Source organism: Hyaena hyaena, unplaced genomic scaffold, assembly GCF_003009895.1.
Source record: "Hyaena hyaena isolate Hyena2069 unplaced genomic scaffold, ASM300989v1 scaffold_55, whole genome shotgun sequence".
In the NCBI taxonomy this organism is placed as follows: Eukaryota; Metazoa; Chordata; class Mammalia; order Carnivora; family Hyaenidae; genus Hyaena; species Hyaena hyaena.
This window is the reverse complement of record NW_024080687.1, coordinates 67803-139891: the sequence shown is the minus strand read 5'-3', so window position 1 is coordinate 139891 and position 72089 is coordinate 67803. Positions and strand designations below refer to the sequence as shown.

At 39.7% G+C, this 72089-nt stretch overlaps 1 protein-coding gene and 1 long non-coding RNA gene across 2 annotated transcripts; one reads left to right on the top strand and one right to left on the bottom strand.

Moving 5' to 3' along the window:
• Positions 1 to 11216: 11216 nt before the first annotated feature.
• Positions 11217 to 12764, bottom strand: LOC120231182. Its single transcript, XR_005528282.1, has 2 exons — positions 12619 to 12764; positions 11217 to 11406 (listed from the first exon to the last, which is right to left on the bottom strand). It is a non-coding gene; the product is annotated as an uncharacterized LOC120231182 (long non-coding RNA).
• Positions 12765 to 16977: 4213 nt separating this feature from the next.
• OPN5 (opsin 5) lies at positions 16978 to 44536 on the top strand. The gene is made up of 6 exons (XM_039231102.1): positions 16978 to 17107; positions 21044 to 21163; positions 25370 to 25540; positions 29299 to 29633; positions 40709 to 40950; positions 44473 to 44536. The coding sequence occupies exons 1-6, from the start codon at positions 16978 to 16980 to the stop codon at positions 44534 to 44536; spliced, it is 1062 nt and encodes a 353-aa protein (XP_039087033.1).
• Positions 44537 to 72089: the final 27553 nt, after the last annotated feature.

Here is a 72089-nt window from a genome sequence, read left to right as displayed (position 1 = left end):
GCACAAATGCCCTTTCTATCAACATCCTCAACAAGAAAGGTACATTTGTTACAGCTGAACTTACTTCAGTACCTCATTATCATCTAAAATCCATTGTTTCAGTTTTGCTGTCAAATGTACAACGACATGTATCCACCATTTTAGGATTGTGCAGACTAGTTATATTGTTCTAACAATCTGCAGTGCTCATCTTATTCATCCTTTCCTCTCCATTACCTCCTGACCACTACTAACCTTTCTACTGTCTCTAGAACCCTGCCTTTTCCAGAATGCTATATAGTTGGAATCATACTGTGTGTATTTTTTGATTGACCTATTTCACATTGTAATATGCATTTAAATTTCCTTCATGTCTTTCCATGGCTTGCTAGCTCATTTCCTCTTAATACTGTATAATATTCCATCGTCTGGATGTACCACAAGTTTTTTTGTTTTATTTTGTTTGGTTTTTTATTCATTTACCTAATGAGGGATATCTTGGATGCTTCCAAGTTCTGGCAATTATGAACAAGCTGCCATAAACATCTGTGTGCAGGTTTTTATGTGGACAATAGTTTTTAACTCACTTGAGTAAATACCAAGGGGTGTGATTGCTGGATCATACTGTACGAGGATGTTCTGTTTTATAAGAAACCATGAACTTGTCTTCCAAAGTGGCTGCTGCAATCACCTTTTCTGTTTCTGGGGTCTCTGGTTTTCCTTTGTACTCTTTTTTATTGTGGTAAAAACACATAACATGAGATTACCCTCTTAAAATTTTAAGTGTACAGAACAGTATTTAAACTATAGGCACATTATTGTACAGCCAATCTCTAGAACTTTTTCATCTTGCATGACTTAAAGACTATCTCCATTGAACAACTCCTCATTTTCACCTCCCAGCAGCCCTGGCTACCACTATTGTACTTTCTGCTTTTGTGAGTTGACTACTTTAGAGCCTCATATAAGTGATGGGCGGTAGTTGTCTTTATCTACTGTATGACCCAGCAATCCCACTTCTGAGTGTTTATCCAAAACAACTGAAAATAGGAACTCAAAAAGATGTTTGCACTTCATTGTTTATTGCAGCACTATTCACAATAGCCAAGAGTTGGGAACAATGTAAAAGTCCATCAACAGATGAATGAATAAAAAGAATGTGGTAAATGCATGCAATGGGTATTATTCAGCCTCAAAAAAACAAAACAAAACAGAAAAAAAAAACAAAGGAAATTCTATCATATGCTACAACATGGGTGAACTTTGAGGACATTATGCTACCTCTGTACTTTTAAATCTGTTTCCAACAGCTTGCAGTCAAGGAAGCCAGATAACTAAGCTCGTTAGAGTTGTGTCTAAAGTAAGAGTAAAAAATACATAGATCTGATCAAAGAGGTTTCGTAATGCACACACCCACATCAATATGTATGAATGCAGAGACTTTTCTTGATGACTCTCGTTTTATATTTTACTATTCATGATATATATACAAAATTATGTAAATTTACATAGTCAGTATAAAGAATATAACTAGAAAACAGGAATAAACAAAAAATGTTTGCATTTCACTTGGTGTTGAAGATACATAATGAACAGCAGTAATAGTTTATATAAAATTTGTAAATAAAATCCATTGTTCAGAAATCATTAGGTCAAGGTCCATGATACCCATTGTTATTAGCTGACTAGCTGTCATAGCTATGTTCCTAATTGACAAGAAAAAAGTTGAGAAAAGCTTGTTTGCCATTAAAAAACATCTGTCATTATGTGATAACATTAAAAAATGTTTATTTACTTATTGAGAGAGAGAGAGAGAGAGAAAGAGAGAAAGCAGGGGAGGGGCAGAGAGAGGGGAGAGAAAGAATCCCAAGCAAGCTCTGTGCTGTCAGTGCAGAGCCCAATGCTCCTGTCGATCCCACGAACTGTGACATCATGACCCGAGCCAAAAAATCAAAAGTCAGTGTTTAACTGACTAAGCCACCCACATGCCCCCTATGATAGCATTTTTTTATTGAGTGGAAGTATCTCCTGAGGGATTCTCCAGTTATGTCTGAATGGAAATGTCAGTTGGTACTAAAATAACTAGGTCTTAAAATATCTATTTACTTCACTCCCTTTTTTCTTCTTTGAAAGTTTCTGTGAAGGGAAGTATTTCTGCACTTTGCTCCCTACAAATCTCTAGAGAGTCAGTTCCATGAGAAATTCTATAAATTCCCTTCAAAACACACACCCACACAGCTCTTTTTCAAGTTAAAAAAAATTTTTTTTAAATCTGACAGGCTTCATCTTTCATTTATTCACAGCACTCAGCATATTTACACACATTCTGGGAACTTGCACCAGAAGTCATGAGTGTGTCCAATAATACTTCAGCTGGTTGGGACTCCATCTTTCTTATTGCTTCACTCAGGCAGGAAGCTGTAGAGAATCAAGGTGGGTGGCTGATGTGCCAGCGACTCTTACCTCATCTTCTCTGAGTGCTTTTAGAAGTTCCTCTTCGGGGCAAACCATGAGAGACTCTTGAATGCTGAGAACAAACTGAGGACTAATGGATGTGGCGGGGGGAGAGGGGAGATGGGCATGGAGGAGGGCACTTTGGGGATGAGCACTGTGTGTTATGTAGAAACTAATTTGACAATAAACTATTTGAAAAAAAAAAAAAAGTTTTAAATCACTGAGCTAAGCCTACATAATTACAAATTTTATCCTCTCACTGTTCCATCATTCAGTGAGGCAAATGCCATTGGATACACAATTCCACGGGCTGTTCTTTATTTCAGGAAACATTTTAATGGTCATTGATGATTTTGTTGTTTTTTCTCTATTGTTTTCTTATTTTCTATTTTGTTGATTCTCATTTTCATTATTACTTCCTTTCTTCTGTTTACATTTGCTTGTTTCATCCTAGTTTCTTAAGATGGAAACGTAAGTCATTAATTTGAGAAACTTCTTTATAAATTATGTGTTTATGTACTTTTGATGAATTCAACCCTTTATTATTATGAATTTACCTTTATTCATTGTAAATTTCTTTGCTTTGAAATTTACTTTTTCTGATATTATTATAAGCACAATAGCTTTCTTTTGATCAGTTGGCATGATGTACCTTTTAATCCTTAAATTTTTAACCTATTTATGTCTTTATATTTAAAGTACATTTTGTGTAGGTAAAAAGCAGTTAGCTTTTATTTATTATCCAATCAGATAATCTCTGACTTTTAATGTGGGTATTTAGACCATTTACACTGACTGTGGTTATACATGATTAGATTTATATCTCTCATCTTGTTATTTGTTTTCTACCTGTCCCATCTATGATGGCTAATTTTATGTGTCAACTTCACTGGACCACAGAGTACCATATATCTGGTTAAACATTATTCTGGGTGTGGCTACGAAGCCATTTTTGGATGAGATTAACATTTGAATCTGCCTACTGAGTAAAGCAGATTGCCCTCCCTAATGCAGATAGGCTCTATCCAATTAATTGAAAACTTGAATAGATCACAAAGGTTTTCTTGCAGTAGAGGAAGATGGCATGTCTTCAGGTTGGAACTTCAATCTTCTCTTGCCTTTGGACTTGGACTGAAACTTGCACCATCAGCTCCCCTGGCTTTTAGGTCTTCAGGCTCACATTGGAACTCTGTCATTCACTCTTCTGGTTCCCCCTTTGCCTACTGCAGATCTTGGGACTGCTTAGCCTTCAGAATCATGTGAGTCAATTTCTAATAATGAATCTCTGTTTCTAACATACATACACACACACACACACACACACACACACACCCCTATTGGTTCTGTTTCTCTGGAGAACATTTACTAAGACACCATCTAATCTTTGTTCCTTCGTTCCTCTTCTACTTTTATGATATCTTCTTAGTTCCTTTGTTGGCTTATTAGCTACAACTCTTTGTTTTGTTATTTTGGTGGTTGCTTTAAGAATTATCATATACATCTTTAACTGGTCATAGTCTACTTTCAAGTGATAGACACTTCACATATGGCGTAGGAACCCTACAATATTATACTTCTACTTCTTCATTCCTGTTCTTTGTGATGTTGTCATTCACTTTACTTCTACATATGCTATACATCCTATACTACGTTTTTATTATTTTTGCTTAAACAATTAAATTTCTAGGAGATTTAAAAATAAGAAATCTATCTTATACATTTAGGCTATAATCATATTTCTGTTGTTCTTCATTCCTTTGTAGACCCATATTCCAACCTGGCATTTTCCTTCTACCTTAAAGACTTCTTTGAACATTTCTTGTAGTGTGGGTGTGCTGCTGCTGAATCCTTTCAGCTTTTGTTATGTTTCAAAATGTCTTTATTTGCCTTTGCTTTTGAAATGCATTTTCTCTGGTTATAGAATTCTAGGTGAATACTATCCCTTCCCCCTTACTACTTTGAACACCCTGTTCCACTGTTTTTGCTTTTGCATTTGTTTCTAGTGAGAAGTTTCCTGTGATCCCATCTCTTTTCTTCTGTGTATGATGTGCCCTTTTACTCTGGCTGCTTCCAAAATTTTCCCACAATCACTGGCTTTAAGCAAATCCATTGTGATGTGATTTGATGTAGTATTTCTTCGTGTGTCTTAGAGTTTGTTGAACTTGGATCTGTGAGTTTAGAGTGTTACTCAAATTTGAAAAAAAGTCAGTTGCTACTTTTTGGAACATTTTTCTGCCAAAGCAACTCTAATTACACATATGTTAGGCCATTTGAAGTTGGCCTACAGCCTATTGATTGACTTTGAATTTCTTCAAAATTCTGTTTTATCTATATGCTCCATTTTGAGTTTCTATTGCTTTTTGTTTAAATTCTTTTCTGATCTAGTTTGTCTAATGTACTGCCACTCTGATCCAGAGTATTTTATTTGTAAATCTCAGACATTGTAGTTTTCATTTTTAGAAGTTTGATTAGGGTCATTTTTGTATTTTATATTTTCTGTGCCTCTAGGTAACTTTTGAACATAGATATGTACTTCATACCATGGAACACAGTCATACTAACTGTTTTTAGTGCCCTGGTCAAGTAAATTCTAATATCTGTCTCAGATCTGGGTCAGTTTTGATTGGTTGATTTATCTCCTCATTGGAGATGGTGTTTTCCTGCTTTTTGACCTACCAATTCCATCTCTTCAACTCAGGGAGCCTGGATTCTTCCTCCCTGGGTCACACATGGAAACTGTCTCAAGGTAGAAAGTAGTGCCAGGGAAGGACACATCATAAACGTGTCATTAGCTAGAGTGACAATAGGAATCTCATAGTCTCATGGGAGGTGTGAGGGAAATCCTTGAAGATGTCTGTGACATGAATCTTCCAACCAGAGAAAGGAAGGTTATTATTTATGAAGAGGAAATAATAAAAATTAGAAAATAGTTAACTATGGGGCGCCTGGGTGGCTTAGTCAGTTAAGAGTCCAACTCTTGATCTCCACCGGGTCATGATCTCATGGATCATGGATCATGAGATCACACCCTGAATCCAGCTCTGCACTGATGGTGCAGAGCCTGCTTGGGATTCTCTCTCTCTCCCTCTCTCTCTCTGCCCCTCCCTCATTCGCTCTCAAAATAAATAAACATTAAAAGAAGAAAAATGGCTAACTATCATAAACTTTAAATGTTGTACTAATTTATTTATCAAGCAATTTGTTATGGGGCAGAGATATCTGAAATAATTATTACATCCCTTGAAATGATTTAGATAAATTCGTTTGTTTCCAGCTAAGATGGAAGGAATCCTTTAAAACCATGATTCCAGAAACTGAGTCCAGGCTAATATTGTGACAATAAAATTTTGTTAGATATATTATTTATTGGAGTTCAAGTGACTAGTTGGATTACTTCAGTTTAGTTGTTGCATAGTTTTTTTTTTCTTTCTATATGGAAAGAACATTTATTGAGATGGGTTTTTACAGTGATTGCTTTCCTTATCTAAATGGAGGAACAATTCTACATCTTTCTTGATGCCCAAGTTTATCTGTTTTCCCCCCAAGTTTATATGTTTCATTCCAGGGATGATCATTAACTTGCAACCGTTTGCTTGAGTGTTATTGGTGGTAAGTCAAAATGACAGACAGAGATTAAGGAAAAATGAACAAACAAGAAAATCTTCCTTTATCAAAGTCTGGAGCCTGAGGCTAAACAAGAGTTTATAAGTAAAAAGCTGCATTGAAGGATCAGAAAAATAGCACCGTGACTAATCATCGGAAGAATTTAGAAGCAAGAGAGAAGAGATAAACGTAAACTCAGATTACTACTCTTTCTTTTTTGTTCATGAGGCAGCAAGTGAACACTATTAACTCTCACTGGAGAGAATCTCTGCAATGTCATCCTGGTGCCTTGCCTCTTGTTCTAATTCTAACACAGAACTCTTCTCCTTCCCCCTTTTCACCATTCAACAAATATTTATTGAATGCCTGCAGAGTACATTTCTGCTACTGTGCTTGGCCTTAAGAACACTGTCAATGACCAAGAGATATAGTCTCTGTACTCATGAATTTTTTTGTCAGGCACAAGAGACGTGTGTGTGTGTGTGTGTGTGTGTGTGTGTGTGTGGTCATGGAAGTGTTAATTAACTCAGTGAAAGGAAATGTTTTCACTATGCATATGAAATCACCATGATGTTCACTTTAAATATCCTAAAATTTTGTATGTTAGCTATACCTCAATAAAATTAAAAATTTTAAAAATGAGATCATATGATTGGAAAGGCACCATTATAGTGTTGATAGGATAGGATATTTAAAACAGATTATATTGAGCCACCACCTGGGTGGCTCAGTAGGTTAAGCACCTGAGTTTTGATTGTGGCTCAGGTCATGTTCTCAGTGTTGTGAGATCGAGCTCCACCTCAGGCTCTGTGTTGGGCATGGAGCCTGCTTAAGATTCTCTCTCTCTCTCTCTCTCTCTCTCTCTCTCTCTCTCTCTCCCAGTTGCTCTCTCTCTCTCTCTCTTTCTCCCTCTGCCCCTCCCCTAATTGCACACTCATGTTCTCTCTCTCTATAAAAAATAATAATTAAAAAAACATAAAACAGATTATATTGGAAAATCTGGGAATATTTCATTTTGGGACCTGATTTGAAATCCTCTTATCTTTTAGAAGGCTTGCTTAAAATGATTGTGTTTATTGACATGTTACATTTTTTTCTTTAACAGAATTTCCCACTTTTCTCCATGAAAACTGATTTGAAGCAACGTGATGGATGGTTAAGGGCTTCATTGCTTTCGTCAACCAACATTTAACAAGATTCTACAAGGAGCTGAGCAGTATGACTTTGTGGAGGTGCTGGGTTTCTCTGCATCTCAGTATTCTCATTGACAAAAATTGGTAACAACAAAACCTTCCTCAGAGCATTGTTGTGGTGTCGTGTGGTGTTGAACAACGCATGGGAAACGCTAAGGGCAGTGACAGTTATGGAAGAAAGTGAACTCATTCAGCGAGACCTAAGATCCTATGGCTGCTTAATGCCAAACAGCCAATGCCCCGTTTTCAATCCTGACCTCCCATGAGGGCTGTAACCCAGGTCACAAAAAAGTGTGAATATGTTTTAAAAAATGAACTGTGAGTTTCTCTTTTCCTATTTTAGTGAACTTCCTCAAGCAATTATATAATGTGATTGAAGAGAGCATGTTTTGATTTTTAAAAAATGGCCTAAGAAGACAATTAACAAAAGCTTTAGGATTCAATTCTTGAGGTTTTAAAGATTAATCTGAGATGTTTAGAACATAAAAGAGAAAAAGCGAGCATATGATGTTTTAAAGCACAGTCAGCAAACAGTGCTATTCTAGTTTCTGATCAATATAAGGGCCAAGTAGCTGCTGCAGGTGTTTTAATCACCAAAAAGTGGAGCTTCCAAAAATTGCATCTCTCCTCAGAACTCAATAAGATGAGATTATTTTTTCCAAAGACATGATTGGTCCTTTCAAGCAGAGGGGTGGAGAGAGTAGGAAAGTCTAGAAAATGAATACCTTTCACTTGACCATGTTTAAAAGCAGCTGAAGTGCACAGTAATAGAGGTTGCTTTGGAAAGAACCAATAAGAATACATCGCAAGATCTGAGCAAACCCAGCTGGAGAAGCCCAGGGAGAGAAACTTCTTTTTGGCAGTCCCTTCAATTGGTGAGTTTTAACCAGGAGATGAAATAGCTAGGAAACAACAGATTTTATCATTTACTGTTTGGAAAAATAGGACTTGGAATTGAACGGTCAGTTGAAGGGAATCATGAGGCTAGATGAGGCATGATTCATGGGGAGCAGACACAATGGAATCCCCTCTTCCCCCTTTTATTTGGTGTCTGTAAAAACGAGGAGCAAGTCAGAGTCCTTCCATCTGAATCTTTATTCTGAATACCACTGTGTAATTGATGACGTTAATTGGACTCTTTTTTCTCCTGTTGGGTTTAGGCCGAAATCTATCAAGAAATGTTTATCAACTTTATGCTTAGAAGTTATCTCAGAAACCCAATTTCAGATCAGGAACCGAGCAGAATAATGAGAAACTATAAACTGCAGTTTCTGATCTGTCCAAAGTACTCTGACTTTCTTGCCAAAAACTATGTCTTCCCGTCTATTTGTTCCAGTATTGTTTTTAAACCTTGTGTGATATGGTTTATTTCTTTTTGAGAAGGAATGCATAGATAGAATTGCTTCAGATTCAGCATATGTCTCAGGTGGGCCGTCATGATTATCATAGGCAACTTCATTACTATGAATCACAGCTAACATGGTGTGGAGAGATGTGTGAGCTCAGGGCTGCAATGTTTGAATTTGAGAAGTAAGAAGGGAATTTCTGACCCTTTGTGAAACATCCCTTCATTTCGTCTAAGTGTCTTTGTACACTAAAATGGGAGATCTGGAGGGGGAAATACAATGTCCCCAGTGAGGGCGTAGACAAAAGTTTTCCCATCTGGATCGAGATGTGCACATCTGGTGTTCTGAAATGATGCTGGCAGTAATCCTGAACTTCCAGTTTCATCTCTGGGGTTTACAATTTCCCACACACTCGAGGCCAGGTGCTACCTTGATTATCTGCAGACATTTGGGTGGTTGGTTTGCTTTCTTAGGAAGGGCTCTTAGGTGTATTGGGTCCCTGGGAGAGGAAGAGAATGGACCCCAGGCCAGAGCCTGCAATGTTATCCCGAACTTGAGCTGGAGGGGCCTCTTGTTCTGTGAATGAAAAGTGTTGAGGGCTGGCAATTCAAATAGTCATCACTATCTGAAATCCGGGCCTCGTCCCTTTTACCTGGGGGAAGTGAGTGGGTTGGAGAGAATGTGGGGGTAAATTAACGTGAAACTTGCTACTCAGCAATTCAGAAGAGGAGATGTGGTTGTAATAGGAGTTACATGATGGTTGATACTTAAAGGAATTAATATGAACAGTGTAAGATAATATTAAAGCAGGTTTTTCTGTGGCTCACAATCTTCCTATTACCCAAGGCTTGTCAATTTGCTTCAAGCTGAACTACGTAGGAATAAATTGACTCGGTGGCTATTATTCTGAACAGACAACTCTGCCCATTTTTTACTTGACTTAGACGATATTGAGTTGAATTGATTGCTCTCTTGCTGGCTTGGTTCTGTAGAGAACAATATTCTTTTCTCTTTCCTTTTGGCCTCCCCCACTTCCTTCCCATGTTTCCTGTTGTATTTCTAGTTAAGCGGGTTGAAGAAATTTGAACTATTTTATTTTCTTCTCTAGCATCATATTTAACCATGGCAGAAAAACCCAAATAGTGTATGTGCATTTCTGTTTGACAGCCAACCTCAGCTGATCAGAAGTTTTCTCTGTGGTTGTGAACAGTTCCCCTGTAGAGAGGGCAAGGATCTCATTAGCACCAACTAATGGATAACGTTTCCCTCTCTGGAGACCTGGAGTGGGGGTTTTTGAGCCCCCATATTATTTATTTTCTTTCTTAATTCCTACTTTGCCTGGTGAAGTGTTGCAGCTTCCTTTTTGATGTAGAAGAGAAGAATACAATATCCTTATATAGATCCAGAACCCAAAGATTTGGCTTATAGATTAGCTCTACAATGTATTCATGTGGGTATTGCTATTGCTTGATGCACATTACACACCTGTAGCTGCTGACACAGAAAAAGAAATCATTATGAAGAGCACGGCTTGTGCTTATTGAATTTACAGAACATCCAGTGAGCAAGAAGAGACACAATTACTTTGGGAGCAAAATCCCCAAAGTGTCACCTGGGGCTCTGGTCTTTGGCTGACACATAGCCAAGGCAGTGTCGGCATATGATCAGGAGCGGGGATTTGAGCTGCTTCCTGTGTGGTGGGATTTCAGAGCTCTGGGTAGAGTCCTTTGCGGGGAAATCCTCTATCTCAGCTCCTGTTAGATGCCCTGTTAATGCCAAAGCCCCAGGGGAAGTAACTCATGGCCTTAATAGGGGCCTGTCACATAATTTGTGGTCATTAAATATTTATACAAATGAATGCATGGCTGAGTATAAAATTTTCACAAATGTTACAAATAATCTGTAACAAACCCTTTATTTAAAATATGAGCAATAAACATGAAAGTAACATAGCAATGTTACATAATTAGAACACGGATGTGTCATCAAGTTCCCCCCCTATAAAAAATAAAGAAAAAAGTTACTCCTAACATCACTCTACATGATAACTCCTCTCAGTATTCATAATAAAGATGGAATCCCTCGTCACGTACTTTTTGAAATATTTTTCTCTGTTTTCTTTCTCTTAAAAAAGTGTCGTAGCTCTTCAATAGTATTTTTTTAGCCAAATATATTGTAAACATTTTATGTCAACAAAATGTATCAACTCCAGTTTTTAAGATAAGAATTGGACAGAAAAGGAAAGGGGCCATGGCATGAGACAGCTGTTTTTGGTCAAGAGGCAGAGCGTGATGTAGAGAGGATACTGTCTAAAGAGGAGACAGTAGAATAAAGAGCCAAAGAAAACTCTACTGCCTTGTCCTTAATAATCCCCTTCCCATACCATGATGACTGATCACTGCGGGGGGGTGAGGGCCAGAGACCTTTGGTTCTGTGTTGTTGCTCTCTCATCATAAAACACTAGCCTAACGAGTGGCACAAATTTCTGGCGTTTATGTCAAAATGAAACTGACCACAGACCCTTTTTTTGTGGGCTTCTTTTGGGTATTCCCTGAGTCAGTAGTAAAAAGGGGCAACCCCCCACCTGACAAAGACCTATAGAAGCCATCCATAGGACTTTTAAAATTTTTAAAGAATTGTGTTGTCTTGCATATGTTTTATTTAACATTAGGAAAATTTACCCCTCAAATTTCAATTCTTGCTGCTTCATCTTTCTTTGACTTCCTTTCTCTAGCTCCTGTTTGCCTCTTTGTTAACTTTTTGGACATTTCACGATCTTCATGCTCTTTCAAAGATATCCGTAAATTACGTTGTTTCCAGCTCCTTCTGTGCTGTAATTGATAAGAGCCATATCACACCTAATTTCAGCTCAATAGAAGCTGTTGCAAGGTATCAAGTAACTAATTTCATAAACTCCCTCCTGATAGTTTTCATGGTGCCAATGGTTTAAACTCTTTTATTCTCACATAACATGTATCTAGCAATAAATTTGGGGGTGATCATCCCATAGGGTAAAAAATGGCAAAAGTTTCTGAGGGCAGAGTCGGATAAAAGCAGGTGGGGAAGCTTGTTTTGGGCAGAGCACACTCAAACGCTTTGCATAAATAGCCATCCACATGGTCAAGCTTTTTGCCAACTCCTGCCCAATGCCAGTAAAACATAGCAGACCAAAGGGAAAATTTATTGCACAACATTTTTTGAAGATAATTCTAAGACTGAATAAGATTGAACAGAATTGACTGCCATCCTCAATACAAATTTATTATGTTTATCTTCTCATTTGAGGGGCCTCTTTGCTGTTCTCTTTTCCATAACTGCTAAATAGCCATTTTATAAGTCCGTTGGTTTAGATGTGAGGACTTGGGGTCTGGCTATGCCTCAAGTTACCTTTTAGTTAAACAAATATTCTTTAGTGTTTATTTTTAAGAGAGAGAGAGAGAGACAGACAGACAGAGTGTGAGGGAGGGAGGGACAGAGAGAGAGGGAGGCACAGAATTGGAAGCAGCTTTCAGGCTCTGAGCTGTAGCACAAATCCTGACTCGGGGCTTGAATACACAAGCTGTGAGGTCATGACCTGAGCCGAAATCAGACACTTAACTAACTGAGCTACCCAGGTGCCCCATCTTTTAGTTTTTATTGTGGAATCATAAAGGATTTTTTTTTCAGGTATATTTTAGTAACTCAAAATCTTTAACATTTTTATGAGTGATGAGGAGTGGGGATATTTTCAGATTTTTCTGTAATAATCTATTATGAGAACAGTCTGAACAAGTATAACTCATGGTCAAAAGGACCATTAATTAGCAAAGGTGAGGGCAGTAGAGTATATTTTATTGCTTAAAGGCTTGTACTGTTGTGAATAATGTGAATAATCACATATCATTTACTCCAAGAGGTTTACTTTATACCTTTGCAGAGAATCATAAATTTAGTGGGGGATCTTGAGAAGCCATTTATATTTTCTCCACCTTTAGACAGGATGTTTCTCTTGCAAACTTCTCACACTTTCCCTGAAATATTAGTCTCCTCAAATAAGTACTTACAGTGTTATGCAGTTTTTCCACACCAGCCCAAAACGTCTGTATTTCAATTGTAAGCTAAGTTTCTCCACATGCCATATACTTTTAGAATCTTGTCACAATGTGTTATTTTAATTCTCAATTCTTTAACGTGGTTTACTCCAGCAGCATTTCCCTGCATATGCTGCCTCTCTGAGACCCAATACCATGAGACAGATAGTACTGTGACACAAAAGAAAGTTTCCATGGTTACAAAATTTGCCAAGCTCTGAATACTATCGGACTCTCTTGGACATCATCTTATTGTAGCTATCACAGTCTCTGGAAGTTGTCCCCAGACCACAGTACCTAAGGAACAACTAGAATGCAATCAACAACCTACAAATAAAAAAGCAAAAATAAATGTCCAGATGATTAAGATGTGCGGCTGGGGAACAACCATCAGTTTTGGTTGCAGGATCCTATCCCAGGGCACGGGAGATATGGTGCTGAGGGTTCCAAGTATGTGGGAAGATGGAATGGGAAGCTATGTGCCATAGGAGGTCTTCAACTTATAGGAGGTAACATGGGAAAACAAACAACCAAACAGCCTTATTGGATTTGCACAGTGATGCAACTTAGGCCCATTCAGTACTGAAAAAGAAATTCCCTAATTCTACTTTGGACGAGTAGAATCATGCCTGTATACGTTACACTCACTATTTGAAGTGGTACAGTTAGTGTTGCTCTGCAGAATCACTTGTGATGGTCACATTGCTACATCCTGCTTTGATCCTACCCCAATGATGAAACATCACCTCCACAGAGTAATGACAATGATCCCATTGCCAGGGGTGCTCTTTTTCTATGCATTGGTACCTCTACCTTTTTCCTTTAGGGCTATCAGTTATTTTGCACATGGGTAGGTAAACAAGAAGAATGAAGTAGATTTAAGCAGGATGAGGTACCACTCAGAGAACTTTAAAGAGTGAAGAGAGGTTCCTTTTTAAAGCAGGTAACAAAGGAGCCGGATTCACCTTCTGAAGGATGTGGACTGTGGGCAGAGGACTGACGGTCAGGTGGAATTTAAATCACTAGGAAGAAAGGGAGCAGATGCTACATGTAGGGGGAACAGCATGTACAAAGGGGTAGAGTTGAGAATGAGCATATAGTGCATGAGGAAGAGTGACCAATATATTTAGGGTTTTCTACTTCCTTCTCTCACTCTGCCTCAGGAAACTACCTAAGTTGCGTTTTTGAAAAGAACTGGAAACATCAACCCTCGAGTGTTTTATTGTCAAACTTGAATAATACAAATTCTAATCAGCGGACCCAGATAGAAATGGCCCACCTATCATACATCAAAAGCAACTCCTCTGCCTGGCATTTCGGACCCTTCAGAACCAAGGTCCCATTTTATCAAGGCACGGTGGCTCTCACTTCTCACCATCATGGACTCTATTCCAATCAAGCAGATGTCTTCCATTCCTTACCTGCTTTATGCTCAGTTTGCCTCAAATCCTTGCTTATGCCATTTGTCCATGAAAGACCATTCATGGTTCTCATGGCCCATTAACTCACTCATCTAGTTAATTTCTCAGATCATAAAATTATTTTCTCACTTTATGTTTTAAAATCGTATTGTCTAAAACCAAGTATGTCAGCATTTAGGGGCGCCTGGGTGGCTCAGTTGGTTAAGTGTCCAACTCTGGATCAGGTCATGATCTCACCATCTGTTAGTTCAAATCCCGCATTGGGTTCTCTGCTGTCAGCATAGAGCCTGCTTTGGATCCTCTGTCTCCCTCTCTGTTTGCCCTTCCCACACTAATGCTCTCTCTCCCCCCAAAATAAAAAAAAAAATTTAAGTCAGCATTCTATTGTTTTATATTCTTATATTATTATTTTCTGATCATTAATTGTGTCTTTTTTTTCTGTCCAAAATGATATAGTACTTAGGGCTAGCTAAATCTATGATACATGTCTCTCATCCTACCTTATCCTGGGTTAATAGTAGATGTTCAATAATTATTTTGATTGTTACCCAAGCATACATTTCTTTAGCATAGGATCCTGAAGAAATTTGTTATTCCATAGCTGCTTTCTCATGGATGGGAAACTTTGGAAAAGTAAATGTCCTAGCATGTAACAACCAGATGGTACTCCCCATGTACAGTGTGCTTTCATATCCAGTGTCATATTGTTTCTACAAGCATGAATGGTGGGTAAGCATGATATTACCCGTGTTACAGCTGTAGTGACTGTGGTCCAGACAGTGGGAATAATCTGCTCCAGATCAGAGGGTGGATGTCACAGCAGGACTCAAGCCCTCATCTTATGGTTCTGAATCTAAAGTGGAGAACAGGACGGGGGGACAAGGAGTGGGGAAGGAGAGAATTTACCAAAAGAAAGGACAATCAAAAGGGTATTAGGAGTTGTAAAGATAAATTTGGACTTGGGGCAAAACTTGAGATTGGGGGGGGGAGGTTGGCAGCCAGAGATTTCTCTTTCTGGAAGCTCTAGTTCTTATAGTTCCCAGGAAGAAGGATTTTGAATGAACATTAACCATGTGACTGTCCTCAAACTCTGTGTGTGGTAGGAGACAGTGGTTGAGAAGTCCAATTTAGGCTTTAAGTCAGAAGTTAGGAAAAGGTTAAATCTGTGTCTTTTGGAGAGGCTGAATGGCATCCTTAGATCTCTGCTCATCAATCTGTCTCCAATTGTGGGGCACAGGACTGTAAGTTCAACTTGAAGGCTTTGTCCCAAAAGGCTTCCTAGAGGGCTGAACAGTGACATCTATTGGTTCAATTTGAAATACCAAGTTCAAAAGTGGTAGAAACATTCATGCTTAGTATCCCCACCCCCCCCCTTCAAGAATAATAATAACGATCATTCCAGAGGAAGTATGCTCTATCTTAGGAGCAACACGCCAATCAACTTCCAGTACTGGGGATATTGCGTTATATGTACATGTATATATATTTTACAGGGCCTATCAAAGACTTTCTGTATGACTTTTAAAATCAAAATTCAATAGAAACACCACAAAGGCTTGTGTGTTTGGGGAGCTCCTCATTGCTCAAGATCTCATCTTGGAGCAGGAATAAGTGAATTTAGGAAAGGAATTGAAAGGGTGGTGAGTGGGGAATAATGAAATTGCTTTCTGCTTTAGGAAACTTGAAACCCAAATCTTCCTCTGCAGGAGCCTTGTGAGTTACAACCAAGATGGAATTCATTTCTGAGAATTTCAATACATCCTTTAAAATCTCCTAGTTCTAAACTTCACTTAGTGAAGATTCTATGTTCCTTTCTATTCAATACTCTAATAACCAGTGATTCTATTTCTTCTTTTAGAAAAGTGCTTAAGCTCACTAAATATATAACTGATAGAGATGCTCTTTTGGGCAATTTGGATACTTAATAATATATCCTACTTTGTTAAATTAAAAACCATTTTATATATTTATAATATATACTTAAATTTTTAAAAAATGTTTATTTACTTCGAGAGACAGAGAGTGCACCTGCACATGGGAGGGGCAGAGGGAAAAGAAGAGAGAGAATCCCAAAGAGGCTCCACAATGTGAGTGCAGGGCCCCATCTCTCATGAACTGTGATATCATGACCTGAGTCCAAATCAAGTCACCCAGTTAACTGATTGAGCCATCCAGGTGCCCCTATAATATTTTAAAAATATTGATGGAAAGTTTTCCCTCTCTCCCCCTATAGATATGTAAATATAGATATAGATATCTATATGTAGATAGAGATATAGATATCTATATAGAGATAGAGATAGAGATATCTATATGTAGATAGAGATATAGATATCTATATAGAGATAGAGATAGAGATATCTATATGTAGATAGAGATATAGATATCTATATAGAGATAGAGATAGAGATATCTATATGTAGATAGAGATATAGATATCTATATAGAGATATAGATATCTATATAGAGATAGAGATATCTTTATGTAGATAGAGATATAGATATTTATATAGAGATATAGATATAATGCACACTCCCTATAATATCTTCTTTTAGCTCAGACCTTTATAAAAATTGCTAAGAAACAGTAAAATGGATAGAGCTTGGTCTTCAATGTCTTATTCACCCAAGGGAGCAGTGAAGTGACACAAGAGAGTAGCAATGATAAAGAAATAAGATAATGTGGGCTTGGATAATCTATCTGCACACTGAATAGTTGAATACTGACATATTTGGGTCATTGAAGAAAAGTGTTAAAATATTCCCCAGTTATTAATTAGGGAATCAAGCCTGACCCTGGGAACTTGCTTTTCATTTTAAAACTGGTTATGGGATTGTGCAAGTGGCTTATTCGGGTCTGTTGCCATCTCTACCGATTTGCTTTATAGGCTCCTGGTCGCCTGAGCAGAGCATGGCGCTAAACCACACTGCCCCGCCCCAGGATGAACGCCTCCCACACTACCTTCGAGAAGGGGACCCCTTTGCTTCCAAACTTTCCTGGGAAGCGGATCTAGTGGCTGGCTTTTACTTAACAATAATTGGTAAGCTTCCTTAATTTTTCTGTACAAAGGCTGCACCTAGAAAATTCGTGGGCTAACATGTTGACTTTGCACAAGGACTCAAATATTTATGTAGCTATTTTGAATGGAACTGGAGAGTGGGATGAAAGTAGAGGATGGGGTGGGCGTTGTGGAATTCAGTGAATGTTTCATGGAAATGACTCTATTATCTTTATTACTAGTGATAAATATTCCCTTGATAATCATAGAAGTTTTACAGCAAAATCGTTTGTCCTGAGACTCTTTTGGTTGCTTTGGGAGTAGGTTTGTCTTCTGAATAACAAAATCAATGATAATGATATCCTATTTAAATAGAGTGCTTTTACTTTTTAAAAATTGCTTTTGATATAATCGTAAGAGAATAGGCTCAGAAAGGACCTTAGAAATCACCTCCTCTTCTCATAATTGAGGAAACTTGTCCCTGGGCTGTGGTGACAACGGACATGCTAAGTTTATTTGCACCTAAAGTAGAGTTGCACCATGGTGGCATCACTAAGTGATTTCGCTAAGAGGTGGGAAAATGTATTGGTAATAAAATGGGAGTAAGCCCCGGGTGAAAACGTTTTATGCATAATCCAAAGCATGGTACACCTGCTTCCAGACTATGCTATCCAATGTGGTGGCCACATGTGGCCGCTGGGTACTTGAATGGTGACTTTTCCAAAAGATGCGCTGTAGTGTAAATACACATGAGACACTGAAGATTTAGCACTAGAGAAAATAACGTAAAACAACTCATTAAGAATTTAAAGAAATTGACTACATGTCAAACTCATAACATTTGGATATACTAGGTTAAATATACTATTAAAATCAATTTAGTGATATTTTTGCTTTGTTCAATGTGGCTACCAGAAAAGTTTGAAATGCATATGGCTCACATTCCTGGTTTACACTGTATTTCTATTGGACAGCATTAGTCTAGGCAATTAGAATTCAACCACAAAACTTCTTAAATTTAAAACTGTTGTTTTAAATTTGGGTAACCAGTGCACAGGTGGGTTTATGTCTTTAGGTGTGTCTGCCTTTAATCTTTTCAGATTTGGGTCAAGCTTTGTTTCTCTCTCTCTCTCTCCCTCTCTCTTCGTCTTCTCTCTCTTCCATCTATTTATTACGGGCTAAGAATTTCATTTAACCTCCTGAAATTAGAAAACTCCTTAGAAAAGTCTGGAGACACCTCTATGGTCAGTGCTTGAGGCAAAAGGAATTGATAAGATTAAATCAGAAATTCCATGCAGAGGGATTCCCTGGTCCTTGGCTTGATTATTTGTTATTATCACATGACTTAAATTCTGTTTCCTGTAAATGGACCCTCATGTCCTTTCAAACACAAGTATATATTGAGTGCTCATTCTTTGCCACTGTTTAAATTTCTGGGAATACAGCAGTGAACAAAATGGGCAAATTCTCTTTCTGGAAAGGGACTATCTGACAGTAAAATCCACATGGCATTTTCATTAAACATAAGTACTTTCAATGATCAGGAAAGGCAGAAAAATTGACATCTTATAAATTGAATTTGTCCCAATCAATTGCAAGAATTGATTTCAAAAGTAGCATCTTAAAAAAAAAAAGGAGCATCTTTAACCTGACAAATTTCTCCAGATAACACAAAAGAGGAAGGGATCATAGACCATTCCCTGCCCTAGCATGCAGGATTTCGGGAAGAGAGGCAGCCAGGCTGGCTGGGTTGGGGAATCAGGAGAATTTCTCACTTGTTTTATTTGGGGATGGAAGGAGAATCCACAGTTTGAAAAGGGCATGCGGAAGTGAAGCTAGAAAAAATAGGACCAAAAAGAGTCCCCAAAACAAAGGAAGCATCAGATGACTCAGGAACCTGGGGGTGGAGCCAAAGGTAGGTTCCAGAACAGTCGCTCAGGCAGAGGCCAGGGTCATTTGGTGAGACTTAGACTCATCCTAGATCCAGTCTTGGACTTGGTGCTATGTCTGATTTTCACCCCTTCTAGGATAGGTATGGGAATATGCCCAGATTTCTTTCAAGGAACCAGAGTTCAATGACATGCTTGGTGAGGTTTGTTAAATACTGGAAGTCTTAGGGAACAGTGGAAGATGAAAAGATAAAACTGAGTCTGGAATAGAGGAGAAATAAATTAGAGACCCGTTTCCACCCTCAACCCTTTTACTATAGATAACTTGGTTTACTAACAGTCTACATATGAGGTTTCATTGTTTTGTATTCATAGTAAGAGTCAGGATTTTGATCATCAAAAAATGTCCCTCCCCAAAACCCCCTGCCTTTAGCTTCTTAATCTTGCTTTCCTTTATCATCAAAAATAAGTTTGCATTTTCTTGATAATCCCCTCTAGATAAGATTGCCTATGGGAATAATCTACATGCAGCTCATATAGCAAGTTGACTTTTTTTTTTTTGATAATGCTTTGGGCACTGGGTAAAGGCTTATGAAACATTAGTAAAGATAATTTAGGAAAGAAAAAGAAAATCAATATCCTCAAAAAAAGAAGTAGAAAGACAAAGGGTATTTAAAGGAGCTTTGTGTATCAAATGCATATGTACAGTTATCGTTTTTAATCTTCTTGGATACAAAGTAGAAAGCATTTGTTTGAAATTCCTCAAGCCATGTTTTCACGTTTTAATATCCCAGTGCGCCTTGCTAGCTGGTTTCCTTTAATGGGACGTAGGCTTCATTTTAGCTGGTTTGCTCTAGAACTCCCTAATCTCTTCTATTTTTTCCTCTTCTGTCTTCAGAAAGCTAAAGAGGTTTGATCAGACCATTAGGCAGCACCGACTCCAGAGATTCATAATTTCCTAAGAGCACAATGCAGTTCGTTCCTGGTGGTTTCACACCATCAGCTGAAACACACATTTCCTCCCTTGCCCCTAAAATGAATTGTGGTGGAGAAGTAGAAATTAACATAGAAAAATCTGGGTTTCTCCTGTTAATACTCTCCTTATTCCTTACTACTAAAGGCAGCTGTACCAGATTCTCATTTATACACAGCTACACTATGAAGCAAGAATTCCTGAAGAAATCTACTCTACATGTTAAGCTATGGAAGTAGGTGTATTCTTTTCTTAAATAAAGTCAGTAGGGATTGGGTCTTTTTGGATTTAAACTGGGTTTGTAAGAACTTTGGAACAGTATCATTGTAATGCCAAAGCCAATTAGTCATTAATAAAAGGATATTTAAAAACAAAAAAAGGGGGAACACATTTATACCATTATTGGTAGGTTGGAGGGTTGAGGGTCACTTTCTCTCCCCTTGGTGGGAGGGGGAGAACCCATACGATCAACTGTCACCCGCTTCCCCTTAAGACCTAGTCCAGTAGCAGCTGCAGACACCCAGCATCCGTGTGTCCTCAGGAGGCAAGAAATCCCGGGATCTGTCTCCAGGAGTTGACCCTTTCCTTGCAGGGGTTTACGCCAGGCCTATCTGGCCTCTGCCTCTCCTGACTGCTGGTGCTCCCTCAGGAGTCCACAGCAGTAGTGAAAGCACCCTGTTCGGTTGGGGTCACTTCAGCTTCAGAATTTATCAAGAGCCAAGGGGTTAACCCTACTTCTTAGAGGGAGGGAGTTCTATAAAGCCAATACTTGGTAAAAGTGGCTGAGGAAATACTCCATCTTGGGGGCCAGTACAAGAACTGACCATGGGGATTCCCACACCCTCCTGAGCTTCACTGGGAAGTTAGCAGTTCCTTTTTCTGGGTAAGTGCAGTCTTATAATCCCTGACTCCTATCCCTTTGGAGGCAACCCATCCCTCGCCTGTCACTCGCAACTCATGCTTTTTACTTCATCTTCTTAATTGAGATTTTTATTTAGAGTCCTCTCACTACCCTCTAAACCTATGGTGTCCATTTTTGAGATTGAGAAGTGTTTCATGACCAAGGGAACTCCAAATCCTAGTGTTAACGGTGGGAATTTATATTTTTCCTTGTAGGGATTCTGTCCACATTTGGAAATGGGTATGTCCTTTATATGTCTTCTAGACGAAAGAAGAAGCTGAGACCTGCGGAAATAATGACTATCAATTTAGCAATCTGTGATCTGGGGATTTCAGGTAACACAACCGTTTCTTCTTTGGGGGTTTGAGCTGTGCCCCATTCTCCAGTCCTCACTGGCCCAGAGACTACCCCTCCCCATCTCCTTTTGCTCCCCCCTTCACAAATCATCTTTACAGAGTTGGTGGTAAGTCAATGGAGTGTGGTCAGGCTAAAGAGATCATTCATTTAGCATTTATTGAGACCTTTCTGTGTGCCGAGCACGTTAGGTGCTAAGAATGCAATTTGGAATAATGCACGGTACCTTATAATGCTACCCCTCAAAGTGTACCAGCTGCAAGATGTAGAAGACGGAGATGTACAGATCATTGGTTTGAGCTCCTTTACGCTCCTGATGTCCTTGTGGAAATATGTTAAAATAAACATTAAGGGAGTAGGTCTTAAAGCTTCAGTGATGAAGGGGCTCCTGGGTGGCTCAGTCGGTTGGGCGTCGAATTTCAGCTCGGGTCATAATCTCGCAGTCCGTGGGTTCTGGCCACACATCAAGCTCTGTGCTGACAGCTGAGAGCCTGGAGCTGCTTCAGCTGCTGTGTCTCCCTCTATTTCTCTCTGCCCCTCCCCTACTCTCACTCTTTCTCTGTCTCTCTCACTCTCAAAAAATACATAAACATATTTTTTTTAAAAAAAGCTTCAGTGATGGGTGAAGACAATCTGAGTGGGGTGCCTGGGTGGCTCAGTCGATTAAGCGGCCAACTCTTGACTTCGGGTCAGGTCATGATCTCATGGTTCATGGGTTCAAGCCCCACTCTGTGCTCACTGTGCTGAGCCTGGTTCAGACCCTCTGTCTCCCTCTTTCCAGCTCTCTCCCACTTACCCTCTCTCTTTTTCAAAAACAAATAAATGTCAAAAAAAAAAAAAAAAAGGCAGTCGGAGAGAGTCTTAGAGGTACAGGAAGAGAAGAGCAGCCCTGCTGGTAGATTGAAATGTGGCTTCAGGACTGATTGATAGTATAGGAGGCTTCCAGTTCAGTTGTTCTGGAAATTGGAAATTGGCTGCACAAAAAAGTCACTGGGGGAACATAAACAAACAAAACACAAAACCAAAACCCAAAAACAACAAGAAAAAAACAAACTGACTAAACACACAGAATAACCGCCTCCAAAAACCTTGCAACTGGGTCTCATACCCAGAAATGTTTATTTACTTGATTGAGAACGTTAGGTGGGCATCCAGATATTTAAAGTTGGTATCAGGTAAGTTGATGTGTGGCCCAGATTGGAAACCAGTGGTTTATTTGTTGCCTCTTTGGCTTCTCTGATAACCCAGCCAAGGAGGAATTGGAATAAAATGTCTCTTTAACTGTAATTCACTTTGCAAATATAAATGATTTTTATAAGTAGCCCCCTTTACTTTCATCTATAAAGTTCCGGTGTTGCCCAGATACACTCAAATGTGCCTTTGGAACAAATTCTGCTGACTGGAGTATGGTCTTAAGTGACTAGAATTGGGGAAACTGAGTTCAAACAGCACACATCAACTCCTCTTTCCACTGGAAACATTTCAGCAATTTCCCACCTCAAACGTCTCTATTAAAATGCTTTCTGATACTTATTTCTCCCTTCAAAAGTGGAATTTCCTGCCACTGCTGATCTCCAAAGATGAGGCTCAGTAATAAGCTTCCATATATTGAGTCCCTATTTATCACCAGATGTGTTACCCTTGAGAATATGCATGGCCTTCCTTACTTGGGAAGACTTTACACAGTCTGGACAGGCTTAAATACCAGGAGCTCTTATTGGAAATGCACGTGCACATTAAGAGAAGCATATGACGTCATACCTCGTCGCTGAAAATCGCCAAGAGGAACTACAGGCAATTTGCAAAGCTGAAAAATGGCTGCCGTTTTAGCAAGGGCCACACGATGGCGGTGTCACAACATGAACGATAGCTTTCCTGGTCAACTCCGCCCGCGGACCCCAGGCCGGTTTCTCCCTGGTGTTGATCCTAAAATGCTCAAATGAAACCTGCCATTCCATTCACATCCTTCTCCAGCGAATACTACCAGTTCATGTTTAAGGCTGAATTAGACTACGCTTGAATAAAAGCGTCCTTAATTGGTCTGATACATTGAAAATGCTTTCCACCAAGCAAACCCGCTCTAGAACTGCACAAACCATCTCATTACTCTGCATATGTCTTCAGAGTAATTCACCAAGAAAGCATTTTCTTCCATGTGCTTTTGGTGATGAATCCAGATCATTTTTCAATTTCTGAGTATCTCAATACATTTCCCATTCCAAGCAACCTGAACAATATTTGCCTGTTTTATTATTTTTTTTCCTGGTCCACTATATCCCTTTATAGGCACCTTGAAGTACATACTAGAGACCAGGTGTATTTCATCTATATCACTAATATGGCTCACAATTGTGTATATGAATTAGAATCACGTGGAAAGCTAAAAAACTGTATTGAAGTATATTGATGCTTGAACTTGCACCAGATAAATTAAATCAGACTTTCTGGGCGTTGGAATCCTGGACATTGATTATTTAAAGTAAAACAGGGGCGCCTGGGTGGCTCCATGGGTTAAGTGTTGGACTTGGGCTCAGGTCATGATCTTGCTGTTTGTGAGTTTGAGCCCTGCATCGGGCTCTGTGCTGACAGCTCACGAGCCTGGAGCCTGCTTCAGATTCTGTTTCCTTCTCTCTCTGCCCCTGCTCCACTCAACGTTCTGCCTTTCTCTCTTTCAAAAATAAATAAACATTAAAAAAATAAAGTAAAACAAAACCAAGCAAAGCAGGACAAAACAACTCCTCTAGTGACTAGTTTGCAGCCGGGTCCAGAACCATTCTATTAAGTGGAGAAGGGGGAGGCATTTGAGATGACATTCCAAAGGTTTACCAAAGACTCCACTCCAGAAGGAAGCTTAAAATAGTCCCAGACACAACAGATTCTAATTTCACTCCATCCGAGTCACCTTCACTTGTCTTTTGCAGCCTTTAGCACCCACCCAGCTGACACTTAGCTCAAGCTTTGAGATTGTGTCTCTTTTGCCTAGAATATATCCCCTCTAGATATTTGCTTGAGTTCTCTAGCAGTGATTTAGATATCTTCCTAGATGTCACGTTCTCAGAGAGGTCTTCCCTGACCCCTTATATAAAACAATTTCTATCTATCTCCTTCTACTTCATTTTTCCTCATAGCACTAATGACTATCATTCCATCATGTCATATCTTATATTACAAACTATGTGTTTTTCTCTTCTCTGCCCTCCCTCTTAAAGAACACATTTGTCCGTCTTGACCTCCACTTTGTCCTCTAGCACCTTGCTCTGTGATTGTTACATAAGAGGCACTGAATAATTACTTGCCGAATAAGAACCAGTTCTTTTACACTCCGTATCTTCACTGACAATAGGGCGGGACCACTGGGATTAGAAAGCTCTAAAATGGGGGTGTACAGTGTAGCAAGATGCAGTGTATCACTAAGTGTCATGACCACTGGAGGTGTGTGTCCGACATACAGAGGCGCTCAAAAATTACGTATTAACTGACTACACTTGGGTAGTCAGATCTTGGGTATACCTCTGTCTGCTGAAGAAGGGTCACCCTTGGGAAGGGGGGGGACTGGGCTGGCACCTGTGACTATCGGTTCCTTGGTTTTCCTGGTACGGTAAGGTTAGAGAACCTCATGATAAAATAGATCAGATAGGGGTGCCTGAGTGGCTCAGTCAGTTAAATGTCCAACTTCGGCTCAGGTCATGATCTCGCTGTCAGTGAGTTCGAGCCCCACGTCAGGCTCTGTGCTGACAGCTCAGAGCCTGGAGCCTGCTTCGGATTCTGTGTCTCCCTCTCTCTCTGCCCCTCTCCTGCTTACACTGTGTGTGTCTCTCTCTCTCAAAAATAAATAAACATTAAAAAAATAGATCCAATAGAGGTTTTAGAGAGCTGCCTCAGCACTGTTCTCTCTGGGAGGGTGAGGATTGAATATAATAGCTGAATACAAAGGGTTCAGAAAGTAGAAGAATGTTTGCTAGAAAGTAAAAAAAAAAAAAGCCACCAACCCACAAAAACACTAATGGAGGTCAAAGGAATAGATAGTTTAAATCCCGGAAATCTGGGTCTGGTTGTAAATAGAACCTACCATTGACTAAAATAGCTATATTTCTTGTCCGAAGAGACTCTAACCCAACAGGGAAGTGAGGCAGGTGGGTAATTTTACCTGGAGGGAACGTCCCTTGACAAATTGCTTGGCGCTCTAGTTGTAGGCAAACCGTTCACCATCATCTCTTGCTTCTGTCACCGCTGGGTGTTTGGCTGGATTGGCTGCCGCTGGTATGGATGGGCTGGATTTTTCTTTGGCTGTGGAAGTCTTATCACCATGACTGCCGTCAGCCTGGACCGCTATCTGAAAATCTGCTATTTATCTTATGGTAAGTACGAAGGTTTCTCATTCCTTGATAGTCAAAACTAGTGGATTGTCAGATGGTATCGATAGGTCACGAACAGAGATTACATAACCGAAGGGACCAAGGGTATTTCTATATTTAGCTCATTTTGTTCTAACCTATGTTTAAAGACTTGAACCTGTGTCAACGTAGGTTTCTCTTACTACTGCTTTTATAGGCAAGTCTGGTGTTTGGCTACAATGCTTTTGGAAAGTATCATTTCCTTGTATAAAGTGTGTAAGCTTCTACCATGGTTTGCGGTGCAAACAAAGAGATACAATGCATTAAAGGATGTTAGGTCTGAGATGGTTTAGTTGGTTCCCCGCGAGGTAAGTGTAATTAAAAGAAAAATGTTTCTGATCCTCCTTTAGGCCTCAGGTTCCCGATGATTTCAGAGATGAGGAATGCCAAAGTCCAGGTCCAATTAGAGAGCTGCACAGCCGTGCCGGCAAGAAAGGACATGCACAGAAATATCACTCAACGTTCTTTTTGTGGTCTTGTGGGTAGAAAGATGAGGGGAGAAACAGCTATAAAATTTTTTTCAGAGATTAGTTTGTTTTTTTAATAACTAGGCCATTCAACGTGTTAAAAATACATTTTTATTACTTTTGCTTCTTGGGTTTCTGGGAACTTATTGAACCCAAAAGAGAAGCATTTGGGCCCTTACATTTAATATTGAGAACCAGGCACAGCCAGGGAATAATACTGACTCCTTCTGGATGGAACTCCTCTGTTTGTTTATCTGTCAATCATCTGATTGACATGACCATGGAGTCGGAGGATGGCCTGGAGCCCGAGGGGGGAAAGAAAGATCAAGTCAACTTAATGCTTTCAGTGTGGTAGAATCTTCCTTTATATTTTAAAAGTTTATAGTCCCAAACTCCAAGGAAACTGTGCAGGGGGAAGGGGAAGGCCATGGACCGTGATCTTCATGACCTAGCAATTTTTTTGTTGTTTTTAAAATTGCATCTCTTTTTCTAAACAGATTAAAACTTCCACTGGAAATAACTTAAATCAGAATTTCCAATGATGTAAAAAATATTCAATTGTACATATGCTGGATGACTTTAGAGTCAAATTCTTTCTATAAACTTATTTTTGGTTACCTCAAATAAATTTTAAATATACCTATCGACTTTATAGATGAGAAGGCAGAATTTCAACTTCCTGGGGATATTTGAGAAATTCTACACCGTGATGTCTCTGCTTTTTAAATATTTTCTTGAATTTAGGCTTGGTGTCAATGAAAGAGTTGATCCTGCCCACCCCCAGAATCACTGCAGGGTGTCACTCCATATGGGAACTGTATAGATTTTTCCAGCTTCTTTTAAGATTGAACCTCCATAGAATGGTTTCACCATTTGCTTTAACTCATGCTTAAGCCCTCTACACAGTGTCTTAAAATGTTGGAATTAGAAGACCGCTTGGGAACATGTAGACCTTTCTCCCATTAATGTAATAAACTGTTTTAAGGCATCCCTGACAGACAGCCACTTGGCCTCTTCTCGAATAATTCCAGTGACCAGTGACGGGGAGCTTACTACTGCACAAGGCAGCCCATTCTCCGATTGGTCTGCTCTCATTGTTACAATGTTATTCCTTATATTGAGACAAAACTGCCTCCCAGTAACCTCCACCCATTGGTCCTAGTTCTGACTTCTGGAGCAACACAGAACCAATCTACTAATCTACTCCCTCCTGTACTTGACAGCCTTTCACCATACTGGAATGTAAGTATCCAACACCTCGCCAAGTAACCCTAACCATAAATGCTTATACGTATGCCTATGCACACCCCCCTAAATATATGTGATTATCCGTGCCAATGTTTTATCCATTATAATGGACAAGCAAAAGCTGACATATACTGTGGCTATCTGATTGTTACCTCTATCTGGTTGGGCTTAAGAAATTTGCATTTTATGATACAAAAAATGCCATGTGTTTGAAAAAAATAGAGACAATAGACTACAGACACAATCTGTTATATATCTTGTTAGAGCTGAGACAAACATAAGAGTAAAAAATCATGCTAATGTAGTTCTTGGTAGTTTGCAAATCAGGCCTGGCATTCTTTCATCGAACGCTTATCAAGACCTGTCAGCAATGGACTCTTATTTACTCTGTTTTACTGCTAAGAACATGGGTGTCTAGAAAGGTTACACGAAGAAGGTCAAGTCCTAGAAATGAGAATTGAGCTGTACTGACTTCCCAAACCACGTGGCACTGAGTAGAGGCAGGCTTGGAGTCTGTGTGGAAGAGATCATTTGGCTTTTGTTGAGTGTGTTCTGATATTTCTTCTCTGCTACTCCACACCCAAGGCAGTGAGGATTCCCTTCTCCAGCCCTTTCTCTCTGAGGTGATAAATGGGGTGTGGAGGTAATTTTCCCAGTAGGCTGTAGCACTAGATCAGGCTGCTCTGTCTTTGGTGGTTGTGTTGAACATTGGAAAGTGATCACTAGTGTTCTATAGCTTTTTTTTTTTTTTTTTTTTTTTTTTAGATGACTACACCATTTCTTCTTCTTGGAATTCTCTTTTGGTTATGGAAACTAGTCCTGGAAAATCTAGAGCTCAATTTTTGTTTTCCTGAAAATATTTCCACAGCATTAGTCTTTCTTTTTGTAAACTTTTAAATATTTATTTATTTTGAGAGAGAGAGAGAGGGAGAGACAGAGCGCAAGTGGAGGAGGGACAAAGAGAGGGAGACACAGAATCTGAGGCAGGCTCCAGGCTCTGAGCTGTCAGCACAGAGCCCGACGCGGGCCTCGAACCCATGAACTGTGAGATCATGACCTGAGTCAAAGTCAGAGGTTTAACCAACTGAGCCACCCAGGCGCCCCACTCTTTTTTTATGTTTATTTGTTTATTTTGAGAGAGAAAGAGAAAGTGCCAGTTGGGGAGGGGCAGAGAGAAAAGGAGAGAGAGAATCCCAAAATCGATGCAGGGCTCGATCTCACAACTGTGAGATTGAGATCTGAGCCAAATGCTTAACTGGCTGAGACACCCAGGCACCCCTCCCCCCCCAATTACTTTTGCAGAATATGATACAATCTACCTGAGATCCTCTACCTCCCTTGCCATGACTGCGTGAGCATGACTGCTGTGTTAGTAATGTCTGAAGATTCAAAATCTGCTCCCATGAAGCAGGGTCAGCCACTTTAAGGTCATAGGCAGTCATGGCTGTGGCCGACCGGCCCCCAGCAACAAGTGCTTATGAGGACAAATGAGATGAGAGACATGAAAGCTTTTAGGGAGAAGGATATTTAAAGGCACAAACAATGTGTTACCATTTCCCACCTTCCCCGAAGGACTCTTAGATGAACCATTAATACATGCTTTTTGGTGCTTTGTCCTTCTAGTCTACCAATAGGCCTTGTATTGGATAGGATCTCAAAAGTCATTCTAGATGCTTTCTTAAGATCCTTCCTTCATTGTCTTTGGCATCCTTTCATGTTTCTACTGCTCCCTCCTTTCTCAGCTTTTGTCCCTTCCCCTCCCAAGGCTCCCGTGTGCCTATGGAAAACTTCCCTGTGAGAGCACTTCTAGTTTTATTCGTGTGGAAAAAGGTCCATGCTCTGGAACTTTTCTCCCTTCACTCCACTCTCCCTCAGAGTTCAGTTATCTCACCACTTCTCCCAGAATCCAATGGAATAACTCTTTGGATGTGGAATTTGACATATCGAGGGGAGGTATTTGGGTGCAGGGCAGATTACATCCCGGTAATGCTTTTCTTCTACCTCCAGGGGTTTGGCTGAAAAGAAAGCACGCCTACATCTGCCTGGCAGTCATCTGGGCCTATGCTTCCTTCTGGACCACCATGCCTCTGGTAGGTCTAGGGGACTACGTGCCTGAGCCCTTCGGAACCTCATGCACTCTGGACTGGTGGCTGGCCCAGGCCTCCGTGGGCGGCCAGATTTTCATCCTGAACATCCTCTTCTTCTGCCTCTTGCTCCCAACGGCTGTGATTGTGTTCTCCTATGTGAAGATCATTGCCAAGGTCAAGTCCTCCTCCAAAGAAGTAGCTCATTTCGACAGTCGAATACATAGCAGCCATGTGCTGGAAATGAAACTGACCAAGGTAACTACAGTAACAGCTTACAGAGGTGTTTTCCAATCAATTAAAACATCATAAGGCAAAGAGGATAAGGAATGTTAGGGACTGGGAGAAGTTAGAGTTCCTAATCTTTAGATACTTCTCAACTTTGCTATTATTTATCTAAACCCTTCTTGTGTTTCTTTTTCTTGTTTCTGTCTCTCATTTACACACACACATACACACACACTTACTTCTAATATTTATGAAATTTGTATGGTGGATCTACTGGGAACTTATTCTCTCTATTGAGTAAGATACTGTTGGTTCTCAAAAATTATTTAATTCATAATAATAATAATAATAATATGTTTTAAGCATCACAAGATGCCTCAGAGTATTTACTGTTTGGTATGGACTTTGGTGGGCGTGAGGGACATTTTGTTGCCTCACATTATTTACATGGTATGAGCTTACCACATCTGCTGCCCTGTGGGAAGCTTATCTTAATGTAACATAATTCCTGCAGGGATGAGTCCCTCGGTAAATGCTAACATCAGAGTTGACAGCTCTTCAGACATTGTAGTGTGAGGAAAGGAACACACAGTTTGAAAACAGACTGGGGTTTTCATTCCATGACCCACACCTGTGAAATATGTGACCCAGAGCTAGACACTGAACTTCCTTGAATCTCTGTTTCCTCACCTGTACAGCAAGAATGGTACCATGGATCTCATTGGATTGTGGTGGAGATTCAACACGATGATTTATGTTATTCTGTCATTTGGGGCATAGAAGTTGTTAAAGAAACCATGGTTGCTTTATTCTCTTGTAACTTTAAGGAATTCTGCGAAAGTATACGGCAGTGGTCTTCCCACTTTCATCCTGTCTTACCCTTACATTGAAAAATATCTTTTCAGTGAACACATCAATATAAATGATATGGAGCTAAGACCTTCAAACTGTATATTTGATATTAGTACATGCTAATTTCCATTTTCCTTTTATTAATTTTTTTTATGTTTTTATTTATTACTGAGACAGAGAGAAATAGAGCATGAACTGGGGGAGGGGCAGAGAGAGAGGGAGACACAGAATCCGAAACAGGCTCCAGGCCCTGAGCTGTCAGCACAGAGCCGATGTGGGGCTTGAACCCACAAACTGAGAGATCATGATCTGAGCCGAAGTCAGACACTTAACCGTCTGAGCCACCCAGGCGCCCCTCCATTTTCCTTTTAAAGATAAAAAATAAATGCACATTGAGGTTCTAACCATCCCTTTCAGTCCCAGTCAATTGTATTGCTGATATCCCACTTTCATGTGTTGTCACAGCCTACTGTGGGACCACTTGCCTTAGGAGCCATAGTAACAGTTCCCCCTAGACCTGTGGTCCCTTCTAATGAGTCAGGACCTTGGTTCTAGTAATTTCCTCTCTTCACACTGCAGATGTTCCAAGGGTCTCTTGGATGCAGAGTGTGAGCTAGAGATTCTTGATGGTTCCAATTGACTTTTCCTCCCTGAACTTCACATGCTGAATTAAAACAATCTCCGAGGGAAGTTTTCATCACTCTAAATCTATACTCATAATCTAATAGTAGAGCAGTTTTATCGGGATAAAAATGCAGAATCAGGAATCATAATCTACTTCTATCTTATAATTGGCTATAAAATGGAAAAAAAATATTTCCATAAAATCCAAGGTCATGAATTCAGTTCTTCATCCCTAGCTCTCCTTTTAGCTCTTATCTGTGATTTAAAAAAATTAATCCAAATAAATTAATCCAAGTTAATTTTGGATTACATTTAGTCCAAACCCTGCTCAGGGCCAAATACTCTTCTAGGAACATGGTAAATGCAACAATAATAAAAGTTTCCCTTCTCAATACTTATGGAGACATGCCCAGGGAAACATCATAACATCCGTCACACCCATAGGTGGATTTGAGTTCACCTCACAGCCCTGTAATCTGGCATAGCAGAAAGCTGCGGAGACTTCCTCTCACTTCTTGCCACCCTCCAATGGTGTTGGCCTCAAGGCATTTTGATGGTCTTGATCAGTGAGTCCAGATCCTGATTCCTATAGTGTTCTCCTCCAGTTTCTCTGAGTCTGTCGTTACTCATCATCTGGTCTCTGGTTAATGGAATTGCCTAACTCAACCCGCAGCCAACTTTTATAAATACCCTGGCATCTTGTTCTTTGTGTTTTCTGGAGGATGGGAAATTTGTTTGGGGAATGATTCCGAAAATCATTATGCATACAAGGTGAAACTCAGCACACACCATTTAGTTTGGGTTGTGGTTATCATTCTCCTTGACCTGGACTGGACTGTATAGATCAAACAGCCAGGCTCACTCAGCCCAGATCAACCAAAGAGATGTTAAATGAAAAGTATAGGCATATATATGTATGATTTTATTTTATACATATCTTCTTATAACGTATACTAAATGGCATTATATTATATATGTCTATATTGTATAATATATAACATATATAATATGTCTGCATCTCATTTGTATATATAAAACTCATATTAAAATAACCTGAATATAACATGCTTTTAGTTATTTACACTTCACACGAAAAATGTAAATCAAAATTCAACCCACATCGATAAACATAGCTTTCTGTTTTGGCATCTTCTGTGCTAAATTTAAAATGTTTTCAATTACTATTTAATTTTTATCTTAATTTTTTTCTACCGAGTAAAAATAAGTAGAAACAACCTCACACTGGGGCCTTTCCATCATCCGAGAAAGCTTTGCCTCCATTCAACTACCTCTCAGGACTGGCAGTTTGCTCACTTGGTGAGTGGTTCTGACCTTTTAGAACAGCCTGGTCTGAAAGCTTACTACTTAAAGGCCACTTTCTTGGATTCCAGGGTCAAAACCATTTACTTTTCTGGGTACTCTAATTATTTCCAGCTAGGTTATTATCTGGGCCTGCATTTTGCCTGTCTGGTCTTATCAACCTGGAAATTGACATTCCATCTACAGATATCTCTCTAGTTTGTAGTTTGCCTCTAATTAATTTTTTAAAAACGATGCTTTCTGGTAGGCTGAGATTTCACAGACTGCAAGCAGAGGTGTGCCAAGAAAGCCCAAGAAATAAAACAAACAAACAAACAAAAGCTCTTTATATTTCTATGATTCAGTATAATCTCATTTTCGTGCCTATATTTCACTTTGTAACACCAACTTCATATTAGGCAATCAGGATAAATTCAGTTGCTTTGGGGTTTTCCTCCTCCTCTCAAGGCTGTGTATCAATTCTAGGGAGGTTTTCATAGTTCCGTAGTGTCAAGGGGCAGGGGCTCTTGGTCTGGTTGTTCATTTATTGACCCTGGTATTGCTGACATATTTGTTTCTCTCTGGTCTCAGTCATCAGCTGTCATGGGTCACTTTGCATCCGGCTTGTTCCAGTTAGAAGGTCTGTGTAAACTCATCAGGTGCATGCTGGGAGCTTGGCTGGGGTGCTGGGAAGTCTCCTGCACTGATATCCCTAAATGCATGAAGGGTCTTTTGCTTTCCCAACACCATCCCTTGCCCCTTCTGCTCAGTTCAGTGGATTCCCATCAGGACAGTTTCTCAAGGTCAGTTACCAGGTCCTCAGAAGTCCCCCCTCACCTTTGAGCTGTAGGCCCTTTACCCGCTCATGGGTGGGAAACCTGTAAGCACATGCATGCTTCTGAAAGTGTTCCCATCTAGTAAGATTAATGCTTCCAGTCCTTCAAGTTTCTGGCTATGGATACTCAGTGTCACTTTTCACACACCCAAACCCCCTTGCTCTCAAGTATTTTCTTTCCTGTAAGTTTCAAATTTCTATTCTAAAACTCATAAGCTGAGAAATGAATGTTTTACTTCTTTGGGTATTTCTGCCTGAAAAAAATCTTCACACAGTGCACTGGACACTCTTGCTTCTGCTTTAATGAGGGGGGGGGGTGGAGTAACAGGAAGAAAATGCCAGAAGCATAGACTAATTTTTCCAAATATTATTATGCGGCATGGATTAGTACTTCATATTTATTCTTTTAACACATGTAGATCACCTATAAGTTCCAGTTCTGTAATTAGTATCTAGATCCTTTGGGATCTGGATTTCTGTTAATTTCCCTTATTTCTACCAGAAAGCCTTCCCGATCACCCCTGGTTAGTTGAAGTAGCACTTGGCATATTCACTTTATTGACTCACACGCTTGTCCCTCTTCTTTGCTAGTAGGTAGGTGAGCACAAGTGTTATACACCTTGTTTGGTACTGAGCCTCACTGCCTGGCACCTACTTGATGCTTAATCATGATCAGTATAATGAATACATAATTGAATAAACTAAATTCACCTAATTACCCTGATGAGCATTAAGTGGTCCCTTGACCCCTGGCTGGAGTCCCTCTGTCCCTTTCATAACCTAGACACATTTTGTTTAGCTTTGTTCTTTCACCCTGAAGCCTTTTTGAAAATCATAAATGTAAATCTCTGCTTTCCTCAAATGATTCCTCTCTTTGTGCATCGAGTGATATTTATCACGGAGTGTTCATATTCAGAGAGCCCCCCAGGAGGACTCTAGGACCAGTTTGTGGGAAAGCTGAATGGCATTGCTTTTTATTTTTTGAACCAATTAATTCATTTCCTCTGGTTCTTCATAAGTGTTCTTAGCTTAAATGTCACTTCCCAGAAGAGCATTCCCCAAATTGAATTCAAATCTCCCTATTACGTGTCGCTGCTGCCTTTACATTTTCTCCTTAGAACTGGCCCTGACTTAGAATTAATTTATGATTGCATGCTTATTTTTGTGATTATTTGCTCAATGTCTGGCTTTGACATTAGTCAGTAAGGCCTGTGGAGTAACAACCATATCATTTTGTTTACTTTGTGTCCCTAGGAAATAGCACAATGCCTCAAACACATATATATAAAGTTTTATATATATATATTTACATAAATATATAATAATTTCATATTGTATAATATATAATTGATTATAGTATATCAATATAAATTAAATGTAAATAAAGATGTATACATAATTATATATTAAAAATTTATGTTTGTCCAAGGAAAGAATTTCAATTAGGGGCCAATCCCAATTTTGCTCCTGGCCCACTAAGAGTCTCACTTAGCTGACACTTGCTATTTATTTTGGCTGCCAGTGACTGAACCCCTTTCTTTCTATGTTCGGATTTCTGTACTGAGGAACTTCTGACATTTTGAGGTTTGCTGGGGAGGGGAGGGGAGGAGCAGTATGTCTGAGCAAAGGCTGACTCCTAATTTAAAAGATACAGAAGGACCAGTCATAAATTTGCCCAGATTCCCTTGCAGCTGGAGTATAGCCACAACCGTAGGCTCCAGCCAGTCTGTCTCAGGAGGTAGTGACCCCAGCGGAGGGACAGGGAGATGTCTCCTGGGGGCATGGCTACAGCAGCAATAGTTTCTGCATCAGAGCCAGCTCGGGCCATGGTTTTGGGTGTCATTTCTGTCTGCTTGGCCTCAGTCCTATGTCCAGCATTCCCAGTGACACTCTGTCCTAAACAACCCATTCCTTTTCTGTTTCCCTTGGCCAAAGTCAATTTCTGTTGCTTGCAACTCAGAATCTTGACTGATTCACCTTGAAACGGCCACTTCACTGGGCTGGGCTTCAGATTTCTCATCTGTGAAAGAAGGTGGAGGAGGGGAATTCCATGCTATCTAAGTTAACTTCTAAAGCTCCCAGGATGTATAAAAATGGCGAGATTGGTGGATTGTTTAAGGGTCAACAGCAATAGCTCTTATTGCTAAAACCACCTTGCCTCTCCACCTGGGTACATTTCCCCTCTGAGTAGCGGTTTCCTCACCTTAGGGGCTTGGTTCCTCTGTAATGAACAGTGAAGTCTTTCTTGTTTTGCGGAGCCAGATACTTAGAGTTCTTTACGCCAGCCACTGCCTCATTGGGGAATGTTGTGTTCAGTTTTAGACCAAAAGCCCAAAACACAGATGTGCAGAGTGATGTGACCTAATTTACATCCTCTCCTTTCAATCTCAGCTTTTTCTTGCTTATAGAATAGTGGTATTTTAAGATGTGAGAAAGCTGCAGCTGGGAAGTGCAGAACCTCCTCCTTCTTCTATGTCTTTTTTTTAAAAAGTACAGATTAATATTTTCTACTTGGATCGCAACCAGAGCTCACATGATGGTGGACACATCTATGCTCTCAGAATTCTTTTCTTTCTAAGTGCATGAAGAAGGGCCTGAGAGAGTTGGCCTTCGTTGTCATTCTATCGATTAAAGAGAGGGAAGGAAGAAACTCAAATTAGTCATGCTCAGAGTTGTTGAGTTCCTTTGTTTCTTCAAAGGTGGTGTGCAAGCTAACCATCACCACCCTTATTTTTATACCTGTCAGGAGCTGAGGCTCCCGTGAAGGTAGGTCCTGGTTGTCAAGTTTCCCACCCTCCTCCTTCCCATTGGTGGTGTCACCGACACACAGGCTGCTTGCGTGTGGGGGGTAGTAGCCTCATAACTGACACTCACTATTGCATTACCATATCTTTTATTTACTTGTTTTTGAAGTTTACTTATTTTGAGAGAGACAGAGAGTGAGCAGGGGAGGGGCAGAGAGAAATAGGGAGGGAGAAAATCCTAAGCAGGCTTCACACCTAGCATTAAGCCTGACAGGGGGCTTGAACTCACAAACGGTGAGATCATGACTTGAGCCAAAACCAAGAGTCAGACGCTTAACCAATTGAGCCACTGGGGTGTCCCCAACAATCTATTTTATTATTTCAAGGTAGTACACGGCTTCAAACTGAGAAGCCTTACTCATATCTGGGGAAAGGAACCTGGTGGAAGGAACCGAAAGGGCATTCTTAGAGAACCAAGGGTCTGTCTCACGCTATGGAGCTAAACACAGCTGGAACTCAAACCTGAGTATCTCTCCACCTGCGATGTTTGCACTACTGAATGCTGCCTCGGCCGGGAAGGGCAGGACAGTCTTTTTTGGAAACCGTATCTTCTGGAATGGTTCAGAGGAACTGGGCCCAAAGACAGAGCCTTATGTAACTTGGAGAATTTACCTTCAAGTGCATTGTTCTCATATTGCTTTAATTGGTCAATTTGTTAGAATCTATCTGTATGGACAGTACTTCTTAGGTGACACTTCAATTAATGCCCTTGACGTTAGCTGGAACATACAGACATCCCTTCATCCTCTGCAGCAAGATATGTTTAAAGGGAACGGGGTTGCAGATGTGTGATTTTTTTTTTTTTTTTTGTAGAAGCAGAACACATATTCTGTGAATTTCCTCCCACAAAAATTGCCTAATTTAAGAACTGAAGTTTTACTGTTTTCCAGTAAACCAAAAGGCAGTAATAAAAGTGAAGTGATTAAAAAATAAACAACCTAGAAAAAGCTGACAGTTACAGGTGTCTGAGTTAGATCTGGTTTAAGGACACCTGGAATAGAAATTTTGGAAAATGGAAATGAAGATGCACTCAGAAATGAGGAAAGCAAGGACCAGGCTGATGAAAAATTAAGCTTGTTCCATGTTGAGTAGAAAACACTGGGAAAATGAGTGTAACATGTGAGATTTGTAAATTTCTGTAGAGTATATCTTAAAATGCCTTTAATATTTAATGTTTTAATTTTTAATGTTTTGTGGAGTAGATTTGAACATGAGAAAATGGTAAAAAACATATGTGGCTCATGTTAACTTTGTATTCACTTCAAACACATGAGGAGCATCTAGAGTGCTTTTAGATCTAGGCTTTTATCCCTCTTTCTGCTGAAACCTGATTTTTAATCATTCAATTTAAAGCACTTAGCTTAATTCTAATCAGAAAAAACCACGATGATTCATTTGCTATATGTTTAAAAACCACAGTACAGTTAATTCTCCTACGTCCTTTTAAAAAGGATAACATAATGCAAATGTTTGAAGTCCTTCCTCTTTCCATGACCACTGTCATAAAAGTAGAAGATAACGTAAAATGCAGAAAATATTATGGACCGAGTGCCAATCTATTTTTTGTCAACGACTTTGACAGTAACACAGAACACAGCTTTTGGGATACTGTGCAATCATCACGTGAGTCACCAAAGGATAAAGGATGGAGCTATGTTAAGTTCCCAGACATCTGCTAAAGCAAGTTTTATTTATATAGTTATTGTTTATTTGGGGGTTTAGAAACAAGACACTCACTTTGAGCCTTGAGGCATCCTTTCCATTTACAAATGGAGGTCACACAGGCCAAAGCAAATACAATTTCTCCTGGGTAACCCTCAGCAGAGAGATAGAAAAGCAAAGCAGCAGGATTGCATGTGTGATCTGGGGCTGGCTGCTCACTGGGAAGCATAGGCTAGAATTTTGGATCAGCACCCTAAAGGAAGGCTGTGGCACCCCAACACAGGTCTCAGGACTTAAAGGAGGTCTGGGCTGACTTCATTCACCTCTTTGAGATTTAGACTCTGTAAAAAGGAGTGATATGGATATAACTGATGTGTGTTTCAGCTGCAGTTAATTTTTAGAGATGAGCCTTGAACTTCTTGGGTGGAATTTTATAACTGAGACTTACAGCAGATTTTTCAGGCTTCTTGCTTGACACAGCCCACAGATGTGGGGGTCTCAGGGCAAACACCCTGCTGGCAGGCTCTTCTGGAGGTCAAGTTGGGGGAATGGACCATTCCCTGCATACAGTAGCTCTGCTCTCATGCATATTGAAATGCACATGCACCCAAATGACTTTGTTATAGAAAACAAACTTATCCAGTTGAATTTCTAAAATAAAAAAGCATGCCTAAATATTGTTGCTTTAACTATTACTAATGAAGCATTTTGTGTCTCATTCTTCATCCTTGATCCATTACGCTAGCTTGTCATAACCTTCATACTGGGAACTGTTAAATTCTTTCTTAAATAAGAGGATGGGAGGGGATCGCCTGGGTGGCTCGGTCGGTTAAGCATCTGACTTCAGCCCAGGTCATGATCTCATGGTTGGTGAGTTCAAGCCCTGCGTTGGGTTCTTTGCAGACAGCTCAGAGCCTGGAACCTGCTTCCGACTCTTCGTTTCCCTTTCTCTGCTCCTCCCCAGCTCACATTCTGTCTGTCTCTCTTTCTCTCAAAAATAAACAAATATTAACAACTTAAAAAGGAAAAGGATGGGGAAAGATGAGGTGGAGCCTGCCTTGGATTGGTCTGTCTTTTCATCTTCTCTGGGCTTTGGGGAACGCAAGGAGAAAAGGAAATTCCACTTGTTCTACAGATCCCTTATAAAATCATGGGTCAGATCTTTCCAGGCATGTTTTGCCATGGTAGCCAGGGGCATGGAGCCCTCTGCTCAGGCTTGGGCCACAAGAAGCCAGTTCCATACAACAGGGGTAGAAGGGAGGCTAATGATGCTGAAGTGAAAGGAATATGAGGCAGAGGAAAACAAACAAACAAAACCAGATGTCCATGGCACAGCACTCATTCAAATAGTGTTTAATGATTTATCTTACAGAAAAAAATACTCTAGGAGATAATAGTATAAAGATACTTTGAAGTTAGTGTACTCTGTCTCAATTAGGACATGAAGTAGCTCGCGTTTAAAATGAACACCGAAGCTTGGACTTCATTCGCCAGTGTTAGTACTCGAAGTAAGAGCCCTTTTATTTCTTGTTTAGACTGCAGCCCAAATAAACTGTTTAAAGTGGAAATTCTATGTGGTCAGGGATTATGGATGATGTCTGCTTTGCTCATTGCTCTATCCTTAGCACAAAACATGTGGGAATACCCAGTTACATTTGTTGATTGAATGAATGAACAATGATTTTTCTACCTCCTATTTCTTTCTGACCCATTTCATGTAACAGGTTAATCTTCCTTTCATTAGTCTTCCTGCTCAAAAACCTACTAGTGCCTCAAAGCACACAGAATTAAGTGCAAGCTTGCTAATATGCCATACAAAACCTTGAGTACATGGATGGTATCTTTCTCTCCAGTCTCATCTCATATGCTTAAGTGAATTGCTTGCTCATTTCTGTACAAACCTCACACATGCCTGAGCCTTTGCTCACACTGATCTTTCTGCTATGCCTTCATTTCAACTTCCAACATGCAAGTTGTATGCCACCTCTCTGATGAAACTGTTCTGATTTGCCTTATGCCGTGCTATTTGGTCCAATTCTGTGCTGTCACTTAAATTCTCTCCTGCTATATACTGCAGTTGTTTGTATTCCAGAGGGACGCAGCCAGGCACTAAGGTATACTAGTGCCCCCACTAGCACTCGGCATTGTGTCTGGCCCAAAGTACTTGCTAAAAAGGGATTGTTGAATTCAAGTGAGTTAATCCATAGGGTTAAGTATGTAGTTAACAGGGCACTAATTGGGGCTACATTAGTAAGGGGACTGGGTTGCAGAGGGTGAGAAACTAGTGAGAGTGTTTTAAAACCCTCTCTCTAATTATTCTTTGATCTGGAAGTTAAGAGGCTCCCCAGGTAATTATAATTTTGTGTGAGAGAGAAGTCCTTTCTGGAAAAGTCTTGCTTAATGCAACTGTGTCACTTTGGTTAAAGCTCAGCGATTCTGTTTTACTTTCTATCTAGTGAATTTCCACTATCTGAGCCTCACACTTGAGAAAATGAGCCAAAAGATGTAATATTTGATTTCTATCTGAAGAAGAAGAATTCATATTAAATCGGACGAAGATTCATATTAAAATTTCCAACAAGAGCAGAGTTTCTGTTTCCTGGGGTCAATGAATGATTTAAAATTTCTTCAAGGTGAACATATTTTCAACGTACCTCCAAATACAATGGAATATATTTTCCCCCAATGTGGGCTGAGAAGTCTGGAAATTTCAGGAGCACTGACTGATGTCTTCTTAGTATGATTTCAAGCCCGATGTAAAATCGGACAGCTTTTATAGGGTTAAACTTTGGGTCTCTTGGTACATTCCAATTCTGGAGTAAAGAATGGATAGGATGTGGTAAATGGGATTAGGCATTGTAATAACTTCTTTTAGCTGAACATCTCTGAAGTCCGCATGACATGTCTCCTTTGGGCAAGATAAATGAAAAGATAATGGACTTTCTTAGATGTAATTGGGCCACTGCTCCTCTCCCACCCATCATTTCCACCCAGTGTTTTGACTCTGGTCTGTTACTTTCCCTCGACAGGTGGCGATGCTGATTTGTGCTGGCTTCCTGATTGCCTGGATTCCTTACGCAGTGGTCTCTGTGTGGTCGGCATTTGGAAGGCCAGATTCCATCCCCATCCAACTCTCTGTGGTGCCGACCCTACTTGCGAAATCAGCAGCAATGTACAACCCCATCATTTACCAAGTCATTGATTACAAATTTGCCTGTTGCCAAACTGGGGGGTTGAAAGCAACCAAGAAGAAATCTTTGGAAGACTTTAGGTAAGATTTCAGAAGCTGGGAATGAATGATACTGTTTCAAAATCCCATGGGATTCAAGCCACTCTGATATGCTATCTTTTTAGGCTTAGAGCTCATCACTCATGAGTAGTGTAATGAGGACTGCATTTTCTATTCATCAAAATTCCTGAAATCAAGTCATCACATACGTAGGGTTGAATGTCATGGGTAGATGATATGAAATGGATGCTCCATTTGAGCAACTACTGTTTGTCTCTCTTCCTCATCTAGGTCCAAACCATTTTACCCCAAGAGCACAGTTCTACATGGCAATGATCCAAGATTAAGTTCTCACAACAAAACAGATTCTCCTGTTTGGGATGTTTCTACCATTAGAAAAGAATTCTAGGATTTGGGCAGGAAGAGGAAGGAGAGAAGGGAGATGACATATTTTACTCTCTGTAAGGTTCTTTATGTTATTCCCACAAGAGCCCCATGTTGTACCTTCTTTTTGTCACACAAGGAAAAGGAGATGCAAGTAAGGTTAAGGTTAAGTGAGCTGTTTGTGTTTACACAGCCAGGAAGTAGCAAGTAGAGGTTTCAATTCAGGTCTATTGGGTTTGAAAACAGTCTACACTATTTCTGCTACGAAATGAATGGGGGACTTTGGGGATCCAGTACCATAGTACCTAAAGGCTCAGGGTGAGTAAAGAGTTGAGAATAATGTTTGGTCTTTGTATCCATTCAAGGCCAGTCTTAGTAGACTATAGATCAGGTACCTGAATGCATGATCTTGAGGCGAGGGGTGTTGAGACAAAATGGGTTCTCTGATTTCCATTAATTCTTACTCACTGGATGTCTAGTTGTTTTCCAACATGATTTTCCTTTATCAAATAGGAAAAAGAAGGGGAATAAAAGGTAGAACCAGCTGTGAGAAGATACAGAACTTTATTCTCGTTCTTTCAATGTGCTTGAGCAAGTGGTAAAGATTTTGACCTTGAATTTCCTCACCATGCAGGGTACAGGATCAAATAAAAAAAGAATAAAAAGGCACAAAGAAAAACTAGTATTGTCATTGTTGCTGTGGTACAGGGGGAGAAATACACACACAATTTGGAGGCAGAAGATCAGTGTTTGGTTGATTTTTCTGTATCTTTGGGCAAACGGACTACTTATAACTTAAAATTGAGAGGAGTTCATTACAACACCCATCATTTGAAACTGTAAGAATAACGCCAAATGCGTGTTTGGAAAGGGCTAGGTGACAACTGTTCGTGGTGTTTTTTCTTTCACGTCGGTGGTTAATGCCTTTCCTGTCGAGGCGAATACATTCAAATGCTAAAATGCATCTATTTTAGCAGTAGCAACACTTTGCCCTTATCAGCTATTAATACTTTATTATGAATGCAGGTTAGAGAGAGTATATTTCATAGAGCCATTGTGGGAGAAAAGCATGGGCGTTTCTTACCCTGAAAGAGACGGGAATTTGACAGGAATGGCTGAAAGCAAATTGCACCTGCCTCATGATCTTGCCTCGGACTGAGTCTGTGCTCTGTACGTTAGCTCTCTGGGGTGAGCAGCACATAAATACTCAGTGCTCAATAATGAAAAGAGAGAAATGTATGAGGAGGCAGTGACTGGGGCCCGCAGACCTTTGGAAAATACAGCCAGGCATGAGTCGGCTCAGTTCACCTGCTCCCATTAGCCAGGTCTATGAAACACAACAATTGGTTTGCTGACGGACAAGTGTTATTTTCTTACTGTAGGGCCTCAGGTTTCAGTGGAAAAAGCAGGCGGTAGTCCTAAAATCCTTTGGGTTTTAAAGTTTGGACCATCTTTAGAAGAGGAACGCAGAAGCAATATGTGGAGTTGCTGATTTTTAGAAGACTGTCTTTCAGAGAAGAACTTTCCAAAGAAGCGAAAAACAAACAAATGACAAACCAAAAACCAAAAAAACAAACATTTATGTTTGTTGTTACTAAAAAGCTAAGAAAGTTGGTAACGTAGAGGCTTGTAGAATGAGATGAAATGGTTAAGAAGCCAGTCCATGATGGTTAATGCACGACCAGAACAATTAAATTGAATTAAACTAGATTCATTGTTATCCTTGTTTTTTTGTTGTTGTTTGTTTTTGTTTTTGTTTTTGTTTTCCCCTTCTCTGAGCTCTGGAATGAATTTGCCTATAATGGGACATGCTCTTGGGAAATATTTTGAATTCAAATGAAAAAGCTAATATGTTGAATACAAGCTTGTGGAAATAAATTTTGAGTGGTTTTTACCATTCATATAAAGTTAACCCATTTCCCCCCCTTTGAATCGAGTCCTCTTGAGATTTTGGTAGAAGCTGATGAACTAAAGCAAAAACTGTGGCCCAGAGTCCTTTTGGAAATGCTGGTATTCATCACATCTGGGTTCTCCATTATTTCGTAATCAGCTGTGTATTGGAGACACCTGGGGAACTTGGAAAAACTATTGCTCCCTGGACTTCACCTTGGAGAGATTTGGCTTCCACTGGTCTGGATTGGGTCTTCATTAGTTTGTTTGATTAGTTAGCTCTCCTAGATGGTTCTCTACCCAGCCATTATTGAAAGCCAGTGAACCAGAGGCTGGGAAAGGAAAACATTAATAGTTGAGGCTCATGGAGTCAGAGGCCTCTCACCCCACTTCCCCAGAGACTAATGAGGCCATCTACATCCGTGACAGGGGAACCAGACTTCAAGGGCTAGGCCAATCTTAGATGCAACATAAATGTTCAAATGACACTGGGAATACATAGCGAAGGACCAAGGCATTTTACATTCCTAACATTTTAGTAAAGATAAAGTACCAAAAAAAGTCCTCAATTCTGGCATTGCCATTTTAATAAACCTTCCCCAACTGCCTTAATTTGAGTGCTGTCCTTCACTCTTTGTAGGTAAGATACAGGGCCCAGCTGACAGGGCAGGTAGATAGGTAGGCAATAAAGTTTGTTCTAAGGACAGAAAACTCAGGAAATGTGCCATGAACAAGTGGTTTGATTTTGGAAAGCTCCACTGAAGAGATTTCTTGACTTTGAATATTTTTTTAAAAATTTTAAAATGTTTATTTATTTTTGAGAGAGAGAGAGAGAGAATGATAGAGCGTGAGCGGGGGAGGGGCAGAGAGAGAGGGAGACACAGAATCAGAAACAGGTTCCAGGCTCTGAGCTGACAGCACGAAGCCAGACGCAGGGCTTGAACCCATGAAGAGTGAGATCGTGACCTGAGCCAAAGTTGGATGCTTAACTGACTGAGCCACCTAGGCACCCCTTGACTTTGAATATTTTATTTTATTTTATTTATTGTTTTATTTTCTTTCTTTCATAGTTTATTGTCAAGTTGGTTTCCATATACCACCCAGTACTCATCCCAACAAATGCCCTCCTCCATGCCCATGACTTTGAATATGTTAAATGGAATTATTAGTTTCCTTCTCCTTTTAATTCAAGTCTTTTGTGTATAATCTTTATGGTAGACAAGACTGATATATATACATTGTGTGTGTGTGTGTGTGTATTAAGTTGTGTTTTTCTTCTCCTGTATCCAGGCTGCACACTGTAACCACAGTGAGGAAGTCTTCTGCTGTGCTGGAAATCCATCAAGAGGTATGAAGATGGACACGGCATCACTCATGGACACAATTATTCACTTATTTGCCTCTTCACTGCTGTTGATGTTTGATTGTGACTACACTTTTCTCTTTATATTATATTTTTATATTTTGTACACATTCCCTCTTTTTCCTTCAGCCAGGATTTGCTGGGAAATTCCAATGGCCAAATGGAGATTAGATTGTAGGATTCTATTTAAGGAATATTACCAGGATGAGCCTCCCTGGAATTTTCTTTTTATTATATTTTAAAACCTAATTGTCATGCCCACAAGTATAAGTCTGAGATACTGAGAAAAAAATGTTGATTTTATTTATGAGAATGTTATTTAATTTCATTATATCATCATTATTATTTCTTAATGTAGGGCCAGAATGGCAGTTTTGGGGCTCATTCAGGTGGGTGGTCGTTGGGACTACGGTTCTTTGACTGGTAGCTGCTTCTGATTCTTGGAACCATTCTCTTCTGATGTTGACAGAGTCACACTCTAATGGTAGCAATTCCACACAACAGTCCTTTAGGGAAATCAATGTTGCCTTAAATCTCTCAATGGAAAACTCTCTTGTATCTCAGAATTTGAGGACAAAAACAATTCTTACTGGTAATAATTTTACCCACCTGGATTTTCCTCATTAAGCTGTATATACTAACATGGTGGATGTAACAGGGTTTTACTAGCTATAATTATTCAGGAAACAAATTTAGTGAAAATAGCTATATGGAGGTATTTTTTTGTTCATTTTCTGTTACCTTTTTGTTTCTTTTGTTCATTGGTTGTTTTCAACAAATACCACGTGAGGCTTACAGGTGAAAGAAATGCAGATAAGAAGGAATTGGAATGATTTCAGAGGCAGATGCCTGCTCCTTAAGAACTACTGAAAGGGAGCAGGCATGTAAATAGTAGGTCCAAACTGGCCTTTAAGACATGTCTATCTGATCTTTTTTCCTAATCCAAGGAGGAATGGGTTAAGGCCATCTTCCTTGCAGTTCTTTTAATTCAAGTTATAGGCAGATGTCCCCCACGTTCCCTACTCCATTCACCTTCCCCTTCTGCTATGACCCTAAACCTCTCTCAACAATTCTGATCCCACCTTTCTGATAACAGCTGGTGAGAGAAGAGGGAGAAAGAAGGGAGAGGCCCTTCCAGAGCCCTTGATAAGCGTTCCACTCCTTCCATGTGACGATTTATAGAGATCAAGATCCCCCTCCAAGGCTCAGTCCTCAGAACATGATACCTTAGGTTTCTGTGTCTATTTCTCCAGAGTTAGAGTAGAGAAGGTGTTGACGAGTGTCAAGGGTTTATGGTAAGTGCTCAATAGATGTGTGTGTAAAACACTCTATGATTAAAGCAAAGGGAGTGACCGCCCTGCATGGGACTTGGGACTGCTTACCCAATGTGGACAAAAGTGGCAGGATTATCATTAGAATAAGGAGCAAGGGGCTTTTAGGCAGATGAGTAAAATACAGAGGTGTGGAAGAGCATGGCATCCCCGGTGGAGGAGGATACAAGTTCAGAGCACAATTATGCTGCCTGTGTCTGTAGCTCACTGCCCTTCAGCAAACCTGTAAAATGGGGATAGCAACAACAGCTTGCTCACAGGATCCTTGTGAGGCTTCAATGAGAAAATACCCACATAAATCACCTACCACCATGACTGGAATAGAGGGAGCAGCCCCTACCTATTAGCGACTATTGTAATTATTATTAACATGGATAGTGGTGGTCAGAAGTGGGTGAAGAAACTGTGGTCAGGCAAGAACCAGATCAGACCCCAAGGGCCTTGTTGATAATGTTATGTGATTCTTACCTCTAAGGGGATGGGGACCCTCCAGGAAGGGTATAATGAGGTTTATAACTTTTAGAAAGACCAGTCTGAGGGCAGCATGGAGAGTAATTTGTTTTGTGTGGGAATAGGGGTCAAGAGTAGAGGTTGGGAGACCAGTCGGGTAGCTTTATAAAGAAATGGCAGTTTATGAGGGCCCGAATTAAGGATTGGTATCCGATATGAAGATGAAAATATCAGACATGGAGATGAAAATATCAGACATGGAGATGAAAATATAGGCTTAAAATATTTTGAGTGGGAGGTCTTGGCAATTGATTGCATGGGGGTGAAGGAACCAAGGATGAGAGGGGGGCCTCTGGTTAGGAAAGGGTGAGGTTGGTGGTGACTCTACAAGAGGGCGTCGTGCAGGAGGTCAGAGGGATGGGGGCATCACATGTGGGATGTGTTGAACACAGTGTCCACAACGCAGCTGAAGGTATTTAAAAAAACAGGTGGTTAAAAAGAACCTAAAATCATACCTGATGTATGGGGATTGGAATTTGCAAGTTAAGCAGGTAGGAAAAGAATGAATGTTAAGGGAGAAATTGCTGGTTTCAAAAGACCTGGAGAGAATGAGGGGAAGAATGTTTTGTTTTGTTTTGATTTTGAAGGAATGATTATGGAAGTGAATGATGGAGGGAAGTAGAAAAAAACATTCCGATTAATGTCTAGAAGGTCGAATTTAACACTGACATTGTACAGAAGTCCCTAAGGGGAACCCATCCTGTCATTTATTAACTGTTTAACTAGGTTATAGTCTTTGCCGTGGCTTAGAAAAGCATCTATAAGAACGGATTAGCGTAGCTACTTGGGGAAGGGGGGAAAGGGCAGGGGGGAAGAGTATAAATACTAGCAGCTTTGGGGGGAAGATATGATTTAAGATGTGATTCTACATGCTCCGCTTCCACATTTTTTTTGGTGATGCTCTGGGAGCTGGGAGGCACCAAAATTGTTACCAGTACTGATAGGGAAAGAGAAAGCTGGTCCTTAGGGTAGAATGAAGGAGGAAAAGAATGAGCTCTTGAAGGTTGGCTTGTATACACTGGGCTGTTGGTGGATGATTGCCCCTTCCCTGGGGCTTCCAATGATTTGAAAAACTCTGTGTAGTCCCCAAACACTTCTACAAATTCAGTTAAGTTTACTTTAGCTTAGAAAATAGACATATCACATTTTGTGCTGGTAAGGTTGTATGTGAGAGACTCTGAAACCTTGAGCAGACACTATGCCTAGTCTCCTTTAGATTCTGGTGGCTATTTCCATGGTTTCATGCCAGGCGCAGGAAGGGCACTCAGACATTGCATGGTTGAAATCAAAAGACTGGCTATCCGGTTTGAATTGGGAGAGATCTGGAAGCATGGAATAGAGTGCTGAATTAAGAGTGTAAAATCCGAGATCCCTAGTTTATGCTTTATTTTAAATTCACTTGCTTTTATGTAGCTGTTTCAATATGACTGTCTCATGAATGAATGAGTACATGAATTTGTGAAATGGGGATTCAGAATAGAAATGCCCTAATAACTTGAAATATTGGATTTCGAGAATCATAATAAAATCCAAAAATAAAATATTTTGATATTTTGTCCAAGTAGAATGAAGGACTAGGAATATATTCCACAGTAAAGCCCAATGATTTAACTCTTAGAAATTTAATTGTTTTGAGAATCAAGCCTTATATTTATTTAGAACTGAATAGTAACTCATTCCTTTTTCCATGGAAAAATACACTGCTACCTTTACTGACTTTTAAAAATATGAACCCCAAATCTGCCAGTGGGAGGTCTTCTCCATTAAGTCAGTACACATGAGAGAGGAACAAGGAGGGGGAAGGAGAGAGAAAGAGGTGGAGAGTCAATGGGATATTGTATTGCCTACAGAATAAAATGTTTTAAATTCTGCCAAAATGTCAGAGGATGATTTATATGGAGTGAGGATATATGCCATTGTAGAAAAAAGGTTAGTGAGGGTAGAGTGAGCCTTTGATTCAATAACTAATTCTGCAGGAAACAGGCAGAACTATTGCCCAGAAGGCCAAAGAGTTGACTTCTCTGTACTCTTTTTGTGAAAAGGAATAAATGGCAAGAAATATAAGAGCTATAAGGAATTTGGTAAGAAAACACATTGGAGGGATGTCCAATGTCAAGCCATTAACCCCATAGCCAAACTGCTGGTCACAACCATAACCTTGAATGATTTTTCAAAGATTGTACAACTTTCAATATATATATTCATTTGGTTGTGGAACTCTGAGGAGTGTATACTTAAAATAATTTTATCCAAGAGATTTAACGTACATTTAAAGTATATTTCTCAATTACTCTGAACTTGATTTTCTTAATCAGTCCAGAAAGATGAGACACTATATAGGGATCTTCCCAATTTGATCATAGGCTCTCTCTCACTCTCTCTCTCTCTCTCTCTCACACACACACACACACACACACATGCCCTCACATGTACCACAGTCTCTAGAAAAGACAGACACACATTATATACATCACATGAAATGTATTTGAGAGCAAAAATCATTTTAAATTGTATATTTGCATTATTATGGATTTTGACTTATTTTCTTTTAACCTGCAAATCTACATAGGCAAATACTACATGTACTCATTCAGCTTTGAATTCTGGGCACTTTTATTAAGTGTCTGTAGTTTACACAGTCCTGAATGTTTTGAGAGATACAAAAGAAGGAGAAAACGTGCTTTCAGTTCATTAAGAGTTTGGGGGTTTGGCAAAGTCTTGATATCTATCTATATGGCAAACGATTTTAACACAGGGTTTACTTTAATGGGATACTTTGAGAAATTGCAAAATGTCAAGACAGATCCTGGGAGCTGATTTGTATAAGTGCCTCTGTGCCCTAGATGAGGAGAGAAATATGGGGCCCCTGCCAAGTTCTCTAGAGCCAAATTCATTCATTGCTGGGGCAGTGATCTCTTGTTTGAATCAACAGGAGTCTGAATGATTGGTTTGAGCAAAGAGAAGATTCACAAGCCAATTTTCTTTTCAAAATACAACAAAATTGGGCTGGCCAGGTGATTTGGTACACTGTGAATTGCACATTTTCTCCCAAAGACTAGAGCATCAGAGAGACAGCATCATATAGAGGTAGAGTACAGTTGTGGAGTTAGCAAGGATCTCAAACTCAGGGTCTGTCATTTACCACGTTCACGGACAGGGGCAAATCACTTCATCTCTCAGTGTTGTCAGTTGTCCTAGTTGTGAAATAGGGACAGTCTTACTCTCATTAGGATTTGTTGTGAGTAATTTGAATAGTTTGTAAGGTTCTTAGGACATCTCTGGCCCATCGAAAGTAATCCATAAATGGAAGTTATTATTATGATACTATTAGAAGAACCATATAATTATTCCAAGTGGGTTCATAGTGACAGTTATGAACTCTTTTCTAAAGGTAATATGAGAGTGCTTTTCAAGATGTCTGGTCACTATAGATTATGGTATCTCTGCCACAGAGAGCTGCTAATGTTAAGAACTGCCACCTTGGAAAGATGCTTGCTCATCTGTGCCATGGTTAGGGCAGCCTATATTGCATTAGACCAAGAGGGTAGAGGCTTGCTTTATTCCGGTGGGAGTCATCTTGGAATAAGGAAGTCAGAGACGCAGCTCTCACAGAAGGATCATGATGACTACCTTTCATAGACACTTCACCAAGGTGAGAACACTAAATTTGCCACTGTGTTTCTTTGTGGGAAAAAGGCAGAGTCAGAAATTCTCTGGGGTTTGAGCTGGTTATAGGAATTCTCAATTAGTTACTGACCTATGGTTCCTAGCTGGAGAGTGTATTTAAAGCAGAGAAGATTCCATTTTGAAGGCTTATCTAGGATTTTTAACCTACTAATGTCTATGTAAGACTTGTATATAGTGTGGTCTAAATCCTTGTTGCCCGGAGTATAGCTTTCAGACCCAGAGCTTGAATATTCTTTTGGACCTGGTGAGATATACAAACCTTGGGCCCAAATCCCAACCTACGGAATCAGAATTTGCAATTTAACAAGGTATGCCCATTAAAGCTGAAGTCACTGGCTGTGTTAAGACTAATGTGATTATGTGTCTTTCCCCACTATACCTGGTAACCATCAGAACCTGCCTGAGTTACAGTGCCTAGCCAATGGGCAGCTGGTGTGAGAGCAGGGGAGTGGGCTCTTGAAAGTGTCCCTGGATACTGGGGTAGGAGTCTTCTGTAAGAAGGACATGCTCTAAGCTGTGTTCCATCCTCAGAACAGAGGCATAATATGTTCCAAAACACCAGGTGTTTTGAAGGGAGAAATCTAAGACAATAGCGCCTTGTGGAATGCTGTGCACAGGGCTCCCATTCTCCTCCCCAAGAAACCAGAGGAAGGGAACAAGAGGCTGTTGGGTGAGTCAGCATATTTCTCCCATACAGCTGTATTAGTAATTATCAGAGCTATCTTGTTCAGAGAGGAGGATTTTTTTTCCTTAATACCAAGAATTACACTTTTGCAAGTATTTTCTATTTTGAAAGAGTCATCCACTTGTAACACCCACGCTTCCCATATACATGCACACCCAAATGAACAAAATCTAATTTTGTTAGAGGAAAAGAAAAGCATCTGATCCACTCGAAAAATGAACCAAATTTGGCAGCAAGCATGTGAGATTTATCCAAACTGCTTAGAATTATATCTGACTCTACAAATTTTTGACACTCCATCCATGTAGAAGCAAAGCCATGTATGAGCCCAGACTGATAAAAAGCTTTAAAGCATTGCAATTGAGGAATAATAGTATTAAAGCAGAGTCACTCTCCACACTCCCAGTGAGTGGAGAAACTGGCACCCTTCTCTAAATATAGAACCAGGCCTGAAGATTATACAAGCACTTCCAAACTAGTAGTTTGCATGAACTTGCTGCCAGAGGGGAATTGGGAGAGAATCCATCCAAAAGATAATGCAATCCTGCAGTTGAGCCTGAACGTGGGGAATAGATGAAGCCCTTAGCTCAGGATAGGGATGAGACCAGGCACTTTTCAAAGATGATACCTCTCTGAAGAAAAAAAAGAAGATGGCTCCGCGTGAGAGAAGACCCCAGCCAACTCTTTTGAGCCTTTTCCTGTTATTCTTAGCTGAAGTAGCTGGGCAGGCAGCAGTGAGGAGCCTGCAATGGAAGGTGTGTGGACTGGTACCATGAAAGCCCTGGAAATCAGCAGTCAGGTTGGTCCAGGAGCCAGAAGACCAGGTAGGTACCTCTGCAAGAACAAACTGGCTCAAAAATGTTCATGGCAAGAGTCAAAGCCCCTGGAGGGTAGTAGGTTGAGTGGGTAAGGCAGAAACAAGAGGTAGAGTGGAGGCACACTAAAAGAGTGGATCAGTAGGGGGAATTTCCCATCTCAAGACCTGCAGGTGGATACGGCCCCTTGGAAGATCTAAATAGCTGTTAACTCTGTGGGCACAGAGTAACAACTTCTAGGCAAACTCTACAAAAAATTTGCATGCAAAAGTTGATATAAAAAGGAGGCAGGTGTGACTTCTTTAAATTCATTTAAAAAAATACTTATTTGGGACGCCTGGGTGGCTCAGTTGGTTAAGTGTCCGACTTCGGCTCAGGTCATGATCTCACAGTCCATGGGTTCGCGCCCTGCGTCGGGTTCTGTGCTGACAGCTCAGAGCCTAGAGCCTGTTTCAGATTCTGCATCTCCTTCTCTCTCTGTGCCTCCCCTACTTGTTCTCTGTCTCTGTCTCTCAAAATAAAATAAAGACATAAATTTTTTTTAAAAAAGTACTTATTTTTAGCTCCTAGGGAAAATACCAGAGGTTGTTAAATCATTGTACTCACAGTTTAGTTGCATAAAACCCCAACAAGAACATCTAGCTATTGGCCTTACCCCTTGGGGTCTCTACATTTCGTAGCTGGCATCAGTGCCATGACTTGCTGTTTGGAAATAACTGAATAATTCTGAAGGGTAGAGACACTATAAGGATAAATGTGATACTGGTGAGAAGGAAGGGAGCTATTTATTCCGTATTCAGCAGTTTAGTGCCTTGGTTTCATTCAGTTTCATCTTGATTTAATTTAGCATAACTATTAATTAAAATAGTTTATCACTCAATAGAAATGATTTTCAAATGAGCAAAATCATTCATATCACTCAGGCAGCCACTATTGTTACATGTTTCCTGTTATAGTGTCTTACAAGTTTTTTCAAATTAAGATTCAGAATGATTGAAGTTATAGGCGGAGCCATCTTCTCCCAGAAAATACTCTACTGGTTTTATTTCGGATGATCAGTATAAATGAGTAGTGGTGGGAAATCATCTGAATTTGTGAGTCTCAAATGGCAGCCCATTTTGTATTGATTCCAATTAATACAAATAGATGAGGTGTGTTCTCACTGTAGTGAGAGCTACATGATTAAATGTTGTATAAAAGGTCAAAACTCAAGTTACTTGCCAGGTAGTAAATTTCTGCGAAGGAAATAATAACAGCTACAATATTACGAAGTTTAACATGTGACAAGCAAACATTGTTCTAGTGCAGAGGTCAGCAAACTACAGCTCTCAGGTGAAATCTGGCCAACCGCCTAGCCTGTTTTTGTAAATAAAGTTTTATTGGAACACAAGCACTCATTTGTTTACATATTGTCTATGGCTGCTTCCCTTTTTGAGTTGTTGAGAGAGAAATTGTCTTGAAAGGCCTAAAATATGTGTTTTCTGGTACTTCACAGAAAAAGTCTTACAAAATCTGCTCTACTGTTATCCATGTCTTAAGAATCCTAGGGGGATATTCTTTGTTCCTTATAAAGAAACTGAGGTGCAGAGAATTTATGCAACCTGCTCAACAATCACACAGTCAGTGGGAGTTGGATTTTCAGCTCTCTCAGGCTGCCTCCAGAGCCTACACCTCTTACTGCTGTAGGGGCTGACAGAGATTTGTTCTGTATTTAAAGTTTCTCCTTCCCTCTTGCTTGTTTTAAAATCCTGGTCTAGATTTCTTATAATAATTTTACTTCCTTGCTCAATTTACAAATGGGATGGGGAATTAAGAATCAATTTCCACTCTTTTTATAGAGTCAGGAGGTCCCAGACCAGGTGCATCGAGTCATAACGCTGTTTATGTTATAAGGGAATCAGTTGTATGGCAGTGTGTTGAGGTGATAACATATAAAGATAAAATTATTTATCTTTATTATTATTATATATAATATAATATATAATATAATATGTAAATATATATAATTATAATTATAACTCATTATTTAATGAGTATTTACTGCATAGGAAGCTCTGCAAAAAAGAATGCATGCTCTTTATAAGAAAAGAGGTAATGGTCGGGTGGAAAAACAGAGGAATGAAGGACGATCAAGATTCCTTGTGGAGAGTGCTATGAGAAAGGGAGCACAGGGAGCTGTATGAGCATAGGAGGGCTCTCCTAAGCCAGGCTGATGTGGGAAGGGATGGGACCTGCCCTGGTAGAGGAAATTTCTGGTAGGAGTTGGTCAGAAGAAATTGCTAGAAGCCTTCTCAAAACCAGAGAGAGCTTTGTGAGGAAAAGTACACTCTGTAAAAGCATGATATATTACAGAGGCTCCAAGAAGTTGTATAGAGACAGGGAAGGGGTTGTAAATTCATGAAGGTCTTTGAAGATCATGACCTCAGGGTCAACAGCTTCTTTTCTTTCCAGTTGACAGTGGGAAATTTTTTAAGTGTTTTCAGTACATGAGGATTGTTTTCAGAGTTCCATTTTGGACATATTCTTTGAGGTCAATGTGGTCGTCATTCTCATCAAAAGAGCAGTTGGGGCACTTATATGGAGTTGCCTTGGATACTTGTGTAAATGTAAATCACCTGGCCCTATTCATACCTCCCACATCAGACTCTCTGTGGAGTGGTACCTATTTAAATCTGTATGATATTTAAATCTGATGGTGTTTACTTAAATTTGCATTTAAATAAACATCCCAAGTGAGTTTTATACACTTCACAGCTTGAAGAGCCTTGAAGAATGGTTTTAAGAAGGAGTAGGGGGATGGGGCGCCTGGGTGGCTTAGTCGGTTAAGCATCCGACTTTCGCTTAGGTCATGATCTCGCGGTTCATGGGTTCGGACCCCACGTCGGGCTCTGTGCTGACTGCCAGCTCAGAGCCTGGAGCCTGTTTCAGAGTCTGTGTCTCCCTTTCTCTGTGACCCTCCCCTGCTCACGCTCTCTCTCTCTCTCTCCCCCCCTAGAAATAAATAAAAATATTAAAAAAAAAAAAAGGAGTAGGGGGGAAATTAATCTAGGTGAGGACTGAAGAGGGTCTGAATAGTTGTACCTGGATTGCAGAGGAAGAGTTGGATTTTAGCAGTATTGGAATTAAAAATTGACAAGAGTTGTTAATTAATTGGATGTGGCTAATGGATAGCAAAGGAAAAGTAAATGTCCTTCTTGAGTAAAATAAAAATTCTGGCTTAAGTAATTGAAATGAGATAGAGAATATTTTTCTCCCACCTAAAATTGTACCTTCTGTCTTCTCTCCCAAGTCGACTCAGATATTTGCTCAGTAGCTTCACTACTTTCCACTCGTTTCAGAAAATGAGCCAGAAAGTCTGGAAATGAGCATTCAGTTTAGTTTCCCTAAAACAGAAAACCATGTCAAGAGTAGTTAGCTGGAATGTGTATTTATTGGAAAGGAGATCCCAATATATAATATGTTATATTTTTTGATGTTGTCATGCCACTGTGAAAGATGTGGAGCCTGGCAGGAAGAACAGTTTAGTGAAATTAAGGAGTCTCATCTGTGGGCAGATTGGCCATGAGAGAACTAGGAAAGACATGTTTATGAACCAACATCATACTAGGTTTTTTTTTTCTCTCCAAGAAAATGCTATTTTTCTTTGATTGATGGCTTTTATCATTCCACACTTCTGTTGATCAGAGACTCTAAATGAAATCTTCCAGCTTCACAAATCTACAAACTGATCTGCCATAGATAGTCCAGAAGTGGTATAAGTAGTGCCTCCCATGTATGTGAAGGAGACACTTCCTAGGATTTAGTTTGCTTTGGCTGTTTTAAATAGCAGAAGAGAATAGCACCAATCGCTGTCATGTTTTCAGCAAAGCCCCAAGCAACATGCTTATTGGAAAGAACTTGAGTAAGGGAGTTTCCAGAACTGGGTTCTGCCTCTGGTTAGTTGTGCGACCTTGGTCCAGCACATGACTGGGTAGTGATGTTGAAGAACATATGAACTCAACCCTCAAGGAGCTTATTTTCTAATAGGAAAAACAGAATCAGGGGATGGGTAGATAGTTTGGCTTCAAGGAGGAAGTATAAACTTAGGAGGTAGATTAGGTGTTCAGGCCCAGAGAAGGTGGAGGGGCTGGTCCCTGCAGAGGCATGTCTGGAGGATAGAGAACAGTTTGTATTAGTTGGATCCAAGAGTGTGTAGGGGAAAATTAGGCTGTGCAGATGAGTAGAGAGCACATCCTAGAGGGTCTTCTGGGTTAGTCTTGGGAGGTTGCATTTCATTCTAGGTGATGCGTAGGAGTAGAACACAAGAAAATGAGTTGGGAGACTATGGAGGTGGATGGATAAGAAAAAGGGCCTGAACTAAAATAGAACATCCAGGAAGGGAGCAGGATGATATGCATCCAGAAAGCTCAAATCTCCAGCACTAATTGCATCTGGGAAGAAGAGAAAGAGTCCACTGAGAAGCTGTCCTCAATGACAATGTCCATCCCAATCCCTGGTGTATATGTGTGTTAAGGGGGGTGGTGGTGGGTCTTATTAGGGTCTGAATTTAGTTTTGGAATCTCTCCACTTACCAGTGGTATGCTTCTCCTTGAAACTCAATTTTTCTTCTCTACAAGAGGAATGACACACTTATTGGGTATGAAGAGTGCATCTAAAGTGTTCCCATATGGTCTGACACATACAGAGAAGTTTGCTACCAAGTGTTAGTTCTCCGGCCTCCCAACTCCACCCCATGTACCTTGTCAAGAGAAAGTAATTAACAAGGAATACCCAAGTAACAATGCACCCTATGAATATTTAAGTCAAATATTAGTTGAAGTATCCCATTCTATGGCACAGTTACCAACCACAGAATGCTGGAAACCTGTGCTTCCAACGTCCTCTGATGCACACGTCAGTCTAATGTGTAAGGGACTCCTTTCCTACAGGACAGGAGCTTGTGAAAGCTGGTCTGGATACAGTGAGAGTTAAAGGAGGTCAGTCTGAGTCTCCATCTGGGGCAGCTTCACTCCACATCTGTAATTTGACTTGCATTCTTAAAGATGAAATGCTGGGCAGAGGTGAGTGTGGACTGGCAAAAAAAGTATTTTTATAACTGAAAAAGCAGTGCAAAGGGTCTTCTACTGATAGGCAGTGTCACCAGATTAGGGAGGCAGGGTTTGTTCCTGATGCTTTAATCACAGCATCTGCTCACCTCTCTGGGGTTTTGAACCACCATTTTCAGTGAAAATAGCATGGGCTTCCTATGCTCATAATGTGCCCACTCATTATAGTTTCTGTATAGATTATTGTTCTGTCCCAACTGTAGTTTCCCAGAGTGGGACCCCATGTAGGCAGAAGCGGTTTGATTCTTACAACTGAATTACTTCATCTTCTTTTTCTTCCTGCTTAAGCATCTGGGGAATGGTCCTCATCAGAACTCTTTGGAGCATAAGAAATGAAACCAGGGTAACTTGAATCATTTTTTTTTTGTAAAGAGGAAAATAGAGACCCATTATTCCTATAAGTCAATGGAATAGCTTTTGTTTTCTCTCTCTGTCTCACCTTTGGACTCTACAGCAGAAGGAAAATAAGAAGAGGCTACCTTAATTTCAAAGATAACACTTAGCTGAGGAGGAAAGTCATTATGCCTGACCAAAGGGAGAGTGGAAATTTGGAGGATGGAAACAAAGTTATTCACCTTACAAATTTTGAGTGGATTGGGAACACAGAGGAGATGAATAAAAAGGCCAGCCAGGAGATCATGAAATGGTTTGGTGGGCAAATGACTAATGCATGAACACAAATCTTGGTGACAGGTGGGTCAGCTATCTGTGAATATTCTAAAGGTTAAATGAGCAATAATAGGATTTTGTTACTGCCCTGAAGTGAGTTTAAACCATTAACTACATGATGCAAATATGTGAGAAACTTTAATTGGGCATAACTAAAAATAACAAGGTATGTTTAAAATAAGGACATTTAGAACAAAAGAGCAATTAGGGAAAATTTGTCTAAAAAACCAAAAAGTGATAATTGCTTGGTGGTTTCATTGTTATCAGTAGAGATATTTCTTTTAATAATAAATTGGATCCTATGGCAAGTGAAATGGGTTCTAGGCCAACTATACATCCCTTGGGATTCCCTGACAGCCAGAAACCTTGGCATTCCCAAAAGATAGTTTTCATTAAAATGAAAGATGCTCATGAGTCTTCAAGTCAAACCTACTAATTATTACACCAGGTCAATTGAAAGTTTGACATATTCAATGCTCTGTCCTCCCGGGGCTGATTCTGTTTTTACTCCTGCCAAGGCTTTGGTTGATTTTGACTATACTAGCACATCTGGTAGGCATATAAGAATAAAAATTCAGCTAGCTGGATTCTCCATGGCTATTGACACCACAGGTGACGTCTTCACGTTCTTTCAGGTACATGAAGAGTTTCATCTCCAAGTGAGTGAGAGAACTAAATAACTTACCTTTGCTCGAGTGGGTCTGTGAACCTCAGGAAATTAGCCATTCTGTTTAGACTGTGTGTGTGGTGTGTGTGTGTGTGTGTGTGTGTGTGTGTGTGTACATATTTTCCTGGCTTGCTTAATATCTTTACAAAAGCTTAATAGACTTTTTCATACATAGAGCAAAGAGAAAGAAAAATATAATGAGCTATATGTCCATCTTCCAGTTTCAATAATGATCAATATGCATCTCATCATGTATCACATATACCCTTATCTACTTTCTTCCCTCCCCTCCAAAGCAAATAACATACTGGGATGTCACCACAATTTTATGAGCATATGATTTGTGAGAAAATTTCCCAAAGTATGATCCACAAAAACCCTGTCCTACGAAGATGCTGCAAGAATAAAGTATGCTAAACTTCAAACACTTTGGGAAAATGCTAGTCACTCTCTCTTCTTTTTGAATGGCTACCCTGTACATTAACACATTCATGGCTCTGAGATGAGAAGCCTACATTTTAAGACTCATTTAAACCAGTATCTTCCAAATTTGATTGAGTCTAGAACTCTTTATTTCCAGCAGATTCTATTTACATCAAATGGAAAAAATGTTAAGAGATAATATTTACAACATTTACTAGGCATTTGCTAAGTGCCGAGTTTTCTGTAAAATATTTTTATTTGCATTCCCTTATTTCATCCTTATAACAATTCTTTGAAATGAGATTTGCAGCTGAATATTTTACCCCACTTTCAGATGAAAGAAATTAAAGCTCAGAAATGTGAAATAACTTGACAATGGTCACACAGTAGGGAAGAGACAGGGGCAGGATTTACTCACAGATCTGTGTGACTTATGGAACTTGAGCTCTCAATCCCTATGCTACGTATATATTTGGAGAAGAGGTGTTAGTTGCAACTGATGTTGGGGGCATGCTCTGGTGGCATTGATAGACTGACTCTTCTTTCCTTTTCTCTTGTAGTGACAAAGGAAACAAAAAAACAGCGAAGTGTATTTGGTCAGAATCACTAGGCTAAGGATTTTGTTTAATAATTTCTATTTCCATTGTGCTTTGTGCCTTTTAGATTATTCACAAAGCTGTTGTCCTAGAACTTCCCAATGCCTTACAAAGAATAGTATCAATGTTATTCATATTCAGCCAATAAAGCACAGAGACGGTCTCTGTCTTGCCCAACGTTGCAGATTCATTACAGGGTTGGAATTACAACCTAGATATTATATCCAGGGCATTTTGTTTTGACTGCACTGCAAATATTGCATTGTTAAGTGGGGTATGACCCTGACTTCTGGCTGTTCTAGTTGATGTAACTCAGGGAGGCAAAGGAAAGTGGTGTGAGAGAAACTGCCTTAATCCAGAATTACTTGATGGAGGGGAGTCTACTAGTGATAATGTGCTTTTCAAAATATCCTCCACACAAAGTCTGGCACTTCTATTGGTATCTAGATCATGGTTTTCATGTTTTAGAGTAGGAAAGGAGGCATCTAAAATTTTAGTTTTCTTAGGACAACCGATGACTATCATATCCCTTTGCTCCTTTAGAACAGGGAGAACTCTGCTAGTGCTCTTTGTGATTCTCTCACTCTATGCACCCCAGCCTAGTTTGGAAACTGTGGTCCAGGTCCCATCAGTGATGAGAGAGGTTCTGTGGAGGCACTTAGTGGCTCCTTAGCAGAGATGATCATGATCTAGCTGGGGAGAGCAGTTACTTTTCATCTATCTCACTTTCCTCATCAAGGTCAAAGTGTTAGCGTTCTAGTGTTGCATTCTAGAGTACATTGTTTAGTATATTCTCCCCCGAGTACAAAATCATGCAGGGAAATTTGAAAATTATGCAATTGTTTTCAAATGTATCATGGGAAATAGGACAGTTGTATAATAGCTACACAGAGTTAAGCACCAACATTATTTGAGCTTTACTGAGATAACAAAAACACCTCTGATTATCTGGGCATTTATTTTGGCTAAGACACGCTTGCATGGAGATAGGGGACATTTGGATGGGTGGCTGCTAATATTGAGCATTATCACTTCATTAAAGTAGGTCGAGAGAAGCAAATGTGATAGGGTTTTCTTGCATGCTATAATTACCAAGGGCAATTCAGTACGTTTTAGTCTGGTCTATATCTAGACCATGAAATTATATAACAAACAATCACTCATCGTAGGTGATTAAAATACATGTCTCTGGACAGATTAAAAGGGGATAGATAGAATAAAGTGCCATGATCTCATTATCTATTATACTCCCTCTCATTATTAAGGAAGAGGTAAATTTAAAACTTATTAAAATATGGAGACACCATGATATAACAAAAAGAGCATTGGTCTCTGGATTAGACAACCAGTGTTAAGGGATCTGTTCCTACACTTTGACAATGTGGCCTTGAGAAAATCACTTGATTTGTTTCAGCCTTGATTACTTATTTGAAAATGGAGATAATAATAAACCCTTAACATGTGTTTCTGGGGATCAAATGCAATGATATATGGACCTACAAATCCTAAACAAATTATTATTAATAATAATGCTTCAAAAATGGAGCAATTAAGCCAGAACCCAAAGGCCCCAGGAAATGACAACAAAGTCCCCTGTAAAAGGTGGTGTATCTGGGGGGTGCAAGCATGAGACCCGCTCTTCTGAAACAGGTTTGCATTAGGCTGCCTCTAGTTTCATTGATGAGATGAAGGTCAATCAGTCCCAGAGCAATTAGCTGAGAATAACATCACATAGTGTCAATATAAGAGTTAATGCAGTTAAATATTGGTTTTGGGATCTGTGATACTAGGAAAAAAGAAAGGTGTTTTTTTTTTTCCTGGCCTGGCTGCCTGGTTCTTGGCTCCAAGTATATATAATAAATAGTAGTCAGTGGTCATTGTGATGTGAGAGTGTAAATCTTATTTATTGTCTGGTTGGTTTAATTAGGTTGTGATAATCCAGAATGAAAACTCTCCATTCTGTGCTCCTAGGGAGTTCTTGCTAACAGCAAACTTTCAAATCAATGCACTCAGTGTCCCTAGAAGTCAGCTAGCCATCTATGGTTCACTCTTAGAGGCATCGAGACTGAGAGAGCCCCAAAGCTTTCCCTAAAGGTACAGAATGCTAGTGATAGAGCTAGAGAATCCCTGGTGAGTTGGGGCTCTTCCACCTGTTTGACGTAGTGGTAGTCAAATGTGTGTTTTGAAAAATATCCCAAGCATGGCTGTTACTTTACAAAAGTAATATCATTAAGGAAAAGAGACCTTAAGGCATAGCAAGTGTGTGTACAAGTGTCTGGAATATGCTGAGGGTAGCTTTTAGAGGGATTTGTGGAGATCTGTTGAAAGAAATGAGAAGTTCTGCTGTAACTGCATTCTAAATAAGATTGTAGTGTTTATCACCTTTCCAAATTAGAAAGGAGTGGTATCTCCCTGGAAGGCCCAGGGTTAGAAGTGGGAGAACGGGTCTTAGCTCCGGTGAGGAGGTGAAAAGAGTAGGTCAGCTGGTATGATGGGGAATTTCATCTTAGGTTAGGGTGGAGGGCGGTTGAGGGAGGCCTTTCTATTGCCAGTAAATTCATTGATTGTCATCACGCTATTTGAGGTGAATTTACCATTTGAAACTCTCCATGCTGACCCCCCAAAGGGAAAATTTCCAGTTATTTCTCAGAGCAAGCCCGTGTAGATTACAAATATTCTGAGTGGCAAGTTGAATTGTTGGGAGAAGATTATTTCCTGTGTGACTAAGTTTGTCTCTTACTTTATTAATGTTAAGATGAGAGAAATGTAGACAGATTTAAGTTCACCCCAAAGACGACAAACAATACAAAGAATAATTTTTAAAGTTTTTTTATTTGACTTTTTGAAATTAAAATGGTAATACAATCTCACTGCAACAATTGGAACATTATTGCAGAAAGATGTATAAAAGCAAAGATAATTGATCACCTTTCCTCCAAAGTTATTTCAGTGATAACAGTGTGAAATCCATCCTTGTTTATACATATGAGAAAACAATTAAAATAGGCAAAATCTAAGATAAAACCAGAGAATCCCAAAGTGCTTGAGACTTTTCAGCAAGATTAAAGCCAACCAGAATTACCTTCTATGGATAGAATCTTACTATAGAAAGATCTACACTGAAGGCTTTGAGGCTAGAGTCAGGCAGAGATCACAAAAGGGCCCCAAGAGAAACAGACTTAGAGGAATTTAGTTCTAGAAAATTGCTCTGAGCAGAATCTTAGTTATTAAAACATTGGACTCCTCTTAATCCTTATTTTCTTAGCCAATTGTAATTCTCTTAACCAAGCTTCCCAGAAGGAAGCATATGGTGACATGGCAATCAGTGACTGTCATGTTTCCTTAGGACAGTGCTTATCACCAACATGTATTTAGTATGGCTGTTCTGTGGGCATGGTTATATGGTGCAAAAATTCAAAAATCAAGCTGAAGTGACATGGTCCTGACTTTCAGAGCACAAGAAGAGAAATCTTGGATCAAGGAGCAGATGAACAAGTAAAGAATTAGCAGAATGAACCAAGGACTTAAGAGTGGGGTGTGTGGAATGTTTAAGAAGTAGGATTTGGTGCAGGTGTTTTTTTGGACAAGACGGGCCTGGAGAGGAATAGCTGCCTCAATTCCAGACATGCAGTTACCTCTGCCTTGTGAATTTGACATAGGGAAGTGCTGGAAAGAAAATTAATTTCTCATGCAGAGATAAATTTCAATCTGAATTCAATGGAGCATAACCCCACTAAGCCCGAGTTATCTCTGGGGATTTTGATTTACAATGTGCGATCCAAATTGTGAGATCACAAATACCATTAAAGCTACAAAATGTATTTGTCTAGTCCAAGGAAGAATTTGAGGAACCAACCCTTCTTTCTTCCTCTTCCTTTCTTCTTTCTTCTCTCCCTCCCTCCCTCTCTCCTTCACTCCCTCCTTCTTTCTTTCTTTCTTTCTTTCTTTCTTTCTTTCTTTCTTTCTTTCTTTCTTTCTTTCTTTCTGTCTTTCTTTCTTTCTTTTTCTTTCTCTCTCTTCCTTCCTTCCTTTCTCTTTCTACCTATCCATCTATCATCTCCTATCTATTCATCAATCTATTCATTTATTTATATAATCCTATGTATATATGTATATACATCTTTATATACACATATGTACACCTGCATCCAATAAGCTATCTCTCATCCAAAAACTTTTGTAAAGAGATTGTGGTGAGTAATAATTGCATTATTTCTGGACTTCTTTGAAATGGGAAAATTGTATATTTCTTACTCTTGTGACAATTGGTTTTATTTACAGGAAGCTTAGCAGTCATTTCTTAGTTTAGCACTTTTACACATTTCTTAGTGGGATACAATATGATAGGCTAGTCTGCCTATAAATTCAACTGGGTTCAGATACTACTCTTGGAGCTTTCTCTTTCCTATCGGGTTTTCATCCTCGGGATCTATATCTGAAGTTACCTAAGGCAAGCATTAGTGTGCTGCTTTGTAAAAAATCAAACAACTCTCCGTCTTTACCCTAGTGTTAATTGCTGAGATGAGTGTAAATAAATAGATAAATGAGAGTCTGGCTGCAGAAAGTATGGCTCTAGGACCATGGTGTCCATATTGTTCTGCCTTCTGTGAATAGATATGAAAAGATGTTGAATAGATGATAAGGATGATAAAGTCAATGGATACATTGCACCTCAAGAATTTTGTCATTCTCTATTTAGAGCAGGTACAAATTTACTAGTACTCATGATCTTGATGGAGGGAGTCATGGTAATAGTGGTGACTGTGACAAGAATTGGAAGCCATACTCTGAGGCCAAGTAGCCCTGAACCTGTCCACTAGAGCTTCAGATACATTTTTTTTAATTCTAAAAAAACATTGTGTGTTAGTTGTATTTATTTTTAAGCTTGAGATCATATATGGTCAATGCCAGCTGAAGTGTGTTACCGAAGTTTAATTATCAGTATGTACCGTATATTGTTAAGTACTCATTCTTCAATATCCAAAGATGACTGAGCCAAGATGGAAAGGACATTCTAAGCAATGGAAGGGCAATGGGTAACTTAAGCTTTTCATTCATTGTGACAGCCGTCGAGCTTCTTGATGCATTTATTATTGTAAAAATGTCCTTGAAACCAATTATTTCCTCCTTTAGATGGTTAGAATTCTGAATATTATCTGGAAAACTTCTAGAAGTATAATCTGTCAAGTCAACGTGTAAAAGCATTTGTAAGTACTCTCTGTGAGAATATTCAGAAGATGTTTTAGTTTCTCATTCATTATCTCTAACCCAGTTGTGTGTTGAACTGAAGGGCACATTTGGCTCCTGCACCGGGAAAAATGGATTGGTTCTTCTCATCTCTGTCAGGTTCTCTTTATCCACACATTTAAAATAATTTCTCTCTCTTTTCTTTTTAAGCCACAACTGTGTTAGTCAAGTGCATTTTTTTTCAATAAAGAAAATATACTGCACTGACACTCTGAATCATTTAGTTTTTGTTGGTATTGTTTATTTTGAATCTAAAGTCTGAGCAGCATGGTGGGTAATAAATGAGAGGTGTTGACAGAACTAAAATAAAGGTACCTTACCTTAAAGGGATCAGCTGAATTGCACTATTCAGTAACTCTCTGTTTGCCCATTATGGTGATTTGTGTGGACTTCTCTAAAGCTACAAAATTTAAGTAAAAATGCTCACTGTTTGGGAATTTTTCTAAACACTGGTAGCTCTGGGAGCTATCTAAACAACTTAGACTAGCTATGGGAGTTAGATCATTGATTTCCTCACCTAAAGAAAAGCAGATCCCCCAAGGTCACCCTCTAAAAATTGGAACAACCAATAAATATTTTATTGTAAACTCTCTGTGTTCATCTTGGGAGACTACATTGTCTAGTTTTAGAAAAGCTGATTCTCTCACTGACTAGAAGTAGAGTGGTCATTGCATACGGTCCCAGGGGCCCCTGAAGTTTAGGAAGACATATTGTCCAATAAAACCAACACTACACAAGTATCTCAATCCTCCATTAACACCATTTAAGAAGGAAACAGCAAAGCCTGGGAAATAATATGGAAGAAAGGAGGTGGGGGGAAGAAGTGCATGAGAGAAAGAGAGAACCAGTGTGTGTGTGTGTGTGTGTGTCTGTCTAAGGGAGAGAAGGAGACATATGCACAGATAAGAGGGATTAACACAGACAGATATAAATCAGCTCTTATGTAGTGACAGCCCCATTTTAAAGCCTTTGAAAGTATCACTGCTAAGTTTTATTGAAACAAAGACTATGTTATGCAGTAGTAATGACACATATGAACACATAAGTGCAACCAAAGCAAAAAATCCAAACAAACTACCTTCAATCTCAGTAGTTTAACAGAAGACAAATGTCTTTCATGTCATAACTCAGTGCCAGTGGGCAGAGGGACCCTGCTCCATGCCGTCCTTCAGAGTCAGGCTCATTCCATGTGGTAACATCTCCGTCTTCAACGAGAGTCTCCAAGGTCATTGCTAAAGGAGGAAATGAGAATGGAAACTCAAGGGGTGAGATGCCCAGGAGTGTTATGCATCACTTCCACCTACTTTCCATTGGCTGGGACAGGGTTGTATAAACTCAGTGGTGTCTGGACCCTAACCAGTTCAGCACTGACAGCCAGTTTTAAATGAGTCAGGAGTTGCCATTTCTAGGAATGTTTAAGTCCTTATAAGTGTTTGTCTTCTTGGAATTCCTTGTTCATTAAAATAAGAAAGTGCATCGCCTCTTGCATTCATACTGTTTTCCAAAGTAGTTTGTGTCAATTAAGCCAGTCCACCCCTAGTCTTCACTCCCTACCCGATCCAGGACACAGGGCAGTTTCCTCTCCCAACAGGACTTTGGACTTCATTCCTAAAAATCCTTATAAGCTAGGGAAATGTAGTGTACTCCTTTCCCTGAAAGGAAGAAATTGTCTCAATTCCATGACTAGGTGGTCATTAATCACAGATTCTAGAGCAAAGGTCGCTATGTTTGTGTACACGTGTGTGTGAGAGGGGAGTTTTGTGGGGAGATTTATGTATTTTCAAAAATGTCAACAACACATTTTCTGATATGCTGTTCTAACATTGCCTGGTTTAAGCATGGTGGATTTGGAAAGATGTACTTCTTTTTAAATTTTTTTTTAATGTTTTATTTATTTCTGAGAGAGAGAGAGTGAGAGAGAGAGAAAGAGTGAGCAGGGGTGGGTCAGAAAGAGAGGGAGATACAGAATCTGAAACAGGCTCCAGGCTCTGAGCTGTCAGCACAGAGCCAGACGCAGGGCTCAAACCCATGGACTGTGAGATCATGACCTGAACCGAAGTCAGATGCTCAACCGACTGAGCCACCCAGGTGCCCCTAAAGATGCACTTTTAAGGTGCATCTGATATCTATTCTTTACCTTCAATGTATCAATCTAACACACACACACATTCTAGACACTAAACAGTTTGAAGCATTGCCCCCAGACTAAGGAGATTGCTAAACATTACTACATAATGAAAACGTAAGCCAAGATGAAAATTTGTCACAAGACTGTATTAGGTTTCTCTTGGTGCTATAACTAATTACCACAAACTCAGTGTCTTAAAACAACACAAAGTTTTGTTGTCTTAGAATTGCAGAGGTTGACAGTCTGAAATGGATCACACCAGGCTTAAATCATGACATCACATAAACTGCAATCCTTTTTAGAGGCTGCAGGAGAAAATCCATTTTCTTGCCTTTTCCAGCTTCTAGTGCAGACCACAGAAACTCTCAGACCTTGTCTTCCACCTTCAAAGCCAGTAGTGAATAGTTGAATATTTCCCATGATGCCATCTCTCTTTTCTGACCTTCTTGTATCCCTCTTCCCTATTTACTCCCCATGTGATTATATTGGGTTCTTGTGGATAATCCAGGATAATTTCCTTAAGGTCAGTTGATTCACAAGCTTAATTCCATCTGTAATGGTAATTTCCCCTTGCCATATAATATATGCATAGATTCTGAGATTAAAACATGGACATCTTAAGGGGCCATTATTCTTCCGATTACAAATCCCAAGAGATGGGGAGAGAAAATGGGCATGGGATAGCATTTCAGGTTAAGTATTAGATAATGAAGTTTTGTAGTCCTTTCGCACACTTATTTATGTAGGAAATGTATATTGAGTGCCTGCTTTGCACTTCGGATTGACCCAGGCTCTAAGGATAGAAGTATGAAAACCAATCCAAACCAAACCAACCAAACAAACAAACAAACAAACGAAAACCAACCCTGTTTCCTTTCTTTATGGGCCAGGCTAGGGGTGGGATTCTGGGATGGAAGAGGAGATGTACCAGGGAGAGAGAACATAAGTGAGTGGCTGCTTGGTATATACGAATAATTAAAAATAGCATTCAGAATTGTGGAAGATAGGGACAGAACCTGGGGGCTGGAGAATTAGGGGATAGAGGTGGAAACAGACCCCGAGGCAAGACTAGGGGCTTTGTACATGATTTTGAGGTGTTGGCCCCTTATCGTGATGGTAATCAAGAACTAGAGGCTTGGAGAACCAGAGTTCTCTTGTATAAAAGTTATTGCATGGAGCTGCGCCAGGAGAAGGGTGATGGCACTGGAAAGGGGTGTAGGGAAAGGACAGATGTGGGACACATTTCAAAACATAGCAGGGATTGGTTGGAAATGCTGACTAAAGATGGGCTTTAAACTCAGTGACTCTGAGATGTTGTCCTTGGTGACAAAGCAAAAAGGTGAATTTGAAGTGGGGCTGACATGTGTGAAATGTGGAGCATTCTGACAGATGACCAAAAATATTTAGCTCCCCACAGAGAGCGTTTTGATAGGGTTTGACAAATCTCGAATGAAAATATTACTTAAAAAACATCAGAACTATCTGTGGTCAATATAATTGCCATCTTCTTGTTTTTTTATGATAAAACATTGGTAATATGGATTTCATATGATTTGAAGATCACGTTGAAGGTGAAATATAATAATAAACTTACTTCCCTTATAAGAAGATGCGAGCGTTTTCTCTTTTTCCTTCTATGTCCCATGTAAAGATCCAGCAATGGGGAAATTACTTCAGCTCACTAGGCAAAGTGACAGGGACTGTCTTATGAAAATCTATTTACAGTCTTACATCTTCAGCCCCATAACGGTAAAGCAGCAGGTGCACCTCTGGAGGATTTTACACTTCAGTAATTCATTATGTCACAGGTTCTTCCTGGTGTGAAATTCCTCTGATGAAGAGCTGACAGAAGCAGGAGAATGTAGTAATTCTCTTCTCCTCCCCTCTAAACAAGTCATACTTAATATTTATTCAAGGTCAAGTTCAATTGAAAATAGGACAGGGTGATAGCTCCTTAGATTTGTACTAATAACTGGGTGTTCTCCGCAGAAGCCTTTTGGCAGGAGAGCAAAGTTAACTTATCAAAATGCTTAAGAAAGCAAAATTGCCTGCCAGGTAGGAGATCCAAAAGTTTCAGGGCCCGTCATAGCTAGATTTCTCTTTCTTTTCCACTAATAAGAATGAGCCTGATGCTCAAATAGTAACGCCTTGGAAAGTAAGATCTCAGATGCAGAGCAAAAATGTTCTTGCTGGGCTTTTGTAATTTTATATTAGGTGCTACCTTCCAAATGGCTTTAAAATGTATAAGAAAAATGAGAGAGGCCCTGAGCTTGTCAATTTGATGGCAGTTGTTTGAGTGACACCTCATCGCATATATTCAAAAGAGCAACTGGGTCCTCCATTAACTTTCCTCCACCAACCCTTCAATCATTCTAGTCACCTGTTGTGACCTGTTAGTCAAAGCCTGGAGGATCTGGAAAATTGATCTGGGCTGCCTGTAGTTTCAAGTGCATGTACATATATTCACTTTAACTCACGGGTGTCAGGCAGGGACTCATATTTTCACAACTGGTCATTCTCGAAAAGTACAGCATGGTTAAGAGAATAGGCTTCGGCATCAGCTCTGGGTTCAAGCTCAGCTCCACGCTTTCCCAAATGTGTCATCTTGGGAAGGTTACCTAACCTCTCTGAACCTCAATTTCTTACCCAGAAAAATGAGGGTAAGAGTGGTATTGACTTCATGGTGTGTTTGTGAAGATTGAGTGAGATGAAACAGGGAGAACATTTCACCCAGGGACTGGCACATAGTGAGACCTAACCAGAGGCAATTACTCCAATATAATCATGAGTTACAAAAAGAGAAAGATGAAAAGAGACTCTCAAGTTTTGAAAGAAATATTTGAAGGTATTCTTCTGCTTTCATGGCCCCTGATTGTATTATCATTTGAAACCAAATGTCCTTCTATAGTAAGTACAGCATCAAACTCTATTAATGCATTAATAGAAAATGTAGATCTAAAAAAAAATAAATGAAAAGAGGGACTATGAATGAAAAAATGATGTGTGAGAAAGAACTTTCCTGGTAGATGTTAGGATATTCAAAGAGAGCACAGAAAAAAGCCTTTTTGGCTTTGAAGTGCTGAACTAATTAGATCTGCAGATTAGATCTAGAGAAAAGGTGAAAATCATAAAAAGGAGCATCAGTCTAAGACACTCAGAGGAAAGAACCATATGTAAGACGGCCCAAAAGTTCAGCATTAGTCCTCAAAAATTGAGTGGCAAAGAGAATTAAAAAAATTTCAGATTAGTTTACACAGAATGTTCTTTCTTCTCTCTCTACTAATCCCTCCCTTTTTTGTGGCCCCAGGTCAGTTTCTACCTCTGAAGAGAACCATCACACAGTACATTCCAAAGCTCTTCTTGCCCACTCTTCCCTCTGAAGGTCCATGGCCCTTGGACATTGTCATTTATTTGAAACTTTCTTCTGTCTTAATATTTGTCTCAGGTTGCTTTGATTTGGGTGACTAGGGTGCCCATATTTGATTCTATGCCATTCCTCATGGGCTTGATCATGTACACATTTCCCAGTATTTTCATTTACACATATCTCTGTGTGTATATGGGACACATGCACACACACACACACACACACACACACACACACATTACACTTCCACAGAAGTAATTCAGGCTTAGGCAGTTTAAGTGGTCTGAGGAAGTCATGCTGTCATTCCTTCTCCATCATCAGCTATCAGCTGAATGCTCATCTCCCACTACCCTGTCCAGCCCCTAAACAGACCCAATCCCCAGTCTCCTGTCTTCACTGGTCTGTGACTTACTGATTTCTCTTATGTTTGAATGGTTCTCAGAATACTCCCTCCACATCCTTGCCTTTTCTTCAACCTGGCTCTTCTATGAAGACAGGGCATTCTCAAATAAAGATTCTAGTTCTTTCTTGCATCATAGCTCAAGGTCAGAAAATGGTATAGATGTATGTATCCCTGACAGCTGCTTCCAAGCCATCTCTCTTCTTTCTTTCTTCAGAACAAACAAACTACACCCCCACCCCCAGCAAAGACCCCTTTCCTTTGAAATTGAGTGCCTTCAATACCCTATCTCCTTTTTTATCCTTGCTGTTGACTACTAGCCTCCCTGTCTCTCCTCTCTTCCCATGGAGGCTTTAATTCCTGGTTTTTATCTCCATCTCTAGTCTTGTCAACAGTTATGATGACATGAGATCTGTATACATGAACAAATCACACCCTGAACTAATAGTTCTTTAGTGTTCACACACTGAATGATCATTTCCTCCAACCCTTGATGCAACACTCCTAAAATTCCCATTCCTGGCAGCAGAATAATCCCATGCTTCCAAGTGGGAGAAAGTTAGTTAAGGATAATCTGACCATGAAAGACTTTTGTAGCTAGAGGTCAGGGACAATGTTGCAGTAATTTGGGTGAACTCAACACTTCAGATCAGAATAAAGAACCTTGGTGGATGTCCGAATGTTTTCTGTAACTACTGAGTCACACCCCTCATACCTCTGAACTATTTAAATCCCAGTTCATCTGAGAAATCAGATGTAAGCATTAGGAAAAGAGTAAAAATCAGAACTGACCAATGATAAGCTCCTCTCACCTAGTGGAGTGGGGTTTAGGGCAGAGATTAAGTTCTGTTGTAGACAATTAGAGCAAGTTGCGTTTCCTATTCAACAGTGCCGTGAGATGAGATTTGTACTTGCCTTATTCACTTTCCACTTTTTATTTTTAAAGTTCTTTTCTGCTTAGAGAGAGAGAGAGAGAGAGAGAGAGAGAGAGAATCCCAAGCAGATTCCACGCTAGGCATGGACATAGGGCTCAATCTCATGACCATGAAATCATGACCTGAGCTAAAATTAAGAGTCAGAAGCTAAACTGACTGACTGAGCCACCCTGGTGCCCCTTCACTTTTCCACTTTTTAAAATAACTACTTCATACTTTCTTTTCCTCAAACTTCCGTGTCTCCTTCTGTCTTTTCTGCACATTCTTCCCTGAGGAAAAACAAACCAAAAGAGAAATTTCCTTACATTTTGAGCCAGATCTCCACTTATATATTTTTGTGCACATATTCTTAGTTGTTCCCTCACCTTTACAATGTGTGAAATGCCTCTGTGTCTATTTTTTTCTCAATGACATGGCGCTGGAGTTGTACTCACGCTTCTTGGGCATCATCACCTTCTCCGTTTCCACTGGAAATTCCCCATCAGCATAAAACTTGGTATTTATATATCCTCCTTCCCAGATTCCACCCCACCTTGAGCTAACACCTCATTTTTCTGTTCTTTGTCACAGTAAAAGATATTGAAAGGCCTGTCTCCCCATAGGAAAATATGAAAACATATTTTAATATTTTCCAGTGACTTCCACATTGCCAAATCTTGCAATAAACATGGTTCTCTCTTCATTTCACTCAAGATTTTAAACTGCATGACACCAAAACAGAAATCCTTCTTCTCCTGGCTTCATCTTTGGGAACCTCACTCCTCTTTCTTTCCACACGTAATTCACTAATGATCCTCTTTTCATTTTCCTTTTCTGGCAACTCCTCCTTTGTCCGGTTATTTAATATTAAGGGAAAAAAAAAGAGTATGTTAACCATCAAGATAAAACTCTTTGGTGGATTTCCACTGTATTTAGAATAAATACACACATAATAGGTACTCATTAAATGTTTACTGAGCAAATGAATGAAGAAGTAGGT

Bases quoted from the DNA above. Each gene is read 5' to 3' on its own strand.
- OPN5 (XM_039231102.1), top strand. From the start codon at position 16,978: ATGGCGCTAAACCACACTGCCCCGCCCCAGGATGAACGCCTCCCACAC. The intron at 29,634-40,708 runs GTAACTACAGTA...TTCCCTCGACAG, and splicing joins TGGAAATGAAACTGACCAAG to GTGGCGATGCTGATTTGTGC. The intron at 40,951-44,472 runs GTAAGATTTCAG...TCCTGTATCCAG, and splicing joins AAATCTTTGGAAGACTTTAG to GCTGCACACTGTAACCACAG.